This window comes from Bidens hawaiensis, unplaced genomic scaffold, assembly GCF_021521415.1.
Source record: "Bidens hawaiensis isolate Kalapana, Puna unplaced genomic scaffold, B.hawaiensis_p1.1 tig00031868_1, whole genome shotgun sequence".
NCBI lineage: Eukaryota > Viridiplantae > Streptophyta > Magnoliopsida > Asterales > Asteraceae > Bidens > Bidens hawaiensis.
Window position 1 is genome coordinate 146,101 of NW_027505227.1, and position 72,089 is coordinate 218,189.

Sequence of the window (72,089 nt, forward strand, 5' to 3'; positions counted from 1 at the left end):
TTTTAACTAAAATGTGTTATAAGGTGACGAAAAATATTAAGCATTATCTATGGCCTAAACGCTTAAGGTATGAAAGTAAAGGAAAGCTTTCACTTAAAAACTGACAATTTCTATCATTGTATTATTAAAGATTAATATAGAGTCCTACAAACATTTTAACAATATACAGGGCCGGCTCTAGGGTAGTGTGAGCCGGACTCCTGTCTGGGACACGCTTTGTTCGGGGGCACGGAGGAATCACAGGAGGGTCGATATATTATTGTAGGTTGACCTTCAATCTATCGTTGGCATGCATAGTAATAGAACTAACAGGAAAAGAAAAGAACATGCCGGAAAATTTTCCGGTGACTGAAGCCAAGTTAAATGGTAAAGAAGAAGTAATGGAAATGAATCAATGGTTCTCTTATACCTAATTAATGCATGTGTGCTATAGCCCTATTAATACAATATTTTAATGAGAACAAAAGAACAGGAGGATTGTAACTTACTTCAAAACAAAAATTTTATATTTTTTTCTTTATAAAAATTAAAATAAAAATTTACATTAATAAATAAGCTATAGAAGTGGTTCGGCTTATTACCTTTCATTTTCTGTATTTGTATTTGTTTAAATTAGATTAATGTTACTAATATACTTTAAAATTAAAATTATTTATAATTACTGAAAGTATCTTTACACTTTTAAAACATAATAAAAAATTAAAGAATTGTTTTTACTATTTACATTGTTATGACATTTATTTGATTTTTGTTAATAATTTTCTATAATTCTAATAATAGATATGTGAATTATTAGTTTTTTTAACTATTAATTTCCAATACCATTAGACTAACTAGCAAGACGTTAAAAACCAAAAACGACAACTAACTTACAAAATGAAGTTACACGAATTTTTCTTAATGATACTAATAACCGAAGATCTAATTTTTATCCATAAAAGCGTAAGGAATTTATAGCCTTCATGGTTTTTGAAATGTTTGGAAACAATTTTCATCATAAGATTTCTCAGTTTTATCAAGGCGCATAAATAGTGTTATCATTTATCAATAAAATTAGAGTTTTGGTCACATGGTAAACAACAGGGCCGGCCCTAGGGTAGTGCAAGCTAGACGTTCAACAAAGGCCCGTAATTTTCGGGGCCAAATTTATTATATATTAATTTTTTTAGTAAAACGTATGGATCTTAATAAACTTAAAAATATTTGGGCCAAAATTTTTTTATCCATAACGTCGTTTAGATAAATTAGCTTGTATATTTCACTACTCGTGATGGCGTATAGGCCTTTTTATTTCAGCTCGGCCGAGGTATTAAAATCCTCGGGGCGGCCCTGCCAATATATATATATATATATATATATATATATATATATGATTTCTTTTGAGAACCACTTTGAGTTTTAAGAATTCAAAAAACTCAACGTAACAACTTTTTTTTGAATTTTTTTACATATATGTAATATATGTAGATTACATGTACGTAGAAAAATTACATAATTTTTTACGCACCGACCCGACTTTTTACGTAGGTGTAATAGACGTTTAAATTAGTATAATCACTGTATATTTTTATTTTATCTCCTATTTAATTTTTTAATCATATTTAATCTCAACCACACAATCTAATATATTTAATTAAATATATGATTAAGAATGAAATTCTTAAAACTCAACAAGGTTTTCAAATATATATGTATCAATTTCTTCATAATTGATAAAATTGAATGTGTTAGAGATTATTATTTAATATTTAACCCAAATATAAATGAAGTTTTATGTATTTTCATCTTAACACTTTAAAAACATGTGAATTTATCCATTTACTATTAGTTCTATTCACACCAATTAGCTGGAAAAAAAGGCCAAATTAGTAAGTGTAAAGGTAATAAATGTAAACATTTTCAAAGGGTGTCTTCGCCCAATTTGTCCCTTATCCCTATGTTAAATTTATCATAATACTAGCTAGCTTTTGAACCTCTGTGTTACACCGTATTGGTTAAATGATAAAAGATAAGGTTTGTTATTTAAAATAAATGAACAAAATTAAAGATAAAAAAGAAATGAAATATATTGTACAAACAATAAGAAGCCTAGATCAATTTTAAATTTGATAAGATCTCTTTACATACATTTGTTGTTTTATCACAAGTATTCAAATCATCATCCAATATAAACAAATTTAGACCATGTATGCTAGTTACCTTAAATAATGTAACATATAATGTTCATGAGAAAAAACTGGATATCAAAGGCACAAAACAACCTTATAAAAAGATTGCTCTATACTATTTTCTACTTGTTTTTCATATTTATACTTGTTTGATCTTCAATTAATATTTTACTTTTAATTTCATAACTATTTTATAACCCAATTGCCAAAATGGTTTTGGTCAATTATTCATTCATAGCTAATATGAATGAGATGAAATATTAGAATACTATGTTAGATCCCGTGTTCCACACAGGTGGAAATTATAATAAAAATAAAAATTATTATATGTAATACGTAAATTCAGTTATTTCATATAATAATTTTTGTTTATGACTTTTATTTTATATTCATTTAAATCAAATTATAACTTAAAGTATTAAAATTGAATTACATGTATATAAAAATTAAAAGATTTGTCATGATTTTCACTATTTAATAATTTTCTAAGATTTTAGCCATTGTATTGATTTATATAGTTAAACTTTTGTTATTGATTTAAATAAATATAAAATAAAATTAATGAAGAATTTTATATTGAATTGTAAAAGTTTAAATATTAGTCTTTCTAAATTTATATGAATAGCTTAATATAATTTTACAATGATAACTAAATGAAAAATAATGAATAGAGAATTTTATGCATTTAATGAATTGTTATACATTTTAATGAATGCTAATTAAATGTTAATTAGGTGGAAAATGTATTTAAGGGAATTGCTTATGTGGAATCTAATGTGGACACTCTAGAATAGTCCCATGTGGAAAAATTATCTTGCTTTAATAGTATAGTTAGATAGATTAGAATGGAAAATTAACTATTTTATAACCCAATTGCCAAATTGATTTCAACTCATGAACCATGAATAACATGGATTAAGGAGAATAAAGATTAGAAATTAGGATTTAATATGGTTATGACACATCATCATTATTATTTTTGTTTATTAATATAGTAAGATAAGATAAGATTTAAACAAAGCAACACCTATTTCCTATATAAACCAACCCTTTTCTCTCTATGTTCTCCACTCATAGAGAGAAAACACTCATTTTCATTATAAACAAACTCTCTCTCTCTCTCTCTCTCTCTCTCATAATCACTGTAACATTTCAAAATTTTCCTTTCCAATTTTGATAATTTAGGATGTTAAAGGACTAGTTAGTCATTTAGCAAAAATTAAAATATAAAAGACTAACGAAGCGACATGTGGCTGAGGACTAATCGGTATGGAATGACATATATTAAAACCGAATGACATGCATCCTCACGAAGCGACATGTGGATGATGACTAATAAACATGGAATGCAACGTGCCAACACATAATAAACGATTCATCACAAAGAACAACATATGTCAAATTCTAGTAACACCTTGTTCTTACTCACTAAGATTCCTAGCTCTATAAATAGAAGACTATAGAGTTCATTTTCAATCATCCCAAACTTGAATAGTCGAGTTAAGTTACCAACAATAAGAGGTCAAGGAACATAATTAATCAATTGTCAAGGTTATCGACAAGTAGTTTAAGAGGATTAAAAAGGTGAATACGTTCAACCTTTTTATAACGTGAATACGCCTAATTCTTTATGACGTGAATACGTCCACCTTTTTACAAAGTATTTACTCTTTTAAAAGTATGGATATGTATATACATCTTTAAAGAGACAGAAAAAATATACATGAGGGTTGGTTTAGATCATCTAAAATATTTTGACACAAGTTAGTTTTTAAGCACTAGGTAAGAATACACATGTGTCTAGATCCTTACATATATGAACTGAAGTTGGCACACTACAGATATACTGGCCATGGGGCGCCTAACTGTCCCTTAAATGGTTTGTGCGTGTACTATTTCCGGTGATATGGGATCGAAACCCACTGAGTCGTTGAACGCTATTTGTGTTGTGTCATAACGATTTATGAAAACATTTTACCGAGTCAGTGTTATTCACTGATATATAGTTGACATATATTTAAAAGTGTTTTCAGGTAACCAGGAGAAGGCGTAGAAGTGAAAATGTTGGTGGAGATATAAGATTCATATGCATAGATATAGTTAATGGCTCAACTAATTTTGTAAAGGAAGCATATGTAAACTTGTATTTAAAGCAAGTAATTTTCTAAAGAAAAAGGGTTTTTAATCCCCTATGTTATGAAAGTAAATATTTTGTTAAACATTTTCCGTTGCGTAACCAGAGTTAAAGTTAACAAAGTCGGTACTAACTTGCCGTGAGGCGCATGACATAACAGGATCTAGCCATGTGTCATACCGAACATCCATTTAATAATGATAGTTATCATTTAATATTGCTCGTTAGTAATGAGATAATATAGGTACAGTACAATTTGTGTTTGTGGAAGCGTAAAACAATCATAACATTTTAACCCAAAGTGCGCAACTAGGTGTCCAGACACAACAATTCATAAAAAAAACCCTGAGCATACTTCAATGCTTGACAAAATTTGTGCATCCGTAAATTAACCAAATATAAGATGAGCACCTTAGTGACCCGAGAAAGACATGCTAAAAAGATTTAACATAGTGGTTGGTGAGTTCACGGATTTGTAAAAAAAATAAACATTTTGGAGTTACCAGCAATGCAACAAAAATAAAATCGTGGATTCCCAATCCATATGCATGCTACTAATAGTGGTTCGAAACCATAGTTGACTTTTTTACTTTGTTTGCCTCCCGCTATGTCTTACCGGAACAATGGCAATGTGTTAGGATAATTTACAGTCGTTCGACCTCTAGCCGAGTTTTAGCGCAAATGGAGTTTGTCAAACCCGATAGCACTACTAAAATCTCCTCGCTACTCAATACTAATGGTTCGAGGTGTGTGAGGACTTTAAAGTTGGTAATGTGCCACTATAGTGCGCAAGTGATGTACATATTACAAAATCAAGAAAATGTCTGTGCGCATGCTTTCCCCCCTAAAAGGAAAGGTATGCAAAAGAGAGGGGCCGTGAAACTCATATTGACAACGTGATAAGTAACTATAAGTAAATTGTTAGAGGGGTGGTCTCCCGTACAAGTATCCAATATTATACGAGTATGTAAATATACGTATACATGTTGATTCCTAAAACTCCTAAATCCAAACAATCCCATTGACCAAGTTTGACTTTTTTACCCAAGTTAGACTTTTTGACCAAACTTTGACTTTTAACCAAATTTTGACTTTTGACCAAAAGATCCGACTTTTGTTGACCATTGACCAAGAGTTTGACTTAGTTAGCCCGACGACACGTTGGTGAGTTATATTAATTTCATAAGTGTAAATAAGGTTTTAACACCAACAACACACCAAGTAAAGACAAATAAACCAAATATACAATCCGTTTAACACAACTCATCTTCTGATTTATATTCACAGATTTTGACATGCAAACACGTATTTTATTAGCTAACTAAACCATAGAGTTTTATTATGTAACTTTTACCATAGAATCTTGAATTTCTTACGTTTCCAAAATAATTTTTGTTAGGATAATTTACAGTCGTTCGACCTCTAGCCGAGTTTTAGTGCAAATGGAGTTTGTCAAACCCGATAGCACTACTAAAATCTCCTCGCTACTCAATACTAATGGTTCGAGGTGTGTGAGGACTTTAAAGTTGGTAATGTGCCACTATAGTGCGCAAGTGATGTACATATTACAAAATCAAGAAAATGTCTGTGCGCATGCTTTCCCCCCTAAAAGGAAAGGTATGCAAAAGAGAGGGGCCGTGAAACTCATATTGACAACGTGATAAGTAACTATAAGTAAATTGTTAGAGGGGTGGTCTCCCGTACAAGTATCCAATATTATTCGAGTATGTAAATATAGGTATACATGTTGATTCCTAAAACTCCTAAATCCAAACAATCCCATTGACCAAGTTTGACTTTTTTACCCAAGTTAGACTTTTTGACCAAACTTTGACTTTTAACCAAATTTTGACTTTTGACCAAAAGATCTAACTTTTGTTGACCATTGACCAAGAGTTTGACTTAGTTAGCCCGACGACACGTTGGTGAGTTATATTAATTTCATAAGTGTAAATAAGGTTTTAACACCAACAACACACCAAGTAAAGACAAATAAACCAAATATACAATCCGTTTAACACAACTCATCTTCTGATTTATATTCACAGATTTTGACATGCAAACACGTATTTTATTAGCTAACTAAACCATAGAGTTTTATTATGTAACTTTTACCATAGAATCTTGAATTTCTTACGTTTCCAAAATAATTTTTGTTAGGATAATTTACAGTCGTTCGACCTCTAGCCGAGTTTTAGCGCAAGTGGAGTTTGTCAAACCCGATAGCACTACTAAAATCTCCTCGCTACTCAATACTAATGGTTCGAGGTGTGTGAGGACTTTAAAGTTGGTAATGTGCCACTATAGTGCGCAAGTGATGTACATATTACAAAATCAAGAAAATGTCTGTGCGCATGCTTTCCCCCCTAAAAGGAAAGGTATGCAAAAGAGAGGGGCCGTGAAACTCATATTGACAACGTGATAAGCAACTATAAGTAAATTGTTAGGGGGGTGGTCTCCCGTACAAGTATCCAATATTATACGAGTATGTAAATATACGTATACATGTTGATTCCTAAAACTCCTAAATCCGAACAATCCCATTGACCAAGTTTGACTTTTTTACCCAAGTTAGACTTTTTGACCAAACTTTGACTTTTAACCAAATTTTGACTTTTGACCAAAAGATCCGACTTTTGTTGACCATTGACCAAGAGTTTGACTTAGTTAGCCCGACGACACGTTGGTGAGTTATATTAATTTCATAAGTGTAAATAAGGTTTTAACACCAACAACACACCAAGTAAAGACAAATAAACCAAATATACAATCCGTTTAACACAACTCATCTTCTGATTTATATTCACAGATTTTGACATGCAAACACGTATTTTATTAGCTAACTAAACCATAGAGTTTTATTATGTAACTTTTACCATAGAATCTTGAATTTCTTACGTTTCCAAAATAATTTTTGTTATATTTTTTCAATACACACAAAAACATGAAAATTCATCTAACACAGAAAGGTACGTGCAACTATTTCAGTTCGTAACATAAAGTTTTGGTTTGGTTAAAATTCAATACTCAACCAAATCATGCTAGGCCAACTGGGTTAGAATCCTAACTCAATTTAGTCCAGAAGTGGAACCAACCCCATCAAATTTGTTAAACTCAAGATATGTGGTCGGGAATCTAGACAAGAATACAAGTTTTTAAAACAGCCTTGACATGATAACTTGTAAAATCATAAAAACTATCAAGCCTAATTCCAAAAATTACAATTATTATCTTTCTAAAAGCTAGACTCAAATTACTATATATAGGGTCAAAAATTGACCAAAAACACTTAGCTTTCTTCAAGTTATGGTCACACAAAGAAAAATAACAAATCTATTACAAATTTGGTTACATCTAAAACTCATGCATTTCATGTTTACGACATACCTATGGTGATTAATTCATAAAATATGATCCGTCTATCATCATAAACATGATATATCATCCCTATCACAGAAACCTTTCATATCATATAGGGTCTTTATACCAACACTTCAAATCAATCACAACTCAACATCAACATGATCAATCTTTGTGTTTGTTTTGTGATTCGTTTACCGATTATTTGGATACTAGGTTTCCATGAGCTAAATTAAAAGAAAATGATGAACAATAGATCATAATTACAATCACTTACTTGATTATGTGTAGAGTAATAATCAAAACAAGACTTCCAAGTACAATCCTTGATCAAATCCAATAAGTATGCAGATGTGTTTTTGAGAGAAATTACAAAGATCAAAAGTGTGTGTGTGTGTAACATCTCAGATTTTTCGTATTTGTTTAAACCGATTCGGGAACGTATTTCGGATCTTTTAAACTATTTAAAACTTGTATTTATTGGTATTTAACTTGGTTTTAACTTATTTATAATTTCATAATTTTCAATTATGCCAAATGGCCATTAAAAACCTTTAAAATCGCTTAAAACGGCTAAAAATCACATTTATAAAAGTACAGGGACTATTTTTGACCCAAATCTCGAAACTTATGCCCCAAGATAAGCTATATAATATTATAACATGTCCATTTTCTTGCCTCAAATATTAAAAACGATTTTTTTATTGTTAATTGATTTGATTTTGTCATAATTGATTATTTTGTTTCCTAATTCGTTTCGGTATCTAAATCGCTTATTTTTGGCATAAATCGAGTGAATTAAGGTCCAAGAAAACTAATATAACTAAAATACATGTCCATATACATCACCCCTTGATCAAGCACAAAATCTACAAATTATTTAATTGATTCGGTCATTAAATGCTTATTTGGTTGCTTAAACGAGTAAATAACCATAATTAGTTCGTTTTAGTATTTCCTATATAAACAACCTTTATTTCTCATGCCATAAACTTTACACTAACCCTAGAGAAGTGATGACTGTCGTTTTAGTCATTCAAAAACCCAATTAAACTAAATAGTTAGAGTAAGTAGGGTATCGTATCCACGAGTAGCATGTGGTCAGTATTACGCTTTTGTTTTATCATTTATTCTAATATTAATCTAAGTGGACAAACGATTTCAAGCAAAAATTGAAAGATTTATTGTAAAAACTATTTAAATAAAATGCGACCTCTTCCGGGTTTCAGGTTCTAGGTTTCACACAAAACTTGTTTGATTAATTGGACACCACATAGACATGGTGTTGGAAATTAGTAAAAGTAGCTATTGAGACAGACTTTTGTCATCAAACCTATGCAATTCAATTACCTAGTCTACTAGTATCAAGTCAACTCCCTTTAGTCACCCAACACGCTTCTAGGTTTTGTCATCAACCGAACGTGGTTGTAAAGAAAGAACTCAAAACACCAACAAACTATTTAATTAACAAATACTTCAATGTGTTATATGTTTGTCATCACATAAACAAATCCGATACTTAAACAAACAAAATTGAGTGTTTCACCTATAAGAACCATTCACCCGGAAGAAGTCACACACAAACTAGCCTTGCATCTTGATGGCAAATATTTTCGGTTCTTAGGTCCCGTGCACAGCAGCCAAAGCTGCCCCCCCTTTGCGTCTCAACCCTACTGCCGTTTTCAAAAAACCTCCTCCCCCCCCCCCCCCCCCCCCCCCCCGAAAACCCCTTCCCCATAAATATAATTATCTTTCTTCCGTTTTCTTTTCGTAACAAACAGCCCAACTTCCCTCTTTCAGCCCATAAACAAAACTCAAAGTCCACATCTTCTATAGTTGCTTTTCTTTGCACCTCAAATTTAGTGGGCAGCCAATTATTTGTTATCTTAACTCCATATCCATTTTGCCTTTATAATTGGTTCCTGTGGTGCACACGAGAAGTAAACAAATAGATGTTTTAAATCTAAATAGTAGTTATGTAAATATTATATAAATGTACTGCACATTTAAATGTCACGGTTGTGACATTATATATATTTTTTCATTTATTTATTTAATCTCAAAATACGTTAAACATAGAACAATAGATTTTTTAACTTTTTTTAGTTACAAACACATGCATATGAAAGGAACTCAAAGTCATTGTATTTGATACGTATATAAACAATTAAAGCACATGATATTAGACATTAAAAACACATCTTTATACCTACTCATCAAGAAGCCTCTCCAGCCGTCACTCTCCCTGTCTCTCATAAAATCCTTCAGTTTTTGCATTATTGTTGAAGATACACGCTTAATCGGTTGACTTTGCTTATGCATTGACCTTCGACTTCATCTTTTGATCGATCATTTCACTTTCCGGGTAAGTTGTTAAAGGGCAAATCAGTCAAAGGGCAAATCAGTCAATAAGTTTGACTTAACATTTTCACATACTTCTGGTCGGATTTAACGTTCGGTCCAGAATACTTTTATTCTCGTAACATAATTTTCAAGTTTTTGTTTCACTCCTTTTTTTCTTTTTTTTTCTCTTTTTTTTTTTACTATTTTTTTCTTTTAAGATTACTAACATCAATATATAGAAACAACTGACCCGAGGCATACGCACATTGTGTACTATGCTCAAGAACTGACAATATTCAATTCTAATATATCGGATTTCATCCACAGGGTTTAAAACAAAAGGCCAAGGCTAACACGGCTTGTAATGTGAGTTTAACAAATGAAAGGAAAAGACACAGATTTGGTACATAAAAGGGATAATGTAGGGTAGGGAATATTTTTTTTATTTTTTATTTTATGTAAAGGCTATTATTATATGTGGGTTTCTACAGTCCTATTTTTTCATACAAGTGGTGGTATTAAGATCTTGATATGCATATGCATATGACAAACAAGTTCTAGATATCATGAACATACTTGTTATACTCTTTATAACACTCATATGACATGCGTATATATATCTATATATATGTGTATTATATATAAGGCAAATCTCACACACGCATGGAAGGAAATAGGCTGTCGATGTGAAACATGTGTACCTGTCCCCATGACTCGTTATCTCCATCTAAAAGGTTCATTTTTATTTTCCCTTTTGAAAAATATTTGATGAGAATACTTTTGAGAAGCTTAAAAACTGATCATGACCAAAGACCTTTAACTTGGCATTAATAACAGTAATTAACAATTTACAATTTCGGATTCTGCGCACATTCAAGCTACTATAAGACAATAAAAACTTTCAATTTTATTCAATTTTACCCCCATCCCTACACTTGATGTTAACATTGTCCTCAACGTTAAAAATTTAGCTTTTAAAAGAGCGTTAACGAGGACGGGTTTAAAATTTAATTGAATATATTAATTTAAAACTGGGCCTAATGTGATGGTTAAAACAAATATACAATTTACAACTTTAACAATGAAACTAACAAAACAAAGAAAATTATGAAAACGAAATCACCTGATAAAGGTAACTCGTGTGCACTCGTGCTGGCTTAGACGAGCCTGTCTCCTCGACTCACTAAACAGTATCTACAAACTCTCAAAAGTGTAGAAGAACGCTTCTCACGATTATTAGAATAGGTCTTTTAGTACTGTTTGCAAAACTGTTAATTTTAATTACCAAGTCGAGTTAAATAAATTTCATAACTAAATTTGTTAAACAAGTAAAAATGTTAAAAGAGCTAACTCACTTTCGTAGGAATCACAGTTGCATTTAGCATATGCCACAAGCCTTTTAAACCTCCCGGTAGCCCGGGTGGACGAGTTTGGTCTCGTGAGGGTTTTTAGGAAACTACACCCACAAAGTTTTAAATACAACATAGTATACACGCACCTGAATACGAGGTCGGGTTGCCTCCCGGTTAGCGCTAAATTTTTGTTAAGATCTTCAGCCGGACCATACCTGATGTGTCGTTCATGGTGGTCTTGTAGGGTGATTGCCTCTTTCTGCTCCTAAACTTATTCCTTTCTCATTATTAGTTTTTCCCAGACCAGATCATAAAATTTACAAGTTTATCTGCAATAATCATACTCCAACAATTTCTTGGCTTTTTTCTTCTTCTCCTTCTTGACTTCTGAAGTAGGCTGTCGCGATCTACTCAAACAATTAATTTTAAGACTTAAATACCTATAATAAGTACGGGTAAGTAAGGTCGTCTCCACAGAAACTCAAGGAAAGTGCTAATTTAATATTACTAAATTAATTATTAAACTAAAGCGGACAGACGATGTCAAGCAATTTTTAGAAAAGATTAATTAAACTGAACGGTTACTTTGAAACGATTTGTAAACAATATTAATGAAAGCATTCATTCTAGGTTCAGGTAATGTGATAGTCAACTTAATCCTAGATTTACTTGTCTTGATTGCGCAGTAATTACTAGACCTAGTAGTTTGATTGTGATGACAAACGATACCCTAACCGAATTGTTGACACAATTGAACTCGATCTACACAATTACCAATTTATGTTTTATGACAACTAATTAAGTAACATTAACCGATGATTATTGGTTCAGTGACACAAGAGCCTAACATTAAGTGATGCACTGATCAATAATCGCAAATATAAATTGTTTAAACAACCAAGCAATCAATTGAACACGATAAAAGCAATAACTCCTATCAAGTTCATAACATTAAGCATAGTAAATCTGGTCTCAAGAGGAATTATAGAAAACCCTAGCCTCGAACGAACATGAAAGTTTAGCCGAACATCGACATATTATGCAAAATACTTATCTTTGATGAACATGCAAACCCGGAACTAATCGGAAGCCTTGGAATGATGGAAAATCGCCCTAGAACTCCTCTTTTACCTCTGGAAGTCGTGATATGCCGAATGGTGAGGTTAATGGTTTATATAAGGCAAAACCTAATTTTTTCCGACTTTAAGCATCTTCGTGTATCGCGAAGTTGATCTGGCCTGCTTCTTTGCGTATCGCGAAGGACAAAATAGTCGATTCTGAATTCTGCAACTTCGCGTATCACGAAGTTGCCCTTCCTGCATCTTCGCGTATCGGGAAGATGCAATTTGCAATTTCACCAGAAATAATATTTTACTCTCTTTAATGCCTCGTGATGCATGTACTTCCAATCTCTCACTTCTAAGCCTTCATTCCAAGCTCGTAAATATCCTCTATAATCTCCATATCTTCCAAGTCCCTGAAAACACATAACAATGCTTGAAGTACCAATGTTCATTCATTTATTTAACTAAAATTAACTAATTAATATATCATAATAACTAACTTTTACCCAACCATCAACTTCTTATTTACTTTATCTTCGTTTAACCTGTCAATCATAAAACATTCTTTCTTTTCTGTTTGATTCTCCTTCTCGGGAGATCCACGACTGTCAGTTTTATGATTAGATAAATTATAAAACACCTTTAAACTCATTTTCCTTTCCCCAAATCTCATTCTAACCGTTCCCTCAGCCCAATTAATAATAGCCTTTGTTGTAGCTAAGAACGGTCTGCCTAGAATAACATTCGGTTGTGTATTCTTTACACAATCAAGCACGAGGAAATCCACAGGATAATAGAATTCGCCAACTTGTACAATCACATCCTTTATAATCCCCCTAGGACACATAGGAGTTTGATCAGCCAACACCACTGTGGTTTTAACTTTTCGTAGTGGCCCAATCTCATACTGATCATAGAACTCGCTGGTAAAATACTCACATAAGCTCCAAGATCAACAAAGCTCTGTCTAATTTAATATCACCTATTTGTATTGAAATAATAGGTGTTCCTGGATCTTGAAGTTTTGGGGGAAGGGTACCCATCAAAACGGTGTTCACTCTAGCAGTAATCAAGTTGTTAGGAAACTTGTGACGTCTTTTGTGGATACTTAACTCTTCTAAACACTCAATATGATCGGGACTATCTTTAATTTGTTCAAGCAACGGTTTATTTATTTTCACTTTTTCAAAACTCTCCCACCTTTCACCCTTATGTGGTTCCCGTTTACTTAAATTTTCTGGTGCAAGTAAAGCTAATGGAAATGGAACTTTCACATTCAAATTACTACTTTCAGCAAACTTGTTATTTGAATTGTTTTTAGATTTTGTAAAGCTTTTAATTTCCTGATCAAGTTCACCCTCAGACTAAGACTCAGTTATATCATTCACCCCACCCTCAACACATTGTGATGAATAAGTTTCAACAACTGAAATTTCCAAAAGAGGACGAGTACTTACCTTGATCTCTTCTAATGATTGCCACTTCTTCAGTTAATTGTGTAACTTGCTGTGACAACGCCTTGATTTCATTATCTCTCATCTCGTTGCCTTTCTGAATATCCATCATTAACTCAATAATTGTATCCAATTTTTCATTGATGGAGTTATCATCCGAACCATGCTGACACTCTTGCCAATTTCGTGAAACTGTTGGACAATCTTGATAGTGATACGGGCCTTCACAATAACAAAAATCACCATCATTGCTCAAGGTGACAATAGCATGCTCGGGTTTCTGGATTTTCTGTTAAAAATAACCTACAAAAAGAACTAAAATATTCGAGGTAAAATGGAATAGAAATAAACAAAACAAAACAAGAAAAATCTTTTTGTATTTTTGATTTTTATTATTATTAATATTTTTAACTTTTTTTAGAAAGCTTAAACAAACAATATAACACTAAGCGCACTAGCTCCCCAGAAACGATGCCATTTTGATGACAGTCGTTTTAGTCATTCAAAAACCCAATTAAACTAAATAGTTAGAGTAAGTAGGGTATCGGATCCGCGAGGAGCATGTGGTCAGTATTACGATTTTGTTTTATCATTTATTCTAATATTAATCTAAGTGGACAAACGATGTCAAGCAAAAATTGAAAGATTGATTGTAAAAACAATTTAAATAAAATGCGACCTCCTCCGGGTTTCAGGTTCTAAGTTTCACAGAAAAATTGTTTGATTAATTGGACACCACATAGACATGGTGTTGGAAATTAGTTAAAGTAGCTATTGAGACAGACTTTTGTCATCAAACCTATGCAATTCAGTTACCCAGTCTACTAGTATCAAGTCAACTCCCTTTAGTCACCCAACACGCTTCTAGGCTTTGTCATCAACCGAACGTGGTTGTAAAGAAAGAACTCAAAACACCAACAAACTATTTAATTAACTAATACTTCAATGTGTTATATGTTTGTCATCACATAAACAAATCCAATACTTAAACAAACAAAATTGAGTGTTTCACCTATAAGAACTATTCACCCGGAAGAAGTCACACACAAACTAGCCTTGCATCTTGATGGCAAATATTTTCTGTTCTTGGGTCCCGTGCACAGCAGCCAAAGCTGCTCCCCCTTTGCGTCTCAACCCTACTGCCGTTTTCTAAAAACCTCAACTTCCCTCTTTCAGCCCATAAACAAAACTCATCCACATCTTCTTTACACCTCAAATTTAGTGGGCTGCCAATTATTTGTTATCTTAACTCCATATCCATTTTGCCTTTATATTTGGTTCCTGTGGTGCACACGAGAAGTAAACAAATAGATGTTTTAAATCTAAATAGTAGTTATGTAAATATTATATAAATGTACTGCACATTCAAATGTCACGGTTGTGACATTATATTTTTTTTTATTTATTTAATCTCAAAATACGTTAAACATAGAACAATAGACTTTTTAACTTGTTTTAGTTACAAACACATGCATATGGAAAGAACTCAAAGTCATTGTATTTGATACGTATATAAACAATTAAAGCACATGATATTAGACATTAAAAACGCATCTTTATACCTACTCATCAAGAAGCCTCTCCAGCCGTCAACCTCCCTGTCTCTCATAAAATCCTTCGATTTTTGCATTATTGTTGAAGATACACGCTTAATCGGTTGACTTGCTTATGCATCGACCTTTGACTTCATCTTTTGATCGATCCTTTCACTTTCTGGTTAAGTTGTAAACATAGAAATAGTTCATATATATTCCCTAGTCAATAACCTTCCATCAATTTCGGTGGTTGAAGGGTGTTGACTGGTCAATTCGTTTAAAACTCGTTAAAGGGCAAATCAGTCAACAAGTATGACTTAATTTTTTCTCATACTTCTGGTCGGATTCAACGTTCGGTTCAGAAGACTTTTATTCTCGTAACGTAATTTTAAGGCTACTGACCAAAACCCGACTTCTGATTCGGTGTTCGGATTCTGGTCAGTACCAGCTCGCTTAAATCTTAAAACAAACATAACTTGAATTCTAAACGTCTGTTTGGATTGATTCCAGCGACAACGAGTTCCTTTTTACTTATAGTGTCATATCTTAAAGTCTTAGATTATGAATTGCTTATATCGTTTGACGTGTACTGGACGACTAGCTTATTCGTTAGCTCGCTTACTTATATTTATATTCGTTTATCTTTAATCTAAGGTGAGTTTATCATTCCCCTATTTTACCAACTTTTCTAAACGTTTTGGGGACATATGCGTACCTATCCGTATTTTATACTATATATAAATATATCAAACAAATGCATACGTGTAATTATGAGTGACTTAATCAAATATACGTGTTACATGCTTACTTGTGTTAATATTCATTCATTTGTATATTCGGAGGGATCCATCATACTCCCATGTATTGGGTTCTCATGCTATTGACCAACGCCCGATTCGCTTGGCAATGGTCTACTTACTTGTTTATGGTTTGATTTATTTACCGCTTTGATCACGTTATGCTTATTTATATTGACATGCAAAACTAGTGATATTCTCACTCAACTTTATGTTGACAAACTCTATTTTCTACGCATATACAGGTTGCTTGTATTGAAGATTGAAGTTTGGACACGTAGACAAGACCGCAGGATATAATCAAAATAATCATTATTTGATCTTATGTTCATGTATTTAAATTGTTTGTTGCAATTGAATAACGTGTGTATACTTTGAATAAAATAATTAATTAGATATTGTCACTTATATTCATGATAGTATCTTCGAGCTATGAGCAATCGAATCACGCCACGGCATTTCCGCCTTAGGTTGGGAGAGGTGGCGACCATTCTCAAGAACCAAAAAGACTGAGCTGAGGGGAAGCCCTATGACTCACTGAAACGTCTGATCAAATGATCAGTTATCCTTCCTACAATCCGGCGAAATTCGGTGTGACAGCGTGTGTTGGTCATGACATAAGAGAGAGAGAGAGAGAGAGAGGAGTTTTGAAAGCCAAGGGTCTTACCATTTACTTAATCATTATGCTTGTAAAAACTCCTACATGAATGCTACATTAAGTGGATTCTTTTCAATTATTCATGATTAACTTATGATAAATTATTAATAATAGCATGTGGCATGTACATCTTACATAGCAGATTTTCTCTAACAAAAGATGTTGAACCTAGAAGAAAACTAATGGCCAAAAACCAAACAACTAATGGTTCAAACATGAGTTGTTCTTCATTATGGTTTTGTTAAACTGTTGCTCTTAAAACATCTGACCAAGCCAAATGGCTAATAGAAAGATTGAAGAAAAAAAACTGCTCATCAAACGATTGAAGATCCAAAAGTTTGAAGACAAACAACTGATGGATCATATATTAGTTGTTTCAATAAGATCAGTAGTTTTCATAGGATTCTTTAATAGATAATTGTTTATAATAATTCATCAGCAGTTTGTAACAGAATTGGTTAGATGTCGCTTTCACCTTTAGCTCATCTTTAGTTTAACACTTGTATAAATGAAGAAGAGAGACTTTCTTCATTAACACTTTACGCATCACACATTCACCTACTCAGAATACTATTGTACCAAAAAAATAAGTGAATGATGTGCTAAGGTTCAGGGGGGAGTAGTAGGTTGTAATCATTTGATTATAGTTAATACAAAATTGTTTCTATATGAAACCTTCTATGGCTTGATTATTTATGCTTCAGTCTTACTTTGGTAATACTAATTGATTTATAATTCAAGATGAAATCAAATAATGTGACACTAATCCATTCAAAGGATTAGATCAATTGTTTATAGCTTCATTGTTGTGTTTATTGTGTTCATTGAGCTTAGCTTAACCAAAATGGCCCCTACATAAGACATATCATAAGTATATAACAGATAACATGTATCATGTAACACCTCATAGCATGTGACATATGTAGCAAGCAAGGTTTACATCTAAACATTAAGCATTTATATATTTAAATTCATTTCACTATTATTACTTGTAATTTATTATTCTTGTAAGACCACCAACATACGTGGATGGACTCACGTGTATTAACATGATACGTGACATGCATATATGTTTCCTAACAGAGTTAATGGAGACAATAGAGTTCACTTAACAAGGTTAACCACAAAATGACGGGTGTCACATGATCCCCTTGTTGAAAGAATTTTCTCCCTGAAAATTGATATGTGCTAGTAAGTAACCCCGTAGACTCCCTTCTCTATATAAGATCAGAGTGAATTTAACAAACTTCCCACCTATATGTGTCTGCCACTAGTGTTTGGCTGTGTTATTAGTATTTGAGCAAAATTTTCCATTTGTCACATCATCCCCTTGTTGAAAAACTTTTGTCCCTGAAATTTTTGATTATGATATTTTAAAACTATAACCGTAGTTTATTAATAGTGAAAGTGTCAGAACGCATGAAAGTACAAATAAGTTGAAAGTGCTTAGCATTAACGATTATGATGTTGTATAAATCAAATGTGGTTCAAGTATCCACTTGATCAGAGATTTTAAATGAGAATAAGCCGAGAAATTTGTTGTAAGATTATCTAGTCGATGTTTGTAAAAGTTGATGCACTCAACTATGAATTTTTGGAGTTTAAGGAATCCATTTTCATATAAGCATACATGGATTTAAATAAATGACAAATTTTTAGAAAATATGAAGATGTCGAGTCTCGATCTCTTTTCACAAGTAAATTGTACATTACAACATGCCTGGTAATAGGCACAAACATCATTGCTGATGTGATACTAATGTTAAGGATTTAGCGAATGAAGCTACTATAGCTCAAGGAGAGAATGGTACATCTAAATGAATTTGAATGTCAGAGTTTCAATTACCGATCAAGTCAGGCTATCAAGTGAAATTCTAATACGTGTCCTTTCCTATTTGGTCCGAAGCGTAATTTGCATTCACTGAACCTCAAAAATGAGGAATCTTGTAACAAGTTATGATAGCCACAGGTGTTATTCACAAGAGTTGGATGACCATTTGCCAATTAGCAGTGGTACATTTTCTTTTACGGTTCTGCACGCAGAACCAATACGAAAATATACTACATGTCCAATTGAACTATAAGCTAGAAGTCTTTTGACTTACGTTAAGACCATGGTGGCTATTACTCCTATAGTTATGGAGGCAGGACTAATGTATATAACATGTCGGAGAGGGTTGCTACACAATACACAGTTAAGGTGGGGTCTACACGCTTATATATTGAGTGAAGTGAAAAAGGGAATGATTAGTAATCATGGGGTGATATGAATATTTAATAGTTAAAACATCAGGAAGCATGCGCATCCAACGTCTATTTTGGGGTTGTCCGTATTGTCACGAATGGCCTGTGTCCTGAAACGAACGACTGATGAGGTAGATTGTACCGAGTTTATGTAAAGATAATTTGTTATAGTCGAAATTCTACTAATTTCTAGGATTATGCGAGTTGGAGACACCCAGGACATTACTTCAAGTGATCTAAGTGGAAGGAGCCAAAGCGAGTGTCCAAAACATTCATTGATAATTGGTGCCCCCATCAGGGGTCTGAAATGGGGTAGTCCCTACCACCTAATAATAATGATGATATCATTCCGGAAAGGGATGAAATTTTATTTGAACTCAACAAGTTGGGTAATATAATCAGTTAATTCAGTTAATTAAGGGAAGACCAAATTCAGGTCTTGTGGCGTTCTTTCTGGAAATATCAACAGCTTGCCGTACTCAAAACTGTAGGGCAAGGTCAAGGGCTTAGTTTGTTTTCTTTTTTTTTTTTTTCTGTGTGATTACAAGGAAGTGGGCAAATTTAGTCAATCGAACTATGATTACCTTGATGGTCTTGCATTCACTAGGAGTTCGAGATCGTCTGATGATGAAATCCATGGAAGTCGGTACTCATTCCCAAAAAAATTCTTGATTGCTAAAGCCAACCAAATAACTTTTGATATTCGACTTCGCGTTACCACAACGTAAAAGACACAAATTTGGTATAGGAGTTGGTCACTATTACTAAGAATAAGAGGTGTAGTTCAATGTTATCGACTTTTAGCGAAATGGGGAGTACATGTCAATAGGATGATTTACTCAGGACCGGCCTTAACAAATTGTGGGTACCGAAAGCAAGGGGTGTTATAAACTAATTCGTAGTAGTTTAGTCATTAGGTCGAACGAACATCCGGAGTGAAACATTGAATCATCAGACTCAAACAAAACGATTATTCTAATTCCCTGTTATGGCGAGTATTAGGTTTTGCTACTAACGCCAGATAAGGTTATCAAGAAGATTTCTTATTTAATTCGAGTAAGTAGATTATGTGTCACATGGTAGATCTCGCCGCCACCTCATCGGTGCGAATAATGGTTCATAAAGGTCAAAGAAGGGGGTAACATCGCTTAAGGTGCCAAGGTTTGTTGGTGATCTGGCTCTGGTTCCCAACATCAGCATACTGTTAGTGTTTATATATAGGGTGTACCGCAACTAACCCACCACAATAATAGCACATCTCAAGTGGTTTTCGTTACCAATCATAGCCAATCCGTGCTTTGCGAATGTCAAATGTAAAGGGAAAAGAATAGAATATCTAAATCCTTTCCTCTACTTTAGGCCAAAAGGATAAGTTTAGGCATTCTGTTTAGAATATAGTGTAATGTATCCATAGAAATAATTGGCTTGTCAGCTATTTGTCGTTCCTCATGAGTTACCGATTTAATAGTTTCGGTTAGTATGATAAAGGAGAGTTTTGAAAATAAAAATCCTTACGCCAACTGGCAAGGGTTGTTCATGTTGACTATCTGGTCCTTTGATGTGTGATATAGAGTACTTCGAGTGTAGAAATGCATTCTTGTTTAAAATAGTTTTATGTCAAGGGTTCATACTAGGGAGAAAAAGAAGACATAATGAGAGCGCGATTATTTGGGTTTCATTCAAATCAAGGCTCGTTACGGGCAATCTCATTTCAAGAGTTTGATCCGTTATTCGGGAGTGCGCACACCACTTTTCTTATTTTTCACTCGAAAGAAAACTCCAATCTTCTGACTCATTAAGGTCACAGTTCGCAGCTCCATCGAAGTTTAGGTTTGAGATTTACCACTTATTATACACGTGCAAGTGATTGGCAATAGCGAGTTCATAAATACTTAGGCTATTAGGGGTTGAACTCAATCCATAGTGAGTTTTTGTATCGAAAATTGAGTCTTTGTTACTATAGGTCCATGTGATGAGCTATATCATCAGCTTTTTTGATAAGCTAAGGTGTTGCTTTTGGATGGTTAACGATCATTGATCCGAGGCCAAAAATGTTTCCTAAAAAATAAGTATATGGAATCCTCAATCACTGGTGGAGGTACTTTTAGCGATGGGGGTCAAAAGAATGATTCAACACTTAATGAAGGGTTCCATAACGGATTATTGATTTCCTTGAGGGTTGGGTACAACCATACAAGTAATGAGATCATGATAGAACTTTTGGGTGAAAACTGCGTGCATAAGTTAACTTTGGGCAATGTGAGGTCGTAAGGAAGAGATTTTTTTCAAAAAGATTTTTTATGGGGTGACGATTCCAGCCGTTCAAGGGTTAAATAATTGTATAATTCATCGCATTTAACTAGGGGTTTGTTGGTTTGAGTTTCTGTTTTCATGTAAATTTGGGATTTGACCACCGGTTAGGGTAACAAAGTCAAAAGGAACTTATAGATGGAGCGTACAAGATATGGTGTTACCTTACAGGAGATTAATAAAATTCCGCATATACATAAAGGTCGAAGGTCTTGCAACGAGACTCTTGAAAAGTTTTCAATTTAGAACATTTTCTTAACAAAGTTTGGATGATATTCTTAAGTTCCTTAAACACTTCCATGAGGGAGACTAAAATGTTGAATTTCATTGATGATATCCTAGTGTGTCCGTAGCCATATCCAATCGGGTAGTCGCTTCCATAAGTTAACGAACATGTTTAACAATGCCAACTAGTTGTTTAATGATTTATGAGAGCTTACACCGACAGTGGAAACTTGGGTTTGAAATTTAGGGACTATGACCATTTGCCCACACACTAGGATTTACCATGATTCACATGCACCATAAATTATTATTACGTGTGCACCCATAATGATAATTTGGTTTGTATACTCACCCTAATTTCTCCCACCGTGTATTAAATTGTCCCTTAAATTCGATTGTTGAATAAGGAAATGCTCTCAAATATTAAAAGGTTATCAAAAAGCTTGGTCATCGACCATACATTGCAAAATTAGGAGTTTAATCAGATTAGGTAGTCACGAGTCGTTTGATCGGAGTATTTACTCAAGTTAACACACATTATGAGAGTCCAATCGAGCAGATTGAAATGATAACATGCTCATGAAACAAGCATTCACCCGGAATGTGATTTCAAGAGACGAATCCTGTTCATCTACACAATTTACTACTAGTTAGAATGGGGTTCAAGTATGCCATATGCGAAGCTTTCTCAATTGCATAGCCAATCTATCTTCAAAAGAGTATTTGTTGATACACGTTTTATACGTCTCAGTCTTTATCAGGGCATTAATGTATTTAGTATAAAGTATAGGGATCTTAATGTAAATATGGCTAAATGAGCCATTCGCTCTAATGAAATGTTACATTCGTTACTCTGTAACGAATGTAACACATTCGTCTAATTGTAAGCTCATTCGTTAACCAGTTTAACGAATGAGATAACGAATGAGGGCTATTCGTTATATGTTAAATGTATTAACGAATGAAGAGTTCATTCGTATGGTTTAAGGTAACGAATGACACATTCGTTAACTGTTAAGTTAACGAATGTGGTCATCCCCTATATATATTCTGTAAATTATTCATTAATGTAAGTTTTCAAGTTTTCAGTTCATTCTCTCTCATTACTCTGTCAAATTGTCATCCCCATAACGTATTACAGTTTAATCGTATATTAATCAACATGTGTATCGTCGTTATCAAGATCTAGATCCGTATTCCAGGTTCTTTCAAGTGGTATCAGAGCCTTGGATCTGATCTACAATACATAATCGAGTTTTAATCGGTATTCAATTGATTCGTTTCATGATGAATTGATTGAGTTTTAAGGTAAACTGATAATGGTAGAAACATAGACTATTTTTAATGAGGAATTGAACTAGTTTGTTTTGTGTTTGTGAGTTCGGACTAGGAAATTAAGGTTCGGATTTGGTGTTGGATTGTTTTGATAGAAGTTTTAAGTAGTTTCAGTAAGATTCGGACGGGTTGGAAGTTGAAATTGGAAGTTTGAATCGTTGAAGACTGATTTGTTAAGATGAAATCTTATTCGTTAAAATGAAGCCTGATTCGTTACACTGTTTACACTCATTCGCTAAGGCCTAACCACTCATTCTCTATAACTTCAATCTCATTCGTTCAATCTTATTCATGAAGATTAAACCTTATTCGTTCAATCTTATTCGTTAAAGCCTGATTCGTTCAAGCTTATTCATTAAACCTGACCCATTCGTTAAAGTAATCAATTTTTTAACGAATATTCCATTCGTTAAAGTATTAACGAATATCCCATTCGTTACTGGTTCATTCATGTGAACAGTAAACGAATAACCTTTGAAAGTTTGACAATTTTAATCCCTGAAGTTTATCATGGCTGCTCAGAATTCATCTTATTATGCGTTAGCATCATAGAATGTCTTATTACAACAGATGCTGACGATGGATAACGAGATTGGCAGTCATAATAAGTGTCCTAAGCTGTTGAAACTATCGGACTTTGCCCGTTGGGAACCAAGATTCCGTGCACATCTGGGATCCGTGCATCCTAGCAGTGTTCGTTTTCTTGATGATGTTTATGCTGCACCACTGATCGGTAATGACAATACAAGTTGGACTCCGAAACCTTTTAAGGATTATAAGACACATGAGTTGAAGGACTTTGAAAGTGAAACGAAAGCATATTCTACACTCACTATGGCTTTACCGGAACATATTTTTCATCAATATAGTACGATCAAAGTCTGTGCTTCACTGTTTACTACCTTGAAAACGAGAAGTTTGGGAAATACTCTCGAAAGCAAGAAGACTTTGGTAAAATTTCAATTCAGAAATTTTATCCTGATGAAAAATGAAACTGTAGAAGAAATGATCAACCGTTTCAGCCATTTGATTGTTGAAATGTCATCTATTGATCTTGAGCCAACTGAACAAGATAAGATTGATACTTTAAAGAATGCTTTACCTACAGATTATTCAAATTTTTTGTTTGTGCTTAAAGAGAACGGTTTCTTTCAGAAACCTGAACTGACTGCTGTACAATTCATTAACAAGATCGAAGAAAGGGAATTTGATCTTAAATGTCAATCTACCTTGAAAGAAAATCAAAATCAGCAATCATCAACTCAGAATCCGTTACTTTATGGTGGTGCATTACCGGCAAACAATGCGACAAGCTCAGTGCCTATTAATGCAAACAATTCTTTGCTCAATCACAAGAGGGTCCTAACGTAAACAATTCTCCAAATGTATGTTTCATGGCGAGTGGTGCAACTGGAAACTCAAATGCTCATACTTCAAGCCTACCCAAGGTTAATTTACAAGAAGCTGAACAACAGTTCGCTTTTTTATATGCGTTCATGACTTCATATGAAAAACTGGTGGGAAGTAAGATTGCTACGAGTGATCTCACAGATGAGGACTATGACCAAATCGACCCAGATGATCTTGAGCTTATAGATTTGAAGTGGAACATGGCCATGATTGTTCGAAAGGTTAAAAGATTCATGCAACGAACGGGAAAAGATCTTCCCACATTGAACAAAAGGGTTGGATTTGATAAATTAAAAGTCAAATGTTATAATTGCAGTAAATTTGGCCATTTTGCCAAAGAGTGTGACAAGCCGAAGAAATATTTTTCTGGCTCACGCAATTCTGACCGTGCTTCTACAAAGTCTTTATCTGGAGGAGATAAAAATAACACTGCTGCCTCTGGTGATCAAGACAAATCTCCTGTTACTCAAGCTTTATTGGTAAATGATGGAGTCGATTGGTCTCAAAGCTTATTGGGAAACCAGGCAAACGTTGCTATCGTTGAGCCTGTGGAGAATTTTGAGGATGCCAGTAGCGATAATGTATTAGAAGGTAGTGATTCTTCTGACTCGGAAACTGACAGTGATCAATCTCTGTCATCTTCACAAGAATCATCTCCTGAAGAAATTGCATCTTATGCCTGCATGGCTAAGATTGATGAGGTACGTCATACACCTCAAATTAATGTAAATTGTTCTGAGTGTTCTGTGTTAAAAGCCAAACTTGAAACTGCATTAACTCAAAACAATACATTTACTAATGATTACTTTACGATCAAGGAATGCTATAAGCAGAAAACAAAATTGCTTGAACAAGCTAATCTGAAAATTCAGAAATTATCAGAAAATAATCATGATCTTAAAGCAAAGGTTCATTGTAAAATTATTGAAGTGGATCAACATTTAAAGGAGATTCTTCGTCTTCGAACTTGCATTTCCAAACTCGAACAAGAAAAAATGGAATTAAATCATAAACTCAGTAAATTCAGAGATTCTTCTTTTCTTTTGAATGAGATAATTGAGGTTAATCATTCACACAAAAAGAACGGAAAATCAGGTTTGGGATACGTCGAAACTCCTCCTCCATTTAATCAGGATTACAGTAGCATTCCTAAGGCAGAAAATTCTTTAAATATGCCTACTGTTAAACCTGAAAATGTTGAGTCATGTGAACCGACTCGTGAACCAGCTATTATTGAAAGCAAAAAGGTGTTTACCAAAAATGAAATGGACGGTTCAATTGAGGAGTTGACTGAAACAGATGTGATTGTTAAAAATAAGGACATTCCAATTGATAATCACATTCTATGTGAACCAGAAGATTTTGAAAAAGTTGTTTATGATGCAAAATCTTCAAATGTTTCTTTAAACAATTCAAGTGTTTGTAACGAGCTTCCTAAAGTAATTCCAAAGGAACAAGTTAATGTAACTTCCACAGACAAGCTTTCAGTATCTGATGAGGAATTAATGCAATTTATTAATCCTCCACTGAAAACTTCAACTGGAAAAGTATTTAAATTAAAAGGTCTCTCAAAAGTGTTCTCAGACAAAGAAGTTCCATTGAATCTTCTTAAACTAGAATTGATTGAAATATTTCAAGATGAAACTACTCAAATGACTGAACTTGAGAGGAAATTTCTTCAATCAAAAACTAGTAATGTTCAAAAATAAAAAACAAATGTTTTTAAACCTATAAAATTCATCAAATCGTCAGGTTTGGAAAATTCATCGAATTTGACAAATCTTGAATCTTACAAAACGAAGAAGGGTTTAAAACATGAGTCATCAAAGAAGGTCACTTTTGAGACACCTAAATCTGATAATCTGAAAACTTTGTTATCACAACCGACCGGTACATCATCACAATGAAGTTTAGACTCTCGACTATGTTTCAAGTGTGGTGAACCGGGTCACGTTTCAAGACGATGCAAAGCAAAGATCGATAATATCAAAAATTATTCAACTTGCCAAACGAATGATTTTTCTAACATAAAAGAAAATCAAGTTGATGATTCTTTGATAATGTATTCGAACATCAATCCGAGGAAAGTTATTCGGATTGATGCACTTAATGTATTGAACACATGTGTTGACCGTGCTTAACCCATTTGTTCAAACACAGATTCGGGAAGAATCCGTGATGGTTATCTTAAGAAGAAATCTAAGAAAACTGCCACTTATTCTCAAGTACCGAATATGTGTGTTAATTATTAAGTTCTCCAAAGGTTTCAAAGGGAGAGCCCAAGACTGAGGCTTGGGCTGCCTTTTTGAACTAATCATTTTACTTGATTATGCAGGGTACATCTAGGTCCGTATCAACTCAAAAATGGATATTGGATAGCGGATGTTCTCGGCATATAACCGGTAACATAGACCTTCTGCACAACATTAAAGATATTCAAGGGGGTTATGTAGCGTTTGCTGGTAATCAAGGAGGGATGATTACAAAAGAAGGAGAAGTTTCTAACGGTAGAATTACGTTTGAAAAGGTTAATTATTGTGAAAAGGTGGATCACAATCTGTTGAGTGTTTCACAGATTTGCGATAAGAAGTTTACCACCATATTCACCGACAAGGAATGTGTTATTCTTCAACCGGGATACACAATTCCAGAAGACATGGTTGTCATGCGATCACCTCGATCAAATGATATTTATGTACTTGACATGAGTTATGATGTCAAAGTTTCGCCCTCATCTACTTGCTTCGTGTCTAAAGCAACAGAGAAAGACTCTATTCTTTGGCATAGACGCATGGGACACATTCACTTAAGAAAAATGAACTTTTTGATGACAAATGATTTAGTGAATGGAGTGTCCCTCAAGAACTTTAAATTTAATGATCATTGCGTCGCATGCAAGAAGGGGAAACAAAAGAAGAAATCTCACCCGACCAAATCACTAAACGATATCGTTACTCCTCTGGAACGACTTCATATGGATCTCTTTGGTCCAGTGAACCGTGCTAGCATTGCTGGAGATTTTTATTGTTTGGTTGTGACAGATGATTTCTCTCGTTACTCGTGGGTGTTATTTATGGGATCGAAAGATCAAACTCCTGTGCTAATTCAGAACCTTATTACAAAGATCGAATCACTTTACAAACTGAAAGTGAGACGAATTCGTAGTGACAATGGAACTGAGTTCAGGAATAATGTATTGGATTTCTTCTGTATACATAAAGGAATTCATCGGGAATTCAGTGCACCTTATGTTCCTCAACAGAATGGTGTGTCTGAGCGAAAGAATCGTACGTTGATTGAAGCTGCATGTACAATGCTGGCTGATTCTAAGCTACCTGTTCAATTCTGGAATGAAGCTGTGAATACTGCTTGCTACACATTGAGTCGCGTACTAATGGTAAAGAAGCTCAAGAAGACTAGTTACGAGCTTCTACATAATTGTAAACCGAACTTAAAGTATTTGGAACCATTTGGGTATCCATGTACTGTGTTGAAGAAAGCCGTTGGAAGGTTTGATGAGAAAGCTTCTGAGGGTTATTTCTTAGGTTATAATTCTCCAAAGAAACGGGTTTTCAATCTTTCTTCTAGTTGTGTAGAGGAATGGTATCACGTTGATTGTCAAAGTTATACTACTCCACCAACTGGTATAGGACCCGATTGGATTTTCGATTATGAACAATTATTTAATTCATTTACATCAACAGTTACTGATATACCTGAAGATCTCCTTAGATCGTATTTGGAGGATCAATGTCTTCCAAGTCCAAGGTTTTCCTCGGTTGATGCAAGTGACTCTCCTAATGTATCTGCAACGTTAAACGATGTTTCTGAATTTTCCGATGATGCAGATTTTTTTGATTCATCGTCTGTACTGGTAGATGACGCTCAAGAACCTATCGAGCCTATTCTAATCAGTGATGATTCATCATCTGTCTCTTTAGACACTGCGGAGGAGAATATTACTAATTTGGGTAATAATGTATCTGTTCCTGCGAATCCTATTTTACGGATTCATTCGCAACATCCACAGGATCAGATAATTGGTGATGTGAACGACGGGGTTCGCACAAGGCACCAATTGGCTAACATATGTGACGATCAATCTGATCATAATGTATCTCCTACTGAGGATTCGATTGTTTGTGCTTATGCGGATTTGCACTCTTCGGGTATCCTTAGTATCGCACAATACACCTGCTTTTTATCACAGATAGAACCAACAAGTGTCGCAATGGCACTCAAGGAACAATCATGGGTTGAAGCTATGCAGGAGGATCACGTTAAAAAGGCGATTCCTACAAAATGGGTTTTTAAGTGCAAGAAGGACGATCGTGGGGTTATCGTGCGAAATAAGGCGCGTTTGGTCGTTCTTGGTTACAATCAACAGGAAGGCATAGATTATACAGAAGTGTATGCTCCGGTGGCACGACTGGAGGCTATACGTATATTTCCTGCCTGTGCAGCCTACAAAAACTTCAAAATTTTTCAAATGGATGTAAAATCGGCATTTTTGAACGGAGCAATTCATGAAGAAGTGTACGTGAAACAGCCTCCTGGTTTCGAGGATCCAGACTTTCTTGAGTGTCTTTACCGTTTAAACAAAGCTCTATATGGTTTGCATTAGGCCCCGAGAGCCTGGTACAGCACGTTGGCTGATCATCTAATTGAAAGTGGATTCAAGAGGACTGTGGATTGTACGTTATTTTACAAGAATATGGGTGATGATCTGCTCCTCTTCCAAATTTACGTGGACGATATTATTTTTGGTTTGACAAACGATAGTTTATGTAAAGACTTCGAGAAAACAATGCAGACAAAATTCGAGATGAGTTCGATGGGAGAAATGAGTTTCTTTCTGGGTTTGCAAGTTCACCAGTCTGACGCCGGGATCTTTATCCATCAGACAAAATATGTGAATGATGTCTTGAGACTTTTCAAGATATCCGATGGCAAAATTCCCTCTACTCCTCTTCCCGTGGGTCACAATTTATCACCGGATGAATTGGAGGATACTGTAGATCCGACCCTATATCGAGCTATGATTGGATCACTCATGTATTTGACTGCTTCTCGACCGGACATTATGTTTGCTGTCTGTTTGTGTGCTAGGTATCAATCGAGTCCCCGAGTGACTCACCTGGCAGCAGTAAGGCGTATCTTACATTATCTACGAGGAACTCCAGACATCGGGTTATGGTACCCCAAAGACGACAACTTTGATCTCGCCGCCTTTACTGACTCGGACTACGGAGGTTGCAAAATCAATTTCAAATCGACAACTGCGTGATGTCAATTCTTAGGAAACCGGCTTGTTTCCTGGCAGTGTAAGAAGCAGACAACGGTCTCAACTTCAACAGCCGAAACGGAGTATGTGGCGGCCTCGAGTTGCTGTTCACAGGTTCTCTGGATCCACCAACATTTGCGGGATTACGGTTTGAAATTTCTTACTACTCCTATTTTTATTGATAATTCTGCTGCAATTTCTATCACCAAAAATCCGGTTCAACATTCAAAAACAAAACATATTGAAATCCGTTATCACTTTATTCGTGATTGTTATGAAAAGAAATTAATATCAATTGATAAAATTCATACGGATTTTCAAAAGGCTGACCTTTATACTAAAGCTTTTGACAAAACGCGTTTTCAATACTTGCTTGGTATAAATGGTTTAAAATCTTTCACAGAAATTCAAAAGCTTGGTTAGATCATTTTTTTGTTTTGTTTGTTATTTCATTTTTTTACTGTTTTAGGGGGAGAAAATAGAAAAATACAAAAATAGTGTGGTTTCGTTTATACAGAAGAATTCTATAAAATCCAAAAACATAAAATAGAAAAATACAAAAATAGTGTGGTTTCTTTTGTACAGAAAAATTCTATAAAATCCAAAAACATTCAAATATTGAAAAATCCAAAAACACTGAAAAATGCTCCTCAAAATTGAGTTTTGAAGCAAAAAGGGAAAATGATAGTACATTGACTTAGCGGACCTAACACATGAATAAAGTAGCCTAAAAAGTGCCGTAAGATCAATTGTATGATGTGTATGATAGGCTTAACAGATCGCATAAGTGCTGAAAAGATATAAACCTAAATGCTTGCCAAATCTAGTGGTGTTACATATTGATGCATAGTTAATATCTGTATTAAGTATCAAAAAGCTTTAATGATTGCTGTGTGTGCATTCATTCATTTTTGAAGAAAATTCTGCTTTGTTTTATCTTTAATTTTGCAAAGAAATTCAACTTTTTTTTTTCTTTTTTATTTTTATTCAAATCTTGGATCCTCTCCTGCGCGATAAGATTATCCGACCTGAGGGTTAGGATTTGGATATTCTGCTTTATTTTCTTGGTGTGTCGTATAAAATCTTGGACTTTCTCGGCGCGATAATACAGGATTATCCGAATTGAGAGTTAAGATTTTATGCAACTTCTGCTTATTTGTTATCTTTTTATTTTTGTTAAAATGGAACCTTATCTGCGTGTAGTAATACCGATCTTAAGGGAAAATTTTAACTTTCTGCTTTATTTTCTTTTTGTTATTTTTGTAGGAGTCACAGCTAATCAATTCAAAGAAGAAAAACGTACATGTGAAATTCAATGTATAAGAGATATAAAACTGTGTCTGACAGGTGGGTTCCACATAAGATTTGTGCTTAATTGAACCTTAAAATGTATCGTAAAGTTATGGACGGATCTGTCTAAAGTTTAAAGTGGACAATTATATCTGCAATCATCTTTGGATTACGTGCATAATAATGTCAAAATTGAAGTGTAGTCTAGGACGTTATTAGTCAATATGATTCCCTGCTCAACTCACAAAAATATGTATTGCTTTTCATTTACTGTGTTTAATTCTTTGCTACTTGAAAATTTTCAAAATATACAAAAAGATTTTATATTCTTTTTATTTTTCTTCTTTAGTTTCGATTTACCAAGCTAGCGAATTAATCATTGAGAAAAGGAAAAAGAGTTAAACCCCGGAACAAAAGTTTAAGTTAAATCATGTTTAACGTATTTTCAATTGGTAACAATTGATGATTTTAATGTAAAAATCCGTTTAAGTTAAGTATTACCGATCCACGGTGATTGGGTATTTTAATGTATGCAATTAAAACCCTAATTGGTTTTAATGATTATTTAATTCCTTAAAATGAGAATTTTGTCTCATTCGCTAAGGAACATGGTGATTCGTTAAAAAGTTTAACGAATGTAATACCATTCGTTATTTAAACATAACGAATGAGTTTCTCATTCGTTATAAAGACATTCGCTTCCGTTGTGCATAACGAATGAAAGACATTCGTTTAAATACTTAACGAATAAGAATGGTTAATGTATTATTCGTTAAAAATTAACGAATGACTTAGTTATTCGTTAACAATTTAACGAATGAAAGAAGATTCGTTAAAATTTTTAACGAATGAGATTCAAAAGTTAACGAATGAGGTCATTCGTTAGTTCAAATTTTGAACGAATGACCTCGATTCGTGTGAAATTATTGGATATAATCCCTAGGTTAGACGAATGACGGTTCATTCGCCTAATTCCTATTACATTGTCTTCTCTAACGAAACTCTGCTAAAATTTCATCAGAATTCATTAATTGCATATTAGCCTCATTGATTGATCTCTTTAGCTTCAATAGGTAATGGCGATCATAACCATACTATTCTCGTGGAATTTCATCAGTTTTTGAGTGTTAATTGCTTTAATAAAGCTATGAATATTTAATGATGAATCAACTGTTACTGAAAATTTTAATTGAATCAACATTAGACCAAAAATCACTGTTTTAAGTACATGTAACTGATTTCCGAACATGTGTGGTCTGATTTTTTGTTAAAATGTTTGGAATATCAGAAGTTTAATCGATGCATATCGTCGGATTTGACTTTAATTAGTCAAAATTGATTATGATTTGACTCCTGGGTTAGTCAAATAGTCTGATTCGTTATCTTTATAACGAATGTAACATGATTCGTTAATGGATTAACGAATAACTCTCTGATTTGTTAATGTAACGAATGGATAGTTAAATTTCATAACGAATCAGATTTGATTCGTTAAATGATTCTAATGAATCTGAGTTATTCATTAAACTTGATTCGTTACTTGTAACGAATAGGTTAATGATTAACGAATGTCTCTTTTAATGTATAATGAATGTCACATTTGTTTAAAGTTTTTAACGACTGTGATAGTCATTCGTTAATATGTTGATTATTTTGGAATATTTTATTTATATATTGTTTTCTACAGATATGGCACTATCTTGGAACAAGAGTCACAACATATGTGCATTTGTAGAGCCGAACTTTGAAGATACTCCTATCTTTGGGGGTATGATTCGTTTTCTCATCCGCTCGAGAATCTACAAGGCCCTCTCTACCCGAACAGTTGTGTATCAGAAGATTATTAGGGAATTCTGGAATACTGCCAGCTTTAATGAAGCAGAAAATCAGATTGAAGCAGTTATTCAGAATAAGCGGGTTGTGATAGATGTTGGAGTTATTCGAGATTCACTGGGTTTCCATGATACTATTGATGATAGGTGTGAGTTCGATCGAGTGTTGATAAGAGGATTATTCGGCCGAGTAAAGTATAATGGTGATTTGGGTAAATCAATGTACAACAAAGTGAACTTGTGTGAACAATACAAGTATCTGCTTCATGTTCTTATACATTGCCTGGGTGGTCGGAAAGGAGGTTTCGACGAGTGTAGGATGATGTTACAATCTGCTTTCGTGGCCCTAGTGCTGAATAAACCATTCAATTTCTCTGAATTGGTTTACTATCATCTGAAGGAGAATATCACCAGCAGACACAAATTCTTAATGTATCCTCGTTTTCTGCAAATAATGATCAACGACTTGGTGCCAGACTTGGAGAAGATCAAGCTGATGTTATGAAGCTTGAACACATGAACGAAGAAACTATGAGACGGTTGAGATCTGTAGGTTCCCTGGATAGATCTTGCACGGGATATCTCAATCTACACAGGTGCGGAATCCCTGCGTAGGTCGTTACGAGTGTAGAACACGAATCAAACAAACACACGATACGAATAAACAAACACGTTATATTATAACCGAACACGTGATATAATCACTGAATACACGTCTCTCGACTCACACACGACTGTGTACGATAACTTGAACAACTCGATGAACAACTCGATCAACTTTAAACAAACCGTAACCTAGGAATATATATACACGACAACTTCGCCTGGCATGTTCAGGCGAAGTTGTCCATAACTTCGCTTGACTAACAAGTTCGCCTAAACAGCGAACTTGTCAGTAACTTCGCTTAAACATATAAAACATAATTAATCATTACAGACTCAATTACAGACACTAGACTATGAACTACTGACATTTATGCACCAACAGACTCCCCCTTGGCAGTAGCTTCATGTCTTGATCTTTAAACACGTGTCTTGTAATCTTCAATCTCTTGGTCTTCATGCATGTACTCCTTCTCTCACGCATACGGTGACTACTCGCTGATATTTCCTCGCTTCGTCTTTCCAAGCAGGAATATAAAATATCTTCTTTTCATTTAACACCTGCAGATCAGCTTTCGATAAATTAACAAGATGCATCGGATCATACACTCTTAGCACTTCTTGTTCATCTTCGTCTTCCATCACGGCTTCAGCAGTCTGGCAATCCACATACCACCATTTAAGATTCTTCAACACATCTTGAGGCATAGTCTTCATTGGAACCTCCTTAATGCATCGGATCGATTTGTACTTCATCACCATCCATGGCTTGCCATCTGCTCTCATTCCTCTTTCCTTATCTTCCACTAGCTTTCCTTTCTGTGGCTTTAATAACTCAAACTTCTTTTCTTTAATACTTTCTTTCCACACGATTTTCCCAATAACTCTCGCCATGTTGTCGTCGCTTCTATTAATCAACCCCAATCTAGCCAAATCCTTCACCTCACATTCAGGCAATGTATTGAGAGACCTCAACGTCCTCTTAAAGTATTGGATCACATCATATCTTTTCACCACGAACACTTTTAGCTGTTCATCATATAACCAACAGATAATGCCTTTCTTTGACTCAGCGTACCCTTTAATATTATAAGTTTTCTTGAACATTGTAGGTACCACTGGCTTCTTCGTTTTGATAAACCAATGAGCATAGCCTTCCTTCCATCTAGGCTGCTCCTCCCATTCTGTATCATCACCTACTGTATCTTGACATACATCTGACTTTTCAACTTCAGGGATCTCGTGTTCAACATTCTCCTCAACTATTTCACCCTCTTCAACATCATCTTCAATCACTATTTCAGCACCAATCTTTTCAATCTCTTCGACTGGTAGAACATCATCTTCACACATAAACTCATCATCTAACATATCATCATCTAATTCCTTCAAGGCATCGATCACATCATCTCCCATCTCCTCGTCATCTACCAACACCACCTCATTACCACCAGAACTGCCAGCTGCACCTGCAGACTCCCCCTGAGCTGTGGAAGTCCCAAGAGCTTGAGTAGTTCTTGGCAACTCACCACCTGCACCTTTCGATGCATTGGGATCATCGTCTCTGTCATTCTTCTTCTTTGTCCTGAGCTCGTCGCCTTTACAGCTCGTCTCCCCCTGAGATGCCAAGAACTCCTTCATAGCATCTATAATTTTTCCATGTTCAACCAGGAGGGACGACTGTAGTTGATTTTCTGCTACTAGGCGCTGAATAGCCTGGGTCTGGATAAGATTTATCCTTGATTGCTCAGCCACGACCCGTTCAAGTGCCGCTATTCTTTCCGAGTCTGATAAGGTTGCATCGAAATCGAACCTCATATGTGATAAATCTTGAGCGAACTGAGGTGGGATTTCAAATGTAACCGGGACATCAGAAGTAGTTGTGGACGTAACCACAGGTGGTATCGTGACCGACAACCCTGCAGTGTGAACCACTGTCGACTCAACAACCTGTGCAACAACCTCCGACGGAGTAAGCGTTGGAGGCGGCAACGATACAATATCTGGAGTCGTCAGCTAGAGTGTGATAGATGGGAGGCCAACAGATGATGTTGTAGCCACCACGGGTACATCCGTGGCGCTTGAACTTGTAAATGGAAGTGAAGAAGGAATAAGAGTCATACCGGACAAGGCGGGTGGAGCAAAACGTACTATCCTTGAAGTCTCTCCAGCTCCTGAACCCATACCTGCCCGTTCTCTTCTAGATCTGCGAATCAACTGCTGAACTTCTTCTTCATAGTCTGCCTCAATATCATCATCAGCAGTTCTCTTCCTTTTCCCAACCGTTCTTTCTTGTGTCACCAACATCCTTCTTGCCTCATCCATTACATCATCAAAATCTGAGTCAGCCACCGTTGTAGCTGCCCTAGTCACTTCCACAGTTGAAACTCTTGCAGCCGAGACCTGAATCTCTTCTGCTGGATGCATACGATCCATGTCAAAGAATCCTTGGCCGCCAAAAGCAGCGTCAAGGTCTACTTCTTCTTCAGCTGACACAACAGGCGCAGCAGGTACAGCTTGAGGTGCTCCCACCTGTTGTGGTCGAGGATCTCTAAACTCGTCCCCATTAGCAGGAACATACTCCGGGTTGATTAAATACCCAAACAGTGGAGTATGCCTAGGACGCAGTTCAGGCTTGCTCCTCGCGCTCGATGTCCTGCACTGAGCGAAGATACGTTTGTTCACACTCTCCACGTATTTGATCGGGCGGCGCTGAGGTAGATTTTGAGCCACATGGTTCAAGATTATCTGGATGAATCTTGGATACATAATGAACCTCTCACGCGCCACTGCCCGTCTTTGTCTATCGATCTCATAGAAGACCATCTGACTGAAGCTATAACGTTTGTTATAAGTCAGAGCAGTCATCGCCGACTGCATGGTCGCACCCATCCCGTCAGTACCCGCCTTCCTCCCTGACATGCAGACAATCATTACGTGCATGAGGAAGCGCCACTGATCGAGTAGGAAACCCTTCCTTCTTTGTGTATCGCCCAACGGGCCCGAATAGCCCATTCGCAAAAACGCTCCATCTCGAAAAGGAGCCACAAAGTCCGTCGGGTCATCCCTGGTCTCATTACCGAAACGTAAAGCCGCCCGGATTTGTTCAGAAGAGAACTGAACTTCTTGATTGTTGACGGTTGCTCGCATAACCGAGGGCTCAACGCGGCAATCGTATTCCACCGTCTGCCAAAAATCCTCAATATTGGGTAAGGATATCGGCAGAGTAGTTGTGATCACGTGGAATATCCGCGAGCGAAGGAGGAAAGTGATGATTTCACGGTAATCCTCCACACCACTCGCATCTGGGTCTAACGTAATATACATATTATGACCCGGGAAGAACTGCCTTTGATTATCACCTCCGTCATCTCCTCCAGCACCTCCAGCACCAGCAACAGCAGCCATATCTGCAACAAACAAACCAAGTTAGATAAACGTTAAGGCGTAACACAAGTTCGCTTGTTACCATGAGCGAAGTTGTGATAAAATCTGTATAGGCGAAGTTAAAGGTGGGGCGAAGTTGGGAACAACTTCGCTTCATCTTTAAGTTCGTCTAATAACTAATAAGTAAAAAGGTCCAGGCGAAGTTAATGATAACTTCGCCTCACCACAACATCGCCTCAGGCGAAGTTAAACCTCAGGCGAAGTTACGGATAACTTCGCCCAAACTGTAAGTTCGCCTGAATCTGAATCGGCGACAGTAAGGAGATTCAAATCCGAAAAAAAACTGATGTTTTAGGTTAGTTTGACGATTGAGGGGTCCGAAAAACATGATTTTAAAGCAATCTGGACGATCAGTTTGTTCATGACCACGTAAAGACAAGTTTTGAAATCGGGTTCAAAAGTCCGACGGTCCGAGGTTTCTAAACGGTTCGACACGACCTTTGATAAACAAGAAAGAACATGGGTTATACGATATATCGACACCTCGAACCTTGAATCGTAACGGAATCTGAGAAAAAGATCAAGAAATCGGAAAGAACGACAAGTTCGCCGGAAAACTGATAAGTTCGCTGGAATTTCGGAAGATAAGTTCGCCGATATTTGAAAATAATGAACGATTGACCTTAAAAATTCCTTTATATAGGGGCGGAGTTATACAGGCGAAGTTGTGGATAACTTCGCCTAGGCGAAGTTATGCACAAGTTCGCCTGTTTAACAACTTCACCTCTATTTACAAAATCAAACCTTATACTTTGAACATTTTGCAAAAAAACTTCCTTTAAAGAGTTAAAAAATGCAATCAAGACCAAGTAACCAGTTATAAAATCATAAAACTACCTAAGTACAAAAAAAACTGTTAAAAATTAAAGTACAAGGGATCAAATTTCAGTCTCGACAGGGACTACTACGTTTTAGAAAAGATCCGAACAGGAATCATACTAATTACGTGACTGTCACATAGATCCGTGTTTAGCTGTATTATGACATAAAGAGACAGGTTGTAGGCAGGTAAATAACTTAAGATGGTTTTCATCGTTTCTGTGATACGAGTTAGGTTCAATTAAACTCAAAACTTAAGTGGGCAACAACTCAGAGATTATGATGCCTCCTATCTATTCTCAAGGCGTATTTGGCTTTCCCCAAGTCACCCCGAATTGACTTCAACCCATAGTGTCTGATTAAGTTTGTAAGTACTCTTCATCTGCTTCCCGTTCTCTTTCTTACTCCATGATTGAGAAGTCTTGACATTGTTAGCTCTAGAATGTTTCAATAACTCATAAGGTTTTTTTTTTTTTTTTTTTTTTGTTTTTTGAATAAACATTTACATAGACTTCAGAGTAGTAAACAACTGCAAGTCCCGAATCTGGATCACTGCAGTTTCTTCACACACTATCTTTACGGGAATCAGAACACTTACGGGCTCGTGTATGACTGGGTAATCGCTTTTCTACCTATCATTCGGAAATATTTATATAAAGACATGCAAAACTCTTAAGGAGTTTCCACGTAAAATCGAGTAGATTTAGTTTGTATCACATCTACTTTTACGCACCATAAAAAGCTACCATGACATACAATGACTGTTCTAAAGCCTTTTAAGCCTAATAACTTCACTAGTTAAGCACACAGAATCAGTATATCTAAAGCCTTTTCTGTTAAACATAGCAAACGAACTTCTTACGAAGTAGTAGACTGGAAAAATAATTTCATTTCCCATAAAAACATTTTAACATCAATCACCCCGACCAAAACAAAGTCTTCAGGTAAACGGCTATCCCGAAGATCCAAAGGATCAGCTGGACCGACCACATACTAGTATGTGTCCTTCTAACTAAGTATGATTGACTAATTTTCAGCGAAAGAATGACAACACATCATAAACCGCCCCGGTCACTTTCAGTCATCTGGTTAATGGCTATCCTCATATTCTACAAGTAGAAATGTGGACCAAACATATCCGAAGACAAGTCCTTCAAACTGAGGCAACCAACATAGTTCTAAGCGATAGTGACGTTTTTTTTTTTAATATGCACAAAAAGCATGGTTACTCGGGATTGATCATCCCATTCAACTCAACAAGGTTTTGAAATCTTGATTTGTCAAACGCTTTAGTATATAAATCAGCGAAATTATCAAGCGTATCCACCTTTTCAAGCACAATCAGTTTCTTCTCAGCACAATCCCGTATAAAATGATGACGTATGTCAATATGTTTAGTTTTACTGTGCTTCACGGGATTGTTAGTTACTGAGATAGCAGCTGTGTTATCAATGCAAATAGGAGTAAGTGAGAAATTCAGACCATAGTCGCGTAACTGTTGTTGAATCCACAGAACCTGAGAGCAGCAGTTGGATGCTTCCATGTATTCTGCCTCACATGTTGAAATGGCGACTGATGTCTGCTTCTTGCATTGCCAGGACACTAATCTGCCTCCTAGAAACTGACATCCTCCAGTAGTTGACTTCCGACTCTGATTGCACCCTCCATAATCAGAATCTGTGTAAGCGACCAACTCCAAGTCTCCTCCTTTTGCGTACCACAACCCCAGCTTTGGTTTGCCTTTGAGATACCGCAAGATCCTCTTCACACCCTTCATGTGAGATTCCCTTGGGTTTGCCTGAAAACGAGCACAAAGACAAACTGCAAACATAATATCAGGCCTAGAAGCAGTTAAGTACATTAAAGAACCTATAATAGCCCGATATTGGGTTGGGTCCACGTCTGCATCGTTGTCTGAATCAGCTCCTAATTTGTGATTGAAGCAGACTGGAGTATCGAATGGAGTGCTGTCCTCCATCTTGAAATGTTTGAGCACATCATGGACATACTTGGTCTGATGAATGAACATCCCATCTTTCTTCTGATCAACCTGCAATCCTAAAAAGAAAGTTAGTTCACCCATAGCACTCATTTCAAACCTTTTCTTCATGACGGCCTCAAACTCCTGACACATGGAGACTTTTGATGCAGCAAAGATAATGTCATCCACGTAGACTTGTACCAGCAGGAAGTCGCTTCCTTCTCTCTTGACGAACAACGTGCTATCTATCTTCCCTCTTTCAAACCCATTTTCAAGCAAGTAATCTGATAAAGTTGAGTACCAGGCACGAGGTGCCTGATGTAGTCCATACAACGCCTTGCTTAACTTGTACACGTGGTCTGGAAAGTCTGGGTCAGGAAAACCCGGAGGTTGCTCAACATACATTACCTCATCGACTTTCCCATTCAGAAACGCACTCTTCACGTCTAACTGAAATACCTTCATCTTCTTATAAGCAGCAAATGCCAAAAACAATCTAATGGCTTCCAATCTTGCCACATGAGCGAACACTTCATTATAATCAATCCCCTCTTGTTGATTAAAACCTTTAACGACTAGCCTCGCCTTGTTTCTTATAATAATCCATTTCTCATCTCTCTTGCACTTAAAAACCCATTTTGTGCCTATCGCATGCACATTCTTTGGTTTTTCAACCAAAGTCCAAACTTCCATTTTCTTGAATTGAGCCAGTTCTTCTTGCATGGCTTCGACCCACGAGCTGTCCTTTAGAGCCATTTGATAATTCTTTGGTTCAATCTGGCTGATAAAGCAGGTGTACAAGCATTCGTTGATTATGCCTGTCTCCTTAATGCTTGTGTAAACACATGTGTGCTCATTCAAGCTACGTCTTGTTTGTACACCGGAGGACACATCACCAATCACATTCTCCAAAGGGTGATCTTTATGAATTCTCGTGGTCGGAACAGAACCGACATGCAAATTGTCTTCCAAGTTAGAAGAGAGCTCGTCAATGGTTGTTTCTTGCTGAGAGTGAAACGGATTGAAAAATTCTTCTTCAGGAGAGGCAGCAGGGGTATCGATAGCATTTGATGAGGAAGGTTGACATTTATCAAACAGCTGTCTTTGCACTAGATTTTCTTCCTCATCAAGGATCATCTTCGTAGCAACTGTTTCTTCTTCTTCTGCACTATCCAAATACGGTATGTTAAAAGACTTAAAAAGTCTATCATAGTCGAAAACTCAGCAGGTCCGTTGCTTGGTTTTGGCGGTTTGTAACTTGTGATATCGGTGTTACACACCACCTCAACCTTGCTGGTCGATGTATTAAAGACACGTCTGTTGGGAGTCCCAACAACATAACCGACTAAGATTCCTTCATCGGCTACTTCACCAAATTTAGAATTTGTCTTTAAAATCGAACAAGGGGACCCGAATGGTTCAAGACCACTCAAGTTGGGCTTCCTCCCATGCATAAGCTCATAACACGTTTTATTAAGTCTTTTAACAGTTAAGACTCAATTAAGGATATAGCAGGCTGTAGCAACAGCTTCAGCCCAAAACACCACAGGAAGCTTCGAATCAGCCAGCATAGTTCTGGCTCCTTCAATTAACGTTCTATTCTTCCTTTCAGCCACTCCATTCTGTTGCGGAGTATACGGAGCGCTGTACTGGTGTTCAATCCCTTTCTGAAGGCAGAAGATCTCCATTTCAAAATTCTTGAATTCCGTTCCATTGTCACTCCTGATGAACTTAACCCTTTTATCCATAACGTTCTCAACTTTGGTAATCAAATTCTTCACCATCTGAGCCGTTTCATCTTTTGATTTCAGGAAATATACCCACGAATATCGTGAGTAATCATCAGTGATCACCAAGCAATAAGAAGTACCTCCTAGACTTTTTGCATTCACGGGACCGAAGAGATCCATGTGAAGCAATTCTAGAGTACTGACAATAGAATTAACCTTCTTGGTGTGATGGGATTTCTTGTGCTGCTTTCCCTTCTTGCACGCTAGACATTTGTCTTCAAAGTTGAAACTTTTCAAGGGAACGCCCAGCACAAGTCCATTCTTGACAATGTGGTTCATCTTCCGAAGATGAATGTGCCCCATTCTCCTATGCCACAATTCGGACCCCGATTCGCTCGCTTTTGTCATAAGGCATGATTCTTCCGTGGCCATTTCAGTCGACCTCATATCCATAATATACGTATTCCTTTCACGTGGAGCCTTCATCACAATCCACTCCTCTGGTATCTGAAAACCAGGATGCAACACAATCGCCTCATTCTTTGTAAAATGTACGGTGTACTCCTTATCACAGATCTGCGACACACTCAGCAGATTGTGCTTCAATTCTTCGACAAAGTTTACTTTCTCTAGAGTCATCTTTCCATTAGACACCGTTCCCATTCCTGTAATCTTGCCTCCACTTTCTCCAGCAAAGCTTACTCTCCCTCCTTGAACAGGTTTCAAATCGTGTAACAAGTTTTTGTTACCCGTCATGTGCCGGGAACAGCCACTATCCACAACCCATAGGTTGTTTGCAGCCCTGTTCAACTGTTCCTGCACGATAAAAGCAAAAGATTAGAATCTAGGGACCCAAGACCAATTGGTCTTGGATCTATACATCCCGAGCTTTGGCTTTCCAAAGTTAGTATCTGGATAATTCCTGTAAGTCCTATTAGGATACCTCCTTGTAGATTGATTGTGAGGCCTTCCAAACCTTTGTGAATTAAAAGAATTATAGCTTGTGGTTTGGTTATTAGCAGTGTAAAACTGAGATTTGTTTCTATGAAAACCTGAATTAGTCACATTTCTGAATTTTGAATGGTTTTCATTTTTACCAGTATTATGATTACCATTAGGCTTATTCTCAGTTTTAGTAGGCCTCACACCTCTGAATCTCTGCTTCAGAGGGCAATTTGCAACTAGGTGCCCTAATTGATTACACCTAAAACAACACCTATGTTCAACCTTTTTATCAACAGGTGTTTTAGATGTCGAGGCTTTATTACCGCCCGTTTGTCTCACATAAGGTGGGACATACGGGTTTAGCGGAGAACTCTTTTTAGTTGTTTTATCTTTCTCTCAACCATTTGGCAATACCGCCTTTTCTTTTGCCTTACCAGGCTCGGATGACTTATCCGAACTTGATGAGACTGGACTCGGATCAGAAATTTTAACATTTGAAACAGGCGGACTTGTTTCGCCTCTACTAACATCTGGTTCTTTACTAGTTACCTTAATTGGAACTGTCTGAACAACCTCAAAGTCAACAGATTTCTGATTACTAGGATTAAAAGTGTAGTTGTGATTATACGGTGGTGGAACCTCATGATAACCAATTCCTCCCCTCTTAACTGAGGAACCTTGATCACTAACAAGGTAATCAAGAATAGCAGAGGAATTTCTGAACTGCTCAAGTTTTCTATTCAGTTCCACCACTTTCACCTTGTGATCAGCAATCTGTTTTTCTCTTTCAGCTATTAGTTTGGTTTTTTCTTCCAAAACTTCATAGCTTAGATCAATCACTTGAATTTTTTCAGCAAGTTTTGCTTTTAGACTTTTAATATCTTTTTCACAAGCTTTTATTTTAACTTTATAGCTATTTTCTTTTGCTTTTGTAAAATGATGATCTTCTTTTAGAGTTTTAAACTCAGCATCCAAACTAACATACTGATCAGTTATAGTTGCTAATTGCTCAGACAAGTTTTCACATTTAGAACAAGTAGGTTTAGAACATACCTCGGAGAGCTGGTCTTTAACATCTGCCATTAACGCTTGATCTTCCCTAGTAGCTTTCTCACTTCCTTCCGTTTCAACCTTCGCCAAATTGGCCTGTTCGAAAGTTTCTTCAGAATGCAGGTTCCAGTTGTATTCACCATCTTCTCTGGAAATCATGGCACTATAATCTTTAGAACCCCCATTATGCTGTGTAGACTTGCCTTGACCACGTTCTACACGCTCATTTCTGCACTCCTTAGCAAAGTGGCCGTTTTGCTGACAATTGTAGCATCTTACCTTCGTCTTGTCAAACCCTGGCCTTCCACCGACAAACTTTCTTCCAGTCTTTCTCATAAACCGTTTCACTCTTCTCACGATCATAGCCATCTGCCATTGCAGATCCATTTCTTCCAGATCATCAGCATCAATCTGGTCATAGTTTTCATCCAACATAGCTGGATCAACAATCTTCCCCTGAATGTAGTTCTCATAGGAAGCAATAAAAGAAACATAGAGAGCAAACTGCTCTTCAGCAGATTTGACACTCATAGGCATCTTAGAGTAGTTGTTGCTAGGAATACTTGGAGAGCAACTACTCTTGCTTGTTTGCGGTTTAGAACCACTAGATCCACCTGCTACAAAGCAAACATCACCATTCGTGTTGACTGACACATGCCCCTCATGTGATGAGTTGGCGCCCGACTCTCCCTTCGAGTAGTAGGCAGCTGATTCAGTCTTCGAACATGAACTAAAGTTGACTTTAGCACCATACATACCTGGATCTTGAACCTGATCCGTAGGTGTCTCCTTTCTAACCATGTTAAGCTCAAAGGTTCGGAGCTTGTTAACTGCCGTTTCCAGATCATATTGGGGAAAGTCTTTGTCTTCCCTCATCAGTACCGTGTACATCTCCCATTTTGGTGGGAGAGCATCAAGAAGCTTCTCAACTATCTCTTCTTCTCGGTAAGAAATTGAATAGTTGCTCAGTTCAGTCATCAGATGATAATATCGGGTGATAATATCATCTAGAGATTCATTCTTCAAATACTTGAAGACTGAGAACTGGGTTTTGAGCAATTTGATCTTCGAAGCACGGATTCCCACATTTCCTTCAAACCGGTTCTCAAGAGCTTCCCAAAGCTCTCTTGCTGTCTTGTACTTTCTAAAAGTATGAAGGATCTCTTGTGGAAGAGCCATAGTGATAGCAGCATGAGCCTTGCTCTCAGCCTCATACATCTTTTTCTCTTCATCTTCCATTTTGTTGTACTTCTTGATCTGATCACGACCTTCATACTCCATAGTTGGTGGAATATAACCATCCTGGATGCATACCCACATTTTCGCATCCTTGTACTTGACATATTGTTCGAACCGATCCTTCCATGCAACGAAATCGGTTCCCTTCAGCAACCTTGGTGCTTTTGTAGCTGAGCCTGCTTCTACTTCCATCTTTACTAACTCAGAGATGTTAATTAACGACATCTTTCTCGAAAACTAAGAAACCCGAAAAATCAAAAAAAAAAAATTTTTTTGAAAAGTACTGTAGGTGAAGTTACGGATAACTTCGCTTAAGTCTTAACTTCGCTGAAGAACTTCGCTGATTCTTAACTTCACTTGAGGTAAGCGAACTTAGAAGGTAGGCGGAGTTGTAGAGAACTTCGCTTGAGTTAGGCGAACTTGAGAAGGTAGGCGAAGTTGTGGATAACTTCGCTTAACCTTATATCTTCGCCGAAACCCTACGAACAGTGACGACAACTTCGCCTGATGAACACGAAGTTTCTGCAGATCTGATTTCTGGGTTTTTCGAGGTTTTTGACGGTGTAAAGGGTTGAATACGATGGTAGGAGGTAAGAATGACACAAAAACACAGAAAACACGTCCCGCGAATAGTCAAAATGGGACGATTTCTACACCCGCGTGAATATCCCGAACCACACAATCGAGCAAAAGCTCTGATACCAATTGTAGGTTCCCTGGATGGATCTTGCACGGGATATCTCAATCTACACAGGTGCGGAATCCCTGCGTAGGCCGTTACGAGTGTAGAACACGAATCAAACAAACACACGATACGAATAAACAAACACGTTATATTATAACCGAACACGTGATATAATCACTGAATACACGTCTCTCGACTCACACACGACTGTGTACGATAACTTGAACAACTCGATGAACAACTCGATCAACTTTAAACAAACCGTAACCTAGGAATATATATACACGACAACTTCGCCTGGCATGTTCAGGCGAAGTTGTCCATAACTTCGCTTGACTAACAAGTTCGCCTAAACAGCGAACTTGTCAGTAACTTCGCTTAAACATATAAAACATAATTAATGACATTTATGCACCAACAAGATCTTATAGAGGGCAGAGTCTGGCAGATCGACCTAAGTTCAAACGTTTGATTGGTCATTTAGCATATGTTGATTATGTCGCGCCGCAACTACACCTGTTACTCCTGTTACACCTATACCGTTGCCGAGGCCTGAGCATTCCTTTATGACATTCAATCGTCCTCAGGGTCCTATGCAACCACTACATCCAAATTTTTATCTTATGGCTCCTCACGCTCAATGGTTTCATATGATGAATCTGTTGCATTTACAACACACACAGATGCAAGCAGATCGAGCTGCACATGAGCTAGCGCAACGAAACTTACTGAGACATCTTCTTACAGCTCAGCGTGATAATAAAGAACTTCGAGCCCTTGTTACTGCTCAGGGGGAGAGGTTAGACAAACAAGAGGAGATTATTTTTCAACTGACATGCAAAGAAGATGAATTAAAGAAGTTGAAAAATAATGAAGATGACCAGGATGGTGCAGGGGGTGGGGTAGATCAGCAACCGGGCGGAAGTTCTACACCGTCGGCGGGTAATAAGACTGATGCTGGTGTTGGTGGTGGATCAGAAGCGAGTAATCTACAGATTGTTTCATATAAATATTACACGAGAGCCAAGCCAATAGATGTTATTCCGGTTAATATGCTTCTGTTTGTAGGATTGGATGGGATTGTTTACAGTATGGTGAATGCTGATGAGATAGAAGAAGGTGAATTTGTTGATCATTCGTGTAACACCCCGTAACCGCAGCGGAAACGTAAACGGGATGCAACAGACACATCTGATATCAACAGCATTGCTTATAAAGAAAACACCACTACATTAATTTACATCGTATTACATTGTTCCGAGTTTAGTTACAGTCTAGGCGATAGCACATAAGTTTTACCAACATTACATTAACATAATTAATACAAAATGATCACTAAGCTTCCACAAAAAAAGCACGCATCATCAAGCATGTAGCACTTATTCCAGTTTGGGAGTACCTAGAAAGCATGGAAAGAAAACGGGTCAACTACGAATAGTTGGTGAGTTTCACTAATTTAAATAAACAGTGATAAATCATTATCATAATTATATATTAGCGATGTAATTATGCTGAGCCCACAAGTGAAACCTCTGACTATCACACACAACCCCCGTGGCATATCCCCCGCCCACGAACCTGCCCCAAACCGCTATGTCTAGCATTACATAGCAAAATATATATAACAACAAAATAGACATGTGCAACTGGCTGTGAAACATCAGCAAATCCATGCCGGACCAGTTGGGTTTGTCAGACCAATAGTACTATTCACACTCTACCGGCTTTCAGTTAATCACTCGTGTTTCGGGGCCTTAGAATGTTAGCAACTCAGACAATTACCATCTTAGTACATTTCCGTACGATTCCCGTACAATAAAACATATATAAATACACGCAAATCCATGCGTTCAGTATGTACTTAAACATTTCAATAATAACATGCTTTCCGCCCCGGGAAAATATTTAAAAACAGTTCAGAAAAAGGGGCTCGTGAAACTCACCTTAACGTAAGCAAGCAGTAACACAATACACAGCTACTAATCCGGATCTGTAATAAGATCCCTAAATTCGTTACTATTCAATCATTATTAATATAACTTTAACCGTGTTAACCGGTACATCTGGGGACACTGTTAACCTAGTACTGTAACCGTTCCGGGGGCAATGTTAACCCAGAAACACTTCTCAGGACTCAGATTGTGATATCGTTTAGAGTTCACTAGTCAAAATTACTATTAGTCGTTTTTCCCGTTTTGCGTGCCTAGCACGGCTATCCGTTTTTACGTTTCAAAAATGAGTTTGGTCACACACGACCCGAAAATAGGTGTTGACTGATAATTTAATTAAAGCTGTGAATTTAGAGCTCGGTTTAGACGCCCCGCTTGGCCGCGGGACCCGTTTCCGTTTTTAGCGTACCGGAAACTGTTGGAATTACTCAAATCATCCGAATTATTTTCGGATGATTTATTTTTACTTGTTTTACTCAATTATATGAAAATAGTTCATTTTTAGGGTTTTTATACACCAATCAGCTCGCGTATGCGAACTTTACTGGTTTACGCGTTTTAAGCTTTAAAAGTTTGTTTTTATTTTCTTTTTAGCACAAATAATTATCCGTTTAGACTCGGATCTTGAAATTTTGTACAAATCACTTTTTTACAGTGGGGAATTTTATAAAAATATTTCCAGAATTAATTTTTATATTTAAAATTTATTTATTTATTTTTAAACACCATTTAAACACTAAATATGTCGTAAATACCAAACGATCTTAGAAAAATCCCAAATTCTTCCTGGATGACCCCTGCCATCCACATAGTCCCCTGTAATTTTTCCAGAACCGAAATCTCATTTTACATGCCATTTTCACTAAAACCGAGCTAGATAACCCTATAAATCGTTTAACCGAAAAGCCTACTTAGACTTCTCCAACTGACCTCAAATTTTGTGTGTGACTTATACATGTTATAAAAAGCTTATCTGAAATTTTCCAGAATTTTCATGATATTTAACTATTTTTCACCATTTTTGGCCAAAACCGAGCATTAAATTCACCAAATATTCATCCTTTGTCCAAAAATTACCAAAAATTCACAGAACTCATATTTTCATATATCTAACACCTCTGTATAATTTCATGATATAACTCTAAACGAGTCACAATCTGTCCAAAACTTAATCATCACACAAAAACCGAACTACCTTTTGTTTCTAGCTTCAAATCGCAAGGATCTCGCTTTCTAGCCTTTGCTATCAACTAGATACAACACCTACAAGCACAATAACACCACACCAAGCAAGTTACATCCACAATCAAGCCATTTCTTTCATGGTTTCAGTTATGCTTTAAAAACAAAGATTTAACCGTAAAAAATTCGTTTTTGGTTCGTTTAACTCCTTTCTTGGACCAAGATCCCTTGTATAACCCGTATACATCACTTGATCATGCAAGAATCGGTTTTCATCTTTGAAACCTCATTTTCTTGCAAACAAACTCAAGAAACGAAGATGAACACGTATATAACACGATTTTTACCTCGGTTTTCTTGCTCAATTTCCGGATTTTTGGATGTTAAAGTGGAAAGAATTGAAGGATGTTGAGAGCTTTGATGAGAAAAAAGAAAATAAGAATGGAAATGGGAACCTAAGAGTTCCGATCGGCATTAAGGGAGGGGTGGGGTGGGACCCACCTCTCCATTTTTAACCACATATTCAGATTTTTGTAATCTGGATAATGTTTTGGATAATCTGGTTCAGTTCGTTTTTTGGTTAAACGTTTAGTTCAGCTTAAAACGAGGCTAAAATGGTCGTTTTTCGGATTAAAAATGAAATTTATATAAAACCGATTTAAAAACTTCAAAAAAACTTAAACCATGACTTTCATTAACTTAAAACATCATATTATTAATAATTGCGCATCTTTTTCGGCTTGATCGATCGTCTCTTGCTCGGTTTGGTATTAAAGGTTTCGTTTAACGTACCGGCGTACCATTAAATCGAAATTCTTTTTCTGTGCTTTAATTCACTTATCCCGAAGCTTTAATACTTCGTAAACATTACTAAATATCACATATCTCGTCTATAATGTATCCTCGATTCGTTCGGGCTTCAATAACCGTTAATCGGTTAATCGTATTTCCAATACGATTAACTGTATAATCGAGTATAATCCGTAATGTGAATCATACATACTCGTATAAACGCATTATAATTCACATATTCATTATTAAATATCACATAAATAGTATATACCGGTTAGGGTATACCTTGATTCTGCCGGAATCGTTACAATTCGTTAACAAAGAACAAATTGCCTTACTTCTGGATCTAAATGATGATGAGATTGAGGAATTGGGTAAAAATGTGGATGTGGAGATGGAAGATAGTACTGATACAGGTATTCCTCACGGGAATGTACCTGATTTTAAAGAAGTGGAAGTGGAAGATGTTACTGCTGAAGAATATCCAGAGTTTTACACAGATAATAACAATGACTCGGGTATTCCGTTCTTTACAACTGAGCATTTCAATGCAGCAGAGCATCGATTACAGGAAGAAAAAGTTAAGTTAAAAGCTGCTGAATCGAGCTATGTGTCCACTACAGAGAAGAAGAGGAAACGTGCTTTTGATGGTATGTTTGAGCATAATGTTGAAAAGATGAATAAGATGATCGAGACTTTCAGATATTATGACCGAGAAGATGTGAAAGTTGAGAAAGCTCGAGAATCTGCATACCAGATGAAGAAATATAAGCCTGCTAAAGACGTTAAAGGTGATATGGTGGCCTGGCAGTACGATTCAGATCTTAAGGTATATATCGTTAAGTGGGAGCACGGTATTTATTATTTCAAACGCCCACACGATATTTTATCTATGACACGATGGGATTTACTAACCTTAGCTAATTTTCCGTTTGTTAATCATGGAGACGATAAATGGGCTAGTTGGTTCTACCGGCAGTTATTGCATGAAACCCGCTTTGGTTTCAAATTCTTCCAGCCTCAGGTGCCGAAACACAAATATATTGACGAGATAGATGCACACACTGGATGGAGGAAGTTAATTTTAATAGTGAAACCGCCTAAGACGATGAAGAGGGTTCCGATGAAGATATTCCCTCAGAGTCTTTTCACCTCATTTAATTATTGGTATTATGATAATCGTACAGGTGAAGCGGTTATTGTTTATGGCCAGGGTTTATGCACGAAGACGTTACGTGTAATTGATCCGATGTGGCTGGTCAATCTATCTGAGTCTGACAACGACGCGTTATTCACAAGTCAGATCAGATTCTCTAATGTAAAGGATTATGATCTTGCAATGCAGTTTCAGAGGGTTGTTCGTGTCTGTTACGCATAAAAGATTCATAGCTGCGTTGATTGGAAGACAAAGATGTTTCAACGCTAAAGTATGATAAAGAGCTAGAGACGAGGGGGAGTTTGTTGATACACGTTTTGTACGTCTCAGTCTTTATCAGGCCATTAATGTATTTAGTATAAAGTATAGGGGTCTTAACGTAAATATGGCTAAATGAGCCATTCGCTCTAATGTAATGTTACATTCGTTACTCTGTAACGAATGTAACACATTCATCTAATTGTAAGCTCATTCGTTAACCAGTTTAACGAATGAGATAACGAATGAGGGCTATTCGTTATATGTTAAATGTATTAACGAATGAAGAGTTCATTCGTATGGTTTAAGGTAACGAATGACACATTCGTTAACTGTTAAGTTAACGAATGTGGTCATCCCCTATATATATTCTGTAAATTATTCATTAATATAAGTTTTCAAGTTTTCAGTTCATTCTCTCTCGTTACTCTGTCAAATTGTCATCCCCATAACGTATTACAGTTTAATCGTATATCAATCAACATGTGTATCGTTGTTATCAAGATCTAGATCCGTATTCCAGGTTCGTTCAGTATTGACCAAGGACTTGAGAAGTGATGACATCTTCGTGTTATTAAAACTCTATATGAGTGCCTTCAAGCATTTATCACAACACTGCAAGCCTCACCCGAGACCCACAAGGTTAGTCTTGAAATAGAATAAGGCTAGTGAGTTCAAGGTACTATTGCTGGTATGTAGAGAAGGGACTTGCCTCTAAAGAACCCAACTCCCGTAGAGATTATGCTTGTTTGATGTTTCCCCAACAAGATCCTGAGATGACTCATCATTCCCGACAATGCCATTGCTAATGTTCAAGTCCGTATCTTCCGCGGCTCTAGTGATGTGGGAAGGGTGTTAATACTGACGTGATAACAATATTGATGTGTTCCTCACCCAAGGAAAGTGTTGTGGATGATGTTGACATACCTGCAATGCATTAAAATGTTCAGTTTCTACATATGTGTTTACCTCAAGTAAAAATGAGCGTGTATACCATGGCTGAGTATCTATGTTGGTACCATGTGACTAATTGTGAAACTAACTTTGTGCAAATACTACGTGTGTACATATCTATTGCATGTATGAATGAAATATATGTCTGGATTTGCAAGTTGAAAAAACTGAAGTAGAGCTTTGACAATGGTTACAAAATAGTTTTCAACTAACGGGGTTTTTGAGGCACGTGACATACAAGAATCTAGCCATTTGTCATACCAGACAACCATGTATAATGCTACTTATCATTTAATATTGCTCATCACAAATAAGACAATATAGTTCAATACAAATTGTGATTTGTAACATTCGTTACTTTTCAAACCCGACCCATTTTGAATTTTCGATTTTTGTTTATAAATATATATTTATATAAATAAATATATATCATCAAGTTTCGTTGCACGTATTCGTTATTTGTATTTGGATGCGCATTCGTTACATCGACCCGGATTGTCATTTCATGTTATTCATATTTAACGTTCGTCAGTGATTTACGATAATCATTCTTTCGTTTTCTATTAACTTTGATCAAATAACGAAACTAAGGGATTTGAAATTTTTACTAAAGTTAAACGCATTGCAAACCATTCGGGTATAATTAAAAAAATATTCAAGTCATTCAAATTCGTTTTCAATAAGAAAGTTCAAGGTTTAAAATTGTAAATATAGTTTAATTTATGTTTTAATCTAATTTGAAAGATGGAGAGCCAGAACTGAAAATATTAATTTAAAATATATTAAACTACACCACTCAGCCGCCACCCCCTGTTCTTCACGTATTTCCGGCCGATCACTGTTCCGGTGAGTAGCGATATTCCGGCGAAGGTAGCAGATTCCGGCAGCCCATAATATCGTTTAAAACGCGTATTAAAACTCAATTAACAACTCATAACTCGCTTGGACCAAACCAACGACCATGATTACCATCTTTAACACATTATAATGGCTTAGAATTCGCGCATTAACCCCGTAAACATCGCCAGATTTTTGGCCAACATATTAATCACGAATTAACGTGTATACGCTCCAATTACACGTATAAATAGACCCTAAATCATTATCTAAACTCGCTCACAACCTCTAAATTCACTAATAAACGCTCTGTAATCAGTATTGAATCTTCAAAACCCGTCTCCGGCCAAGACCAAGTTCTCCGTCAATCCGAAACATCTAAAGGTAATCATTATATGGCTTTTGATTGGTTTTAGCCGATTAACAAAACCCATAAATCAACTTTAACAAACATGGTGAGAATTAACAATTTGAAATTCTAGGGTTTTTTGAAGAAGATGAAGTGGATCATTATATACATATATATAATATTTTTCAATTGTAAAACACAACAAGCTGATAGTCCAGTTGGTTAAGTCGTGTGGTTATAGCATATAGGACCTGGGTTCGAACCCGGGTCATGCTCTTAATTTTGTACTTTTTTTTAAAGCCACTTTTATATATAATGTCAATCAAATTAATTATTTAAAACTCATAATAAATCAATTAAAATCATTTTAAACCAAATAAGATTTTCATAAAATAAATATAAGTTATATTTCACCATTTCCTATACGAAAATAAACTCCCAAACTCGTTAACCCGTTAATTTTAATTCGTTTGTTAAAGTTAACCCGCAAACTTAAAATATCTAACTTTAATTCGTTAAAACCTTAAAATTAGTTTAACTCGTAAACGTTAACCCGTGCCTTGCAACTATCAATTTCTCGTATTTACGTTAAGTCATTAATAATAATAAAATAATATAAAACGTTAGAATTCTCATATTAGTTGAAATAATATTTAAATAATATAAACGTTAATGACCTTCCTTGTTAAACACAATTATATTTGTTCAAGATAAAATTTTCATTTAAAATTTGTGTGTATTAACATTAAGTCATAATATTAAACATCGTTAAGATTTCGTGAAACCTAAATATTATACCATTACAATGCCATAAAATACATTAAAATAATGCAAATCCCTTTAAACTAAATTATCCTCTTTAACTTTAAATAATCCCGTTAGTTTGGTCTTTAAATATTCGTATTTATTTTACTTATAGTTCAAGAAGTTCAATCATATTGGATCCTTTAACGCATTTTCGGTTGCTTCGGTTTCATTATCGTGCCTTTGGTTTATATTGCAAGATTTATCTTCACATTTGAGGTGAGTTTCTCACAACCCCTTTTTAAACGTTTTCATATTTTGGGGTAGCATATGTATCTTACAAAACTTCAAGTATTTACGATATTGCTTACAAACTACAGTTCATATCATGGACTTGTGTGCTTACTTGCTTATTTGTTTTATACGTAGATTTCAAGTGGTTGCCTCAATAAGTATGATCATATGCCTCCCTTTGCACTCAGGTCCACTTGTATCGAGTGGAAAAGGGACCTCATATACGAGTACGTTGGTAGCCCCAACTGGAAAGGACCTTCGTTTGTTCTTTACACTCAGGTCCATTGCATCGAGTGTAAGAACCCTTATGTGCTCATTTCACAAGCTTCATGGAATTGTATGATTTTTACGTATTATGTCAAATTATGGGATTCTCACCAGCTATGTTCATAGCTGACTTATTTTATACATATGTTATAGGTGTAAAGATACGAGGATGAAAGTTAGAAGAAATGTAGCATGCCTATAGGATATTCAAAGAAAAACTTAACATTTATTTATTTATTTATTGTTTCAACTTGTATTATTTGATAAACTTGTGTTACATGATGATTTAAATGAAATAATGTTATTATGGTCACCTAATAGTGTCACGTGTGTTTGAGCAATCTGTACGTCACACTTAGGCGTTTCCGCTTTAGCCGGGGTGTTACATGATTGCGGAAGCATAAAACAAGTATAACATTTAAACCCAGAGTGTGCGACTAGGCACCCAGACACGACATTTCATGAAAAACCCTAAGGAAATTTTGATGCTTTATGAAATCCATGCATCCATGAATCAACCTAATATAATAGGTGCACCTTAGTGACCTAAGAAAGACATGCTAAAAAGTGTCAACACAGTGGTTGGTGAGTTCATGGGTTTGCAAAAACATAAATGCTTGTGTTACCTACAAGTAACAAAAATAAAATTGTGGATTCCCAATCCATGTGCACGCTACCAATAGTGGTTTGAAACCGAAGCTGACTGTTTAGTTTGTTTTCCTACTACTATGTCTTACCGGGACACCGGCAATGTGTTAGGATAATTTACACCCATCCAACCTCCAGTCGACTTTTATCGCAGGCGGAATTTTTCAAACCCAGTAGTACTACTCATATCTTCTCGCTATCCAATACTAACTGTTCGAGGTGGGTGAGGACTTTCAAGTTGGTAATGTACCAATATAGTAAGCATGTGATGCACATAATATAAAATCAAGAAAATGTTTGTGTGCATGCTTTCTCACCCAAAAGGAAAAGTATATAAAAGAGAGGGGCCGTGAAACTCACATTGACTACGTGACAAGTAACTATAAATCAATTGCTAAGCGGGCAGTCTCACATATAGGAATCCTATATTATACGAGCACGTAAGTATACGTATACATGCTAGTCCATAGACACTAAGGGGACTCAAAATGTATAAAACAAATTCATAAATGACGGGGTGTTGGGCTCAATTTTTTTTGTCGAAAACAGCTAAATTTAGACTACGTATAACAAATTTCGGGTGAAAATGGGTAAATGCACACTACTGCGCAAAAACATGGGAGCCAAGGCTACCCCTCAATAACTTCATCATTGCTTAATACCCATAGTATCCAAACAATCCCATTGAGCCAAGCTTGATTTTTGACCAAAGTTTGACCTTTTGACCAAACTTAGACTTTTGGCCTAAGTTTGTATAACAACCTGGATTAAGCGGAAGAGTGTGACGTACAGATTGCTCAAAAAACATGTAACACTATTAAGTGACAATATTATCATTAATCAATTTAAAACATCGCATACACAAGTTTGAAAGTAAGAAAAACACAAGGAAATAAAACAACTAGCAACTTGCTTCTTGATCCATTATTTTGATAACCTAAGTTCTAGTTTCTCTTCCTTTTCTTCAACCTCTAATGATTGTACATGTATCATTTATAAAAATAAAGTCAACTAACAAGTTGTAACATCCGGAAATTTTCGTTAATTGGCTTATGTGTCTTTATGAGCTCGCTATGTTAATCGGGATGGAATTTCTCCAAGTCGAGGGGCTTCCTAGTACTTATTAAAAGCCCATTTAATTATCTTTCGATTTAAGTTATCACATTTCACAAGTTCGGGAACCAAAGTGTAAAAATTATTATAACCTAAAAACCCTAACTCCCTTCCCTTTCACTATTCCGATCGGCAGCCTCATGCTGCATCCTCCTCGGTTTTTGAGCCATTCCAACTCCATTCCAGCCATCTCCCGACTAATTCAAGGTTAGTTTTACATCAAGGATTGTCTTTTTCACCATTAAAACCGTTTATTGAACCCTAGAGATGTCATAATCATGTTAAGGTTTGAGGTTTGATTATAACTGTTGCTGACAGATTCCTACTCGTTTATTGTTTGGTCTGTAACTCGATGAAAATTGATTGTTTTTGATCGATTCTTGTTTCTATAATGTTCTAATTTGAGTATAGTTTCCATAAATGTATAATTTGTAATTTTTGGACGAGATTTGAATAGTTTTTATGATTTTATAAAAACATGTCTCATAGCTGATGCGGGGAGTCAAATTCTGGTTTGTCTTCCCGACATCATAACTCTTTTTTGACAGTCCAAATTGATTGGTTCCACTTCTAAAACTTCATATTTTGAGTTAGGATTCCAATCCAATTGGAATCGTTTAATTTGGTTTGGTATTGATTTTTAAACAAATAAAACCCTTTTGTTGCACACTGAATTAGCTGCACCTACCTTTCCGTGTTGGATGAATTTTTATGATTTGTGTGTGCATAGAAAAAATATAAAAAAAATATCTTTAGAAACCTAAGACGTGTATGAAACTTTGGTAAAAATTTTACAATTTATTTATATGATTTTCCTATGTAATAAAATACATCTTTGCATGCTAAAATCTGGATGTTAGACTCGTTATTGATCGATACGTTCGTTTTAGGCTTAACCGGTAGTTGTCCAATTGTGTACTTTTCGGGGCTGTTTAAAGTGAGGTTTTTTCTCCATAATCTTCCTAGGTATGCCATATGTATCATACTTTAGTATCGCGAGAAATGAAGCTCATTTGGTTAGTCAATTGTCGGAAGATTGAAAACTAGGATTTCGGTTGTCTAGTTTGTTGATTGTTGCGGTTAGCGTGTGGTTTGAGGGAATTAACAACCAATTCAGATTTTATAGCCTAGATATGTTATACGGGCTATAAAAAACTTAATTTTTATGTTAATGGGGCTGAATTGGTTGTCGGTTGCTCAAACGGGTCGGTACAACGCAAATTCGCGTTTAATTGGTAGTTTATGCATTGTACAAGCGAATTGCCAACCCATTCAACTCGTGTAGTGTCGTGTGTACTTGTTGGCTGTAATTATACTAAATTTGGTCCACACGGGGCTGAAATGGTTGCTAAGTACATAACCAACTCGTTAACGCGCGTATTCGATAGAATTAACAACTTTCGGGTGTAGTTTGGAAATCCTTTGTCCCCGGAATTAACTAAGGATGGTTTTGGTAATTGTGATGCCTCGGGGGTTGATGTAATTGGAATTTGTATGGATGAGGATATATGTTAATTAAATCATGTTAGAACACCTCGTAGGGTAAGCGAGTCGGTACGATTTAGTTAGTAATCATTGTGTGCTATCCGACAGTGTAACATCCGTATTACGAGATTACTAAATAAAAGAAAATTATTGTTTCGTGTGTGTCGCTCGTTTAATTGTGTGTGTGTTTATATTGGATAAGGATTGGGATTGGTGAAGGAAGTGGGTTGGGGGTTCCATAGCCCTCTATATAAGGCCATTCCCCCCATCCCTTCATCATTTCTTCCCAAAACACACACACACACTCCCTAGAACACACACATACTCTCTCAAGACCCGAATCTGAATCCGGGCTAAAGTAAGGAAGATCTTGGTGATCAAGTGTCTTCAAACAACAAGAACACGTCCAGATCCTCGTATTGTCCGGATCTGAACTCGAACCCAAAGCAAAAGGTAGGTTTCGGTTTAAATGGTTAAGTTTTATGGTTAGAATCGGCATGCAAACAGAATATAATGGTAGATCGGGTTGTGAAATGTTAGAAAAATATAAACTTGGTAAGTTATAACCTCTTGGGTGCACTTTAAGGTAAAAAGGTGGTGTTTGGACTATGAGAGATATGGGTTCAGGATCAGGTGCATGGAGTCAGAATGTGTCGAAAGTTGAGAAAGAGTTAAAAATCAGGTCCTGAGGAAGAGCCACGAAGTAAAGTGGCTTTAAAATGGTAAAAACGAATAAAGGAAGGCATTTCGCTTCGCTCAGCCAAGAGAAGCGAAACAGTCATTTCGCTTCGCTCAGCCATGAGAAGCGAAACAGGTATTTCGCTTCGCTCAGCCTTGAGAAGCGAAACAGGTTATGGGAAGCGAAATTCTATGCGAAATTCCTCCCATGCGAAATTGTTTAAGTTGTTATTAAAATGTGACCTGATTAATTTTCTGATGCGTTTTTGTTAAAGGACTGTTAAAAGGGGCAGCTCAACCCCAGCCAGGGGCTCTGCCCCTTGGACCCTGCTAGGGGCTGCCACCCCTAGACCCCGCTACCAGGGGCGCTGCCCCCGGACCCCCGTTAGTTGAGGGTCTCATTCACCTAGATGTAAGAAGTAGATGTGATAGATAATTGATACACGTGCCTTGTTATACAGTTAGCTGTGCGCAGCTAAGGAAGGGCATTACACTTAACTCAGAGAGAAACAGGACCCATGTGAGTTTCTAGTCCCATTTCTGCGTTATGTTTTGGGGTTGTGTGCATACTCAATGTGATTAGTTAATACATTTACCTTAACTGGTAAGTGTACGCTGCATGAATGTTTATAAATATACCTAATTAGTATAGAAAGAGTTAAACGTATGTGTGAAGAGGTATATGAGAATAGATACAACTAATGAAAGGATGGTAAGTATGAGGTGTATAATGTATGGATGGTATGTATGATATGTATAGTTTAATATATAAAGGGTTGCATACCCTAATAATATATGCGAAGAATGAAAAGGTTGCATACCCTAATAATATATGCGAAGAATGAAAGGGTTGCATACCCTAATAATATATGCGAAGAATAAAAGGGTTGCAGACCCTAATAATATCTGCGAAGGTTATAGGGCGAAAGGCTCTTTAAAACGTAGAACGATATGTACGTATGAAATAACTAAAGTAAGAAGTATAAATGTATGGAAGTAAGAACGTAAGAGCGAATGTAATATGTGTCTTCGGATATATATATGTGTGTGTGTGTGTGTGTGTGTGTGTGTGTAGGAATGAGAATGAGATGTAGGTTACCTGCTTAACTAGAACTCACTCAGCATAGCTGACTTTTAGTATGCACGCAGGTAAATAGATTAAAGGAGCTGGCTTAAGGATGGCACGTGGCAGGGACTGGAAGACTGGCATCTAGGAAAGGAATGTCATGAATTAATATGATATGTTTTAAGATAAGTATACTTTTTTTAAGACAATATTCGATGATGTGTAATGTAATGCATGAAGTTTTAATGATTCCGCGAAAAGTTTTAATGAACTCTAATTTTAGAAATATGTTTATGAGTAAATCAAACGCTAAAGTAGGGTTCCGGGATAGGGGCTTTAAAGACAGGTTTGTGATTTGTGGATTTGCTTAGAAGTTTTATAGCTTGTTGGTATTTACGTGACTCGTGTCAGGTGAGTTCATGATGCCCCTTTTAACTCTTTTTACGTTTTGGGCTGGCATGCACATCTATTACAAATATTACTCGATTTTACTTGTTAAAACTATTTGGATGGCATTTTATATCCTCATTATTATTTGTACATTTATGGAACTAAGTGTGGATTGTATTCTATGCCTGAGGATATTTTGGACTCGTGTTGGTCCTAAATTCCTTAAGGTTATATATGTTGTTTATGGTTTAGGCTCAAGGATATCATTAGGCCTGGTATTAATTGAATACGAGTAGACCTACTTACTTTAGTTCATATTTTGGACGGACTTATATATATTACCTTATAGCCTACGATTGTTGATATTATTTAGTTCCTTATGACTAAGATTTATGTGAGTAGGCCTATTGATATGTGTGTGCATGGTGATTGTGGCCGGGTTAAATATATTACTCGGGGTTTCTTAAATCCTAGGCTGGGGATGCCCGTGTTGCATAATCATCATTAAGGCGGGTCAAATATATTACTTGGATCCTTGACTTCGTGTCTCGTGATTAGAGATGGGGAGGCCCGTTGTTTACTAAACCGTGATTGGGCCAAATATATTACTCGGGTTCTTAAATCCTCGGGTGGGGAGGCCCGTATCACGTGTTTAGGTTTGTTAAGCCGTTTCCGAGTCAAATATATTACTTGGGTTCTTAAATCCTCGGGTGAGGAGGCTCGTGTCACGTGCTTATGTCTTACCACATCCGGGTCAAATATATTACTCGGGTTCTTAAATCCCGGGGTGGGGAGGCCCGTATGCATGTTCTACCGTGAATATATTATTTGGTGATTATTTATTTATTAATTTGCCTATTATTACCTATACTGTTTTATACCTATAACCTTTGAAATGATTTATGAATGTTGTTTATTAAAACTTGAACTCACTCAGCTCTAGCTGACTTTGTGTGTATGTTAGTTTGATTTTCAGGTTAAGGACTAGAGATTATTGCTTGGACGTGCTGGAGACTACTCGGACGGTTGAGGGCATTCCTAGTCGGGGACTTTCGAATAAAACGAGCATTTTACTTTATTTGATTTTGGGGACATGTCCCCAGTTTTGGGGTTTTTATTACATAACATTTTCCGCTGCTTATTACTCTAAACTGGTTTTAATGAAATGAACTAGCTTTGGTTTTAAATATTTGAGAATTTTGGGTGTGATTACCAACCATAGGATTCTCGGGTTTCGGGGCCTACACAAGTAGTTGGTGAGAATCACACAAGTTTTGATATACGTGTAAAATAAAATCATACAATTCCATGAACAAGTGTAAGTAACGCAAGTAAAGTCCTTTCCAGTTGGTAACAACCAACGTACTCAGATAATCGCATGCAAGGTCTTTTCCAATTGGTAACAGCCAACTTACTCGGATCGGGGATCCCTTTTCCACTCATAACAAAATGGTCCTGAGTGCAAGGGGGGGCATGATCATACTTATCACTCGAAATTGAAGTTGAAATGGAATCAAGTAGTCAAGTAAACACAAGTCCATGATACGAATTGTATTTTGAAAATGAATAACTAAGTAATTGATTTTAATAAGGTATACATGCTACCCCCAATGCATAAAAACGTTAAAAAGGGGGTGTGAGAAATTCACCTTGAAATTAAAGATAAACTTGAAATAAAAACCGAAAGCTCGTTAAAGAAATTGAAGCGATAGAACCTCGCGAACTATAACTAAAAATACAAAATTAAAAACTAACTAACGGGATTACAAAAGTTAAATAATTTTAGTTTTTGGGAAATTAAGCATTATTTTAATATATATGTGTTTTATTATTTTATGGCATTTGATATTATAATATTATTTTAAGCTTTAACGGTATGTTAACGGTTTATTATTATTTTAATATTATTTAATTAGTATTTTAACACAAAAAAATGTGAAAAGTATTATTTGCGAAGCACGAGTTTTATCGGTAAATTTTATTCTCGAATATAATTAGTTTAGCGTATGTAAAGATATTATTGAAATGTAATTAAAATAATAATATTAACGGGTTTCGAGTAAAGAAAACAAGAAGTTGGTTTTTAGGTGAAAAATCAAAAAATTTAGTTTATAAAGAATTTTAGTTAATTAAAATAATTTTATTTAATTTATAATAATTTACTTGATTTATATGAAAAAGGATTTTAAAAAATATAAAAAAAATCAAATGTCCAGACCCGGGTTCCAACCTAGGTCTCCTGGACCACACACAAGGGAGTTAACCACTAGACTAGCCTCTTTGTTTGGTTTAAGAATAGAATCATAAATATATATTCACACCTATATGTTCATCTTCTACAATATAAACCCCAGATTTCAAATCTTTACTTTTGTTCCATGTTTGCTAAAATTATGTTAGAGTTTTTGATTAACGGTGAAAAACTAAACAAATGCATATAAAGATTACCTGGAAAAGTTACGATTTGAGGGTGAGCGACGGTTGACTGGAAAACAAACTTGAATGAATGATTATGGATTATAGGGAGTATTTCAGTTTGAGTTGATATTGTGGACGATATTAGATTATGATTTAGGTTCTTTTTATAGGCTTAATTGGAGCATTTAGACTTGATTGCTCGTTAATGTAATTTTAATAATTTTTCCGACGAGTATGGATCAAAACGCCATTATTGGTTGTTATTGCATATTATTAACGATGATTAACGAGTTGTCGTTATGGCATACGAGTATTATTAGTTTTATAGATTAAAACACACGCTTTAGGGTGCTTTAAGGGATGGCCGGAGTCGTCCTTCGCCGGAATCGGCTATTGCCGGAAAACTGGCCGGCTGGGGGGAAGGGCTTGGGGGGCTGGTAGTTATATATATATATATATAGGGTAAGGATCCTAAGAGAACCATTGGCAAATTGAGAACTTTGAGAACCATTTGGACCACTAAAAAAACCCTCTAAAAAAATATTAAAAAAATTATAAAACAAACAAAACCGAAAATTTTAAAAAAGTAAAAAAAACCAAAATTCTTATATTTCATTCCGGTTTCATTTAAAAAAAAACCCGAAAATTTTTTTTTCTTTTTAATTTGTATTATACCTATACGCATATGTATACTTTCATTTAATCTCTAGTTACGTAATATACACATATGTACATTATCATTTACCTTAAATTATACATATGTGTATAGGAAAAAACTTGTGTGTACTTATTATACATATATGTATAATAAAAAAAAAACGATTTTTTTTTCTTTTTAATTCGTATTATACCTATACACATATGTATACTTTCATTTAATCTCTAGTTATGTAATGTACACATATGTACATTATCATTTACCTTAAATTATACATATGTGTATAGGAAAAAAACATGTGTGTACATATATGTACATATTATACATATATGTATATGTATAATTTAGCTAAACCGAGAATTTTTTTTTACGTTTTTTTTTTAGAAACCAGGATGATAAATAAGAACTTTGGTTTTTTTACTTTTTTTATTTTTGTGTTTTTTTTTGTTTTATTATTTTTTTTATTTTTGGGTTTTTTTGTGGTCCAAAATGGTTCTCATAGTTCTCAATTCCCAAAAAGTTCTCACATGATCTTGATCCTATATATATATATATATATATTTAATATTATAGTTTGAATAAAGTTACATAATTAGTCCTTGAAGTTTCATAGTTCTTTTAAAATTGAAATAAAAGTATAATTACAACTTAATACCCTGAAGTTTGAAATGTCTTAATAATGCTATAAAAGTTAATAAAGTTGGATATTTTTTGTATTATACCCGCATAGCTTGCAACTCGATTAAATTTAACAAAACTCTAAACACGGGGTTTCGATAATCGATCAAAATGAAAAAGAAAACAAACGAACAATAACTTAAATACTCGTGAATATTATATTAACGATGAACGTTAAACACGAATGTAATGAAACGACGAAATGGGTCGGTTTAACGAATACGAATATGTATACAATAAAAATGACGGATATCACATAAAATACACGAAACGAAACTTGAGATTAATTAATAATTTTATAATATATATATATAAGATCATGATCATGTGAGAACTTTTTGAGAATTGAGAACTATGAGAACCATTTTGGACCACAAAAAAATCCAAAAATAAAAAAATCATAAACACAAAAATAAAAAAAGTAAAAAAAAACAAAAGTTCTTATTTATCATCCCGGTTTCTAAAAAAATGTAAAAAAAACTCTCCGTTTAGCTAAATTATACATATATGTACCTATATGTACACACATGTTTTTTTCCTATAAACATATGTATAGTTTAAGGTAAAATAATAATGTACATATGTGTACATTACGTAACTAGAGATTAAATAAAAGTATGCATATGTGTATAGTTACAATACGAATTAAAAAGAAAAAAATTTCGCTTTTTTTTAATGAAACCGGAATGAAATATAAGAATTTTGGTTTTTTTAAATTTTTAAATTATTTTTTTGTTTTATAATTTTTAAAATATTATTTAGAGGTTTTTTTAATAGTCCAAAATGGTTCTCAAAGTCCTCAATTTGCCAATGGTTCTCTTAGAATCCTTACCTTATATATATATATATATATATATATATATATGGTTAATATCCTTTCAGAATTACAAAAAAGTTAAGAACTTCTAGAAACTCAAAATAACCGAATATATTTTTGATTTTTTTTTATATATTAACATTGTTTGATACTAGTTTTACCATATCTTATATATAAACTTTTGATTACATATATAAATCACAAGTTTACATAAAATTTATGTAATAACAAACTTATATTTATGTAAAAAAATTTAGATAGGTGTAAAAACTAATTTTCATAATTGTAATCGTAAATATAAGTATAAAAAGTGATAAAATTACAATCAACTAACATTAGCATACAAATTTTTTTATAAAAAAACGTTAGTTATTAAGAATTCCTTAAAGTTCTTAAATAATTTAAGAGTTCTATAATGGTACTCATCCTATATATATATATATATATAAACAAAACCAAAAATTTAAAATGGGTCGGGGTTTCGGGTTTGAAAAGTAACGAATGTTACAGGATTCACAAATTTTAGAATTTTCATCCCGAAATTAAAAAAAATAAAATTTTAAAAGAAAACAACTACTACATGAAGTTGTTTAAAAGTTTTAACAATTTTATAAATACATAATAAAAAAAATAAATAACAACGATCTTCGAATGGTCCGAAAGATGCCGCAACTGGGAATATTGCAAGGACACTTATATATATGATGTATCAACGGTGTATCCATCATGCCCTTATCATACTGTATTGTCCCGTTTTTCAAAATTATTTCAAATTTCGAGTTATTGCAAACAACCGTAGTTTTTATGTCTTCCATGTGAGGACTTTGATAATTACGTGCTGATCTATAATTACCTTTATCATCAGACTGTCCACATAATCCGTCCCATTGTGTGGATTTTAAGATAAAATAAATTCTTATATGAAAACTTTTAAATCAAGGTCAACAAACTATGAGGATTACAAATAACAAAAATATATAAAAACGACTCCTTGAGGTCAAGGATAAGCGAAAATATTAGGTCAAATAAATGAAATCGTTGAAGTTCAAACGAAATAAACGATGTTATTGAAGTTTTAAACGAAATAAGCGAGATTCTAGAGTAATCTAGAATAATAAGAATAATGAATGAAACTGTTAAAGTCATGAACATGAACATAATTAAACGAAACATTGGAGTCGAGAATAACGGGGTAAATAAATGTACCATTGAGCTAACAAAATATAAACACGTAAGTCGATAAAGCATTGGGTTCGAGAATAAGATAAATAAATGAAACTTTAATATTAAAATATCATAATAGAATAAGTTCTTGGAGCCAATAATGACTCGTTAATCAAATGAAAACTTCCAATAAAATATCAATGTGAATAAATGCAACCTTGAGATTATGAATAGCGAAGTAAATAATTGAAACTTCGAGATCAAAGTAAGCATTGGTTTCAAATTGATGAATCATTGGGATCAAAATAAATAATCAAAACTTTGAGATCAAAGTAAAACATTTGTCTCAAATTGATGAAACATTGAGATCAAGAATAACAAAATAAATAATCAAAACTTCGAGATCAAAGTAAAACATTAGTCTCAAATTGATGAAACATTGAGATCAAGAATAACAAAATAATTCGATGAAACAATATGCAGTAAGAGAACCAAACAAATAATTAAACAATTCGTGTAAAAAAATTTTAATAAACTCAACATGTACATGTTACTTCTATTAGGTAGCTATAAACATAGCCCCGGTCTTAAGTAAACGAATTTGCTCAGGGGTAACCGGTCATAGATAGTCAATGTAGAAATATGGTTTCTATCAGATAACTATGTACATAAATATGTTCACAATCCGAATTTCCGTTAAACAATTACGTTTGTGGGAAATCGGTTATAGACCGCGCGATTGAAACACAAAAGTAAATACAACTATAATGATGTATGAAAATAGCTCATTAATCAACGAATAACCAAACTCAACATAAACTTCGTAAACAACCTTCGAAAGAATTCGATACATAAATTGTTTCGATTATGTCCAAACAGAATAATATACACAAAATATATATATGAAGAAGAAAGAAAGAAAAACAAAACGAAGCTTCCGATGCCTATCTTCTCGAAGGTGGGTTTGTGGTATGAAAGTTATTATGGGGGCAGTGCCATGATTTTTTAATCGAAACTCATTGGTGTTGACAAATAGGGGGAGAATGATTTATGACACTCATTCAAATTTGTAAAAATCAATTGTAAAAACGTGATGCTTTTTTAAATCAAGGAAAATTATAATAATGATAATAATTTACATGATAAAAAAATATCCTTAGCTAGTGGTAAAGCTTATAAAACTTTGTAAAACTTTTAGTATAAAAGATTTTCTGTTGGGCGGCGTCTTATGAAAACATTATGGAGGATCGTCTAGTGAAGTGACTTGTTGAAGATAAAGCTCTTATAGTGACAATACAATAGCCTCACGAGTTTAGAACTTATTTGTAGTAAAAGATTTTACTTTATTTGATTATTTCATTTAACCTTGGAAAAATATAATAGGTATAATAATGGTAGTAGTAACAACAATAATAATAATAATATTAATAATAATAATAGTGGTAATAATAATTATACTAATAATAATAATAATAATAATAATAATAAAAATGAACCAGACGTAAAGTTCTTTTTGAAGAAAATCCACTTGATCAAATATTTATTGATTAATTATTTAAAATAATCGAGGTAAATTATAAGTATAAGGTGTTTATAAAAGAAATAAATGTGGAAAACTATGCATGGAAAAAAATATATAGACATATTTGATGAGTTTGAAGAGATTAAGCGTTGATTCCGGAACACGAATATACCTTAAGTAGAAAAGGGATTCGGGGTAAGGTATTGCATGCCGAAACAAATTAGGCCTCTTTGAGTATTGCGGGTGTGCTCGGGTCACTACAATGTTAGCAGGCTCAAAGCACGAGCATATGGTTGGGATAAATGGTGTAACATCCTAAAATTTTTGTATTGATATATAAAAGAAAGTTATGTTTAGTAAATTCACGTTTTAGTTATTTAATGTCGAGTAAGGAACGGGTCTTGGGCTTAGTTATTTTATGAACTCGGCCTGTCTCGACCCGTAGGAAGCCAACCCGAGCCTAACCAAACCCGTAGTATATAAACGAAAGTTCTTGACACTTCCACCATTTTCACCATCTTCCTTCACTTACACCCACCCAAACACTCTCATTTCTAGAGAGAGAAGCTAGAGAGAGAAAGTTCTCAAATCACAAATCCGAGTCCACAATCTTGTTCCTAATCGTTTTTGGTAAGTCCCTCTCGAAAATCATCCGTTTTCATAACCATTTCGGCCTCAAATCGAGCAAAAACGTAACTTGAGTTTTCGGGTCAAAAACCGCCTTGTTTTGGTGTCAAAATGCAAGCTTTTGTGTTTAAAAGTACTAGGAATCGATAGCCCTTTCAATCCCGAGCATTTCCATGTCAAAAACTTCGATTTTGGGTCAAAAATCTGGAAAATCTGGAAAACCCGTGGGTTTCTCCGTCGCCCAGCTTGAAGGAGTCGAATCAGACTCATTCGATCGAACCAGTCGATCGAATCAGTCCATTCGATCGAATGCGTAGATCGAACAAGTCCAGTCGACCGAATAGGGAAGCAACCGAATGGTCTCCAACTCATTCGATCGAATGAGTTTTGTATTCGATCGAATGAGTGTTGTATTCGATCGAACGTGTTCCTATTCGATCGAACGTGTTCCTGTTTGATCGAACGTGTTCCTATTCGATCGAACGTGTTCCTGTTTGATCGAACGTGTTCCTATTCGATCGAACGTGTTGTATTCGATCGAACGTGTTCCTATTCGATCGAATCAAGCCAGAACCAAGTTGTTTCCAAGATTCGCCTGAAGTGAAGTTCGTTTATGAAATAAATTAAAACCTAATGGAAAATGTGTTAAGGCGGTTATCGAAAATGAGTAGTAGTAATAGTAGTAGCAGTAATTGATATGTGTAAATATTATACAGTTAGCCGAGCCCAGTTAAAGAAAGGAATTACAATCAACGGCGAGCGTAACAGGATCCAGGTGAGTTTCTAGCCCCATTCCTTGTTATGTTCTCGGGGCTGTGTGCATACTTGATGTGTTGTTAATACATTTATCCAAAGTGATAAGTGTATGCCATAGGTGATATATGTGATATGTATGAATGATTGCTTGATGGTTCGTGAACGATCTTCGGATATTGCACGTACTGTCAGGTTGTAACGTTATAAATATGGCAAGTATGATATGTATGTTTATGTGTATGAACGTAAGAAAGTTAATAAAAGAAGGAAATGACGGTTGTATGGTTGTATGGTTACAAAAGGGGTACCGAGCCCTAATAATACTCGAGGTATGATGTATGGTTGTATGGTAACGAAGAGGGAATCGAACCCTACTAATATTCGAAAACATGGGACCAGACCCTAATAATATCTGTGATGTTAGGGACCAGACCCTAATAATATCTGTGATGTTAGGGACCAGACCCTCATAATATCTGTGATGATAGGGACCAGACCCTTATAATATCTGTGATGTTAGGGACCAGACCCTTATAATATCTGTGATGTTAGGGACCAGACCCTTATAATATCTGTGAGGTTATAGGGCGAAAGGCTCTTTAAAACGTATGATTATGAATGTAAAGAAAGTATGTAAGTAAGAAAGAAAGTATGTAAGTAAGAATGAAGGTATGAGTACTTATGTGTGTATGAAAGAAAGTTATGAGGTTAAGTACGTATGTATGTAACAAGGTATTGTATGGTAGTGTATGATTAACTAGAACTCACTCAGCGTAGCTGACTTTTAGTATGCACGCAGGTGAGTAGGATGAGACAGCTGGCTTGAGTGGAGGACACATGGCAGAAGACTAAAGCCTGGCATCTGAAGATCCGATATGTTTTATAAGTTACGTTTTGATTTTGAAAGACAAGAGGAATGTTTAAAGACATGATTATGAATTGATATGTAATGTTTTATGAAAGTTTTATATTCCGCGTAAAGTTTTTAATTAACTCTGATATTTAGAACTGTGTTTATGAGTAAATCCAACACGAAAGTAGGGTTACCGGTAACGGGGCCTTACAAGTTGGTATCAGAGCAAAGTTCGAGAGATTTAAGCATCCTACATGCTTAGACTCGAACAGAGAATGGGATTTAAGTAAGAAAGGAAAGAAGATGCCAGTTCAAGAATGCCATGTGTCGCTCAAGCAAGATCAGTGAAGGTAAGGTGTATGATTAAATGATATATATTAATGAGAAAGGAAAGATATGTGAACGTCAGGGATAGGAATAATTGATTGTTTGATTTGACAAACTGCTTAAGTAGAACCAGCACAAATAGACTCATAAAGGGAAGTGTATAGGACACGGAAAGTAACGTGATCAGCTAATCACAACTGGCCACTGTTATTACCTGTTAGCCTTACTATCCTTGTACTAAATAGTTCCTTGAGTGATGATGTTTGTGTTTTCTCATATAGGATACTGATGGCTGGAGCTGGAGAATTTGTTGAAACTGGGGGTCGCACTGGGCGTCGTGGCAGGCCTCGTCTTGTCCGGCAACCCTCGGTGGAAGAAGCTTCCCACACCGAAGATGAGGGAAGCGCAGCTGGAGGAGACCAGAACAACAACGAAGAAGTTCAACTTAGCCCCGCAGTTCAAGCAGCCATCGTTCAGGCTGTAGTTGCTGCTGTGAAGAACCTGAATCCCGAAGGATCTGCTGGAAGCCGTGAGCGAACTGCTGAAGGGGCGGGTGGTGATGGTAGAAGGGATGGGGAAGGTGAAAGAGGGGCCTCGAGTGGGGATAAGTCTGTGAAAGTCGATGATAGGAGAGGAGGACAAGGTGGGTGCAGCTATAAGTCCTTCAAAGGTTGTGACCCGCCTAAGCTGACTGGTTTAGGAGACGCAATCGCTACTCTCCAGTGGATAACCGCTATGGACAAGGTTATCCGCATTAGCGAATGCCGTCCCGACCAAGCTGTGGGTTATGCTACTCAGTCATTCGTAGATGAGGCTATGTATTGGTGGGAGAGTGTGGAGCAGAGGAAGACCCGTGAAGAGATCAAAGAGATGAAGTGGGAAGATTTGAAAGAGCTGGTAATGAAGAAGTTCTGTGCAGATGCCGAGGTTGAAAGAACGGAGATGAAGTTCCAGAATTTAAAAGCCGGTATGATGACGCATCGTGAGTATACCACGGAGTTCAACCGACTATCTAGGTTGGTGCCTGACATGGTTGACACTGAGGTCAAGAGAATCAAGTGTTATGTGAGGGGGTTGCCACAAAAGGTCCGCATGTTAGTCAGGGCGATTCAACCTGCTACTTTTGATTCGGCTGTTGGACTCGCGGAAATGGTCTATGCTGACGTGGCCGCGGATGATAGGGTGGAAAGGGACGAAGAGAAAGAGAAGAAAGGGGTCACTCCTGCTAAACGACCCGGTACTCAGTTATGGAACTCCAGGGATAAGAAACAGAAAGTGTGGGAGAAGAGATCGTGTAAGACCTGCGGAAAGAGGCATGGTGGTGAATGCAAGTGGGGTAAAAGTTCTAATGTTTGTCTCAAATGTGGAAAGGCTCATGGTGGAGAATGCAGAATGGGGTCGAATGCCTGTTATAAGTGCGGGAAGGTAGGGCATTATGCCAATGAGTGCAGTGCGAAGCCAACATGTTTCAAATGTGGCAAGACAGGCCATATGTCAAGGGAGTGCACTGAAGGTGTAGCTGGAGGTAGTGGAAAGAAGGATGCCGATCAAGCTAGGCCCAGAACTAGAGCCTACATGCTGACCCAGGAACAAGCCAGGCAGATTCCGGATGTCGTCACAGGTACGTTTCTAGTGAACGATGTTTCCGCTTCTGTATTATTTGATTCTGGTGCAAATAGAAGTTTTGTAGCTACGACGTTTAGTAAACTAGCTAAAATGAAAGGCTGCCGAGTGTCTGAAACTTTTGTAGTAGAAACCGCAAGTGACACTTCGGTGAAAATAACAAAAATGGTGAAGAATTGTAAGATAGAGTTAGAGGGACATGAGTTCCCTGTTACTTTGTATGTTATGGCCTTAGGAGGGTTCGATGTAGTCTTGGGTATGGATTGGTTGTCTGAGTTTGAGGCTCAGATAGTATGTAAAAGTAAGATGATAAGGTTAAAGTCATTGGATGGTAGTGCGGTGACGGTTTATGGTGATAAGGAGAGTTATGGGCTTAATGTCATTTCGATGATAAAAGCCGAGGGTTTGTTAAGGCGAGGGTGCGGTGCCTACCTGGCGTATGTTGTCAACGCTACGGCCGAGACGAAAGAAATGAAGAATGTTCCTATTGTGCGCGACTACCCAGAAGTATTCCCTGAGGATCTTCCGGGGTTGCCACCTGAGCGAGAGATAGAATTTCAGATAGATCTTGTACCAGGAGCCCAGCCCGTCGCGAAGGCGCCTTACCGTCTAGCACCGTCCGAGATGAAGGAATTGATGTCCCAACTGCAAGAACTCCTCGACAAGGGTTTTATCAGACCGAGTGTTTCTCCGTGGGGCGCACCGGTTTTGTTTGTGAAGAAAAAGGATGGAAGTATGAGAATGTGCATAGACTATCGTGAGTTGAATAAGCTTACGGTAAAGAATAGATACCCCTTGCCTAGGATTGACGATCTGTTTGACCAACTGCAAGGTTCGAGTTGGTTCTCACGAATAGATCTCAGATCAGGCTACCATCAGCTGAAGGTGAAAGAGGTAGACATCCCTAAAACAGCGTTCCGAACGCGGTATGGACACTACGAGTTCCTTGTAATGTCGTTCGGTCTAACAAATGCTCCTGCAGCATTTATGGACATGATGAATAGGGTGTGTCGACCGATGTTGGATAAGTCGGTTATCGTCTTCATCGATGATATATTGATTTATTCAAAGAGTGAGTCTGACCATGCCGAGCATCTGAGAGAGGTATTGGAAGTTCTGAAGAAAGAAAGGTTGTACGCCAAGTTTTCGAAGTGCGCGTTCTGGTTAAGGGAAGTGCAATTTTTAGGTCA